At 40.7% G+C, this 72,089-nt stretch overlaps 1 protein-coding gene across 2 annotated transcripts; it reads left to right on the forward strand.

Annotated features, from left to right (window-relative positions):
• Nucleotides 1–8,139: 8,139 nt before the first annotated feature.
• KDR (kinase insert domain receptor) lies at nt 8,140–52,334 on the forward strand (the record flags this gene model as incomplete). 2 transcript variants are annotated; one of them, XM_080697961.1, is made up of 30 exons in its annotated part: nt 8,140–8,408; nt 12,271–12,364; nt 14,593–14,789; nt 17,662–17,792; nt 18,033–18,201; nt 18,768–18,907; nt 19,486–19,663; nt 21,132–21,246; nt 21,338–21,501; nt 23,484–23,640; nt 24,544–24,667; nt 25,174–25,282; nt 26,152–26,487; nt 28,774–28,920; nt 29,661–29,792; nt 32,382–32,488; nt 32,922–33,057; nt 33,427–33,531; nt 35,365–35,478; nt 36,022–36,110; nt 36,668–36,821; nt 38,461–38,558; nt 41,019–41,141; nt 41,293–41,404; nt 41,626–41,725; nt 42,131–42,236; nt 43,512–43,663; nt 49,664–49,763; nt 50,265–50,350; nt 52,112–52,334. In XM_080697961.1, 30 exons carry the CDS (start codon nt 8,342–8,344, stop codon nt 52,332–52,334), a joined length of 4,065 nt encoding a protein of 1,354 aa, XP_080554087.1. The 2 variants fall into 2 exon arrangements, with proteins under 2 accessions (XP_080554087.1, XP_080554086.1); XM_080697960.1 differs by lacking the exon at nt 52,112–52,334 and having other exon boundaries at nt 8,342–8,408; nt 49,664–49,767; nt 50,274–50,350.
• Between the last annotated feature and the right edge of the window lie 19,755 nt (nt 52,335–72,089).

A 72,089-nucleotide genomic window follows, 5' to 3' on the forward strand; every position in this document is an offset into this window, starting at 1 on the left:
GTACCACAAAGAAAAAAAAAAAAGAAATAAAATCTTAACATATTAGGAATTAAGAGTTATCTCTCTATAATCACACTGAATGTACATGTCCTCAATTCCCCAATAAAAAGACATAAAGTGGCAAAATGGATTAAAAACCAGAATCCATCCATCTGCTGCTTACAAGAAACACACTTTACAAGTAAAGATAGTAACAAATTCAAGGTAAAGGGCTGGAGCAAGGTAATTCATGTTAAGTAGCCATCCTAACAAATGTGAAGTAATATTTCACTATAGTTTTTATTTGTATTTCCTTAATGATTAGTTATATTATGATAATGATGAGTGATAGTCATGTGTTTATTGTCCATATTTGGAGATTCATTATCTATTTTAGTTTTTTACCTATTTCTAAATTGTATTTGCTTTTATTATTGCTAATTTTTAGGATTTCTATTTTGAATATTAACATACCTTCAGATATAGCATTTGGAAATATTTTATCCCATTCTATCAGTGACTTTTAATTCTGTTTACATTGTCTTTGGATGTATAATATTTTTTATTTTTTATGAAGTTTGTTTGTTTCTGTGTTTTTGGAATCATATCCAAGAAATCACTGCCAATTTCAATGTTGTGAAGTTTTATGATCCAGGTTTTCTTCTAAAAGTTTATAGTCTTAAGGTTTACATTTAGGTCTTTTATCTATTTTGAGTTAATATTTATATATGGTGTTAGGTAAGGGTCCAATTTTATTCTTTTTCATGTAATTATTATTTTTCAACAATATGTAGTGAAAATATTATTTCCTTCACCAAATGTTCTTGGAAACCTTGTCAAAAATAACTTGACCATATATGGAAGAATTTATTTCTAGGCTTTTTATTTTACTCCACTGGTTTATATATCTGCCTTTATAGCAGTACTACACTGTTTTGATTATTGTAGCTTTATAAGGTTTGAAATCAGAAAATGTACATCTTCTAGCTGTGTTCTTTTTCGAGATTGTTTTGGGTATTTAGAATTCATATTTCATGTTAGGATAGATTTTTTCTGAAAAAAAATAAATGTATGATTGTTTCACCTTAAAAAAAATAAAAAATATCCTCTGGTAAGAAAGAAAACAAGAGAGAAATATTAAAATGTTATCTCTAAGTGATAAAAAGTCAAAATTAGACTAAAGGAAGTGAAAAAGATTTATTATTTTAAGTTGCTGAACATTTATTTGCAAGCTAGAGTAGGTTGAAAGACTTCAACTGTAACATTTAAATCTGGTATATTAAAGAATATGTTTATTTCAAAATAGTGTAAGACTAGGACATACTACCAATATACAAGTGTCTGTTTGGATAGTAAGGAGTTAAAAGATACATTGCTTATACTAATGTAAAGCCCTTTAGCCCTTTTCAATTTTTCTGGTAGTACAATAAAGCTGCATTGTTTCCTTAAAAAATTTTTAAAAAACTAAAAATGTGAACAATACTGCAAACTAGTAAAACTAACCTGGAATATATATATATATATATATATATATATATATATATATATATATATATTATGTATATATACATAATATATCTCACTCTATATATCATAATATATATAATATATTATATGGCCTTTATATTATATATACATACACACAGATAGATATGTGTGTGTATGTGTGTGCGCATGTGTGTGTATACCCCTTTTATAAGAGACTGATGATTTTCTAGAGACACTAGAAAAAAAAGCATTTTTGCGATACTATTAAGTTCGTTACAAACTTGATAAACTTTCAGAAGGAAGATGGTACTATTTCACTGAAAAAGGATTACAGTCTGCCAATGGCACAGACATCAAATTCAGATCACATATTTTTCCTATAGCCTATGTAAATCTTTTATTTTTTTGTTTATTTATTTATTTTTTTGTAGGTCTGGGGATGGAACCCAGAGGCATTCTACCTCTGAGCTACACCCCCTGCCCTATTTTTTTATTCTTTATTTTGAAACCAGGTCTCATTGAGTTGCGGAGGGCCTCACTAAGTAGCTGAGGCTGTCTGCGAACCGCGAGCCTCTGGTCTCAGCCTCCCGAATGCTGGGATTACAAGCGTGTGCCACCATGCCTGGCAATGTAAGTCTTTTAAAATACTCTACTTTTTCTTCATTCAAAATGAAAAATAAGACATTCAATATCTACTGACTAATTAATTAAGAATTACCTCTATTTGTATCTATGTTGACACTGTATAACTCTGTTTACTTTGACAAGTTGCTCTCTGTAAAGACAATTATGACAGGTACCCAAAAGCCACATGGTTCTGTGGAGGGGAAGGACAAAGAAGGAACAAAAACGTCAGAAATGCAAATGACAATATAATTTGAACATTATCAGTGTGTTGAGAGGTGTTAGATACGAGGAATACAAAAATGGATTTGATCTAATCTTTGCTTCTGAGGGAGGAACATTTACATAAATATCTGACTATATTATCACATATCATATAAATGCTATGTGTATATAGGGAAAAGAAAGTAATTATGTAGTTCTGTGAATAACAAAATAGTTCGTATTAATTTTTCTAGAACAAAGTATAAATTCTATAAAACTATATAGACTTATTTTATGACTATTACTTAAATGTAAATTTAAGAATGAATACATAAAATACATATACATAATCAACACATAATTTAATCCCACTGTATTTTTATAATAACTCTTGTGTGTGTCTGTGTGTGTGTGTGTGTGTGTGTGTGTGTGTGTGTGTTATAGGGGATTGAATCCAGGGTTTTTTTTGTTTAATTACTGAGCTAACCCCCAGCCCTTTTTATTTTTTATTTTGAAACAAAGTGTAAGTAGCTGAGGTTGGCCTTGAACCTGTGATCTTCCTCCCTTAGCCTTCCAAGTACTGAGATTATAGGCATAGGCCACCATGCCCAACACAATAACTCTGTCTAATTAGATATGTCACAATAAATCTATGGAATAAAGCTTATTAAATATATTTTGGTTAATAAATATTTTATCAAATAGTTATCATTGCAATATCCTTAATCATTTTATAACACCTTAATAGCCATTATTTTAAAGTACTTGCTCAGATGAGGTTCAGCCTCTGCTGAATGAAAAAGCTGAATGAAAAATAAAACATATCATATGGAATGGACATTTGAGATGGGTATTGGAGGTCCAAGAGAAAAAAAAGACAAAAAACAAAAACATGGCAGAAAAGAAATGCACAAAATGTGCAAATAGTAATTTATATTGATGCAACTGATTTTCATTTTTTCAGAGGGAAAGATTCAGTATGACTAGGAGTTCCCAGGACAGGTAAAAGAGGGGGTCTAATTATCTGCCTTTTAATCTTCCATGGTCAGACTCTTAGAGTGCCTTTCCTAAGTCACTCTGAGCCTTCCATCTGCCTAAGAAAATGGAAGTGATTTTCATGGAGAGGCCAGTGGACTCTATTCACTCAGCCTACTATCTTGAATAACATCAGACCTCAAAAAGAATGTTTCTATGTGCTCGGGAAGGTGTGTCTTGGCTGCTTGATGCCTTCTACTTTTAAATCTTGATTCCATCACTTATGGGCATCAGACATTGGAAAAGCTACTTAAACCTTCTAAACCTTATTTGCTCTTTCTGTTACATGGGAATAATATATCATTTTCTCTATTGAGAGAGTGTAAATATTAGATAAGGCAACTCAAGGAAAATGTCTGACATATAACCACGCGTCAAATCCATTTCTTTTTATTATTAAAATGCAGACATCTTAACTTTTATCACTCTTCTTACTAACGGTGAGAAAACTGCATTAGTTGTTTACAAACAGGCATAATACTTTTTATTTTTCAAGACTTTTAGGAAGGCAAAAGAGTATACTCTTTTGTATACTTTGAGATTAAATTCCTGTAATCTCAGTACTTGGGAAGCTGAAACAGGAGGATTGCAGTTTTTTGTTTTTTTGTTTTGTTTTGTTTTATTTTGTTTTGTTTTGGTGGTACTGGGGTTCCTGGAAACCCTTTTACCTCCAGGCTACACTCCCAGACCTATTTTATATTTTTATTTGGAAACAGGGTCTCTTAAGCCAGCAAGACTGGCTTCAAACCTGAGCGATCCTCCTGTCTCCACCTCCCAAGTGTGGGGATCACAAGTGTGCGCCACCATACCTGGCAAGGATTGCAGTTTTGAGGCCAACATGCAGTAACTTAGAGAGACTTCAAAATAAAGAATAAAAAATAGGGCTGGGAGTATAGCTCAGAGGTTGAATGCACTGGATTCATTTCCCACTACCTCAGGGAAAAATAAATAGATAGATAGATAGATAAATAAATAAAAGAGCTGGGAGTATAGCTCAGAAGTAGAAGGCCCCTGAGTCCAATCCCCAGGACCACAAACACATGCAATATATATATATATATATATATATTTCCAAATAATATATACACACATATACAATATCTATATATGTTATTTATTTATTTATTTTTGATGGTACTGGGAGTGGAACCCAGAGGCTTTCTACCTCCGGGGTATACTCCCAGACCTATTTTCTATTTTATTTGGAAACAGGGTCTCACTAAGTTGCTGAGATCCTCACTAAGTAGCTGAGGCTGGCTTCAAACCTGTGCTATCCTCCTGTCTCAGTCTCCCAAGCGTGGGGATTACAAGTGTGCGCCACCACACCTGGCTGTATATATGTAATATATTATATATACCTGTATATGATATGTACTTATACATAATGTAATATATATTACATTACACAGGGAATTAAACTCAGCTGTGTTAAAAAGGCAGATAATGAGAAATAAAAGCTATGCTTGTAATCTTGCAAGGCACAACAGTTATGAATATGGATGGGTTGTGAAACTGAGCCAACATCTGGTGAGGTAGTCATAGACTCTGGTTAATTACAACACAAACAGATATGGGAAATTAAATGAAGTAAGCATGAGAAAGTATGTAAATATGTAGTGAATACACAACCCTATTTAAAAATATAGCAGCCACTAGAAAAGAGTTGATTCTGATTTATGTTTTTCAAAGTAATACTTTCCTGTTTTGAAAAAATATTATGTACAAAGCAAGCTCTTATCCACTTACATCTCTACTTCACCATTCCCCAGAAATTTGCATTTGTTGGTATGCGACCTTCTGCAAAATATTCTATCATGCATATGTATATATTTTATGTATCTTTTCACTAACTTTATATCTATTTCTATATCTACATCTATATGCCAAAAAAGATAGGGAATACTTTGGAATTCTTTTTTTTTATAGTATTGGGGATGGAATCCAAGGGCATTCTACCTCTGAGCTGCAACCCCAGCCTTATTTTTTATTCTTTATTTTGAAATAGTGTCTTACTGAGTTGCAAAAGGCCTCACTAAGTAGCTGAGGCTGTCCATGAATTGCGATCCTCTCATTTCTGCTCATGTATTACTTTCACCATTGCAACCTTAGTTCCTGGTACAGTGTCTAACACATAATGCTCAAAACTACTATGGAATGAACGAACCTTATCTGCAGTTTAGAGCTTAGCAGTTCAAGGAGCCCTAGATGGTAGGATAACTAACCTTTGCAGGGTCTTTACAAGAAATAAATGATTTACTGCATATAAAACAGGTAGTACTCAGAAGCTAGCACTCATAGGATCCTAGACACAGTAAGTACCCTACAAACAAGATACTGTTAAAATCCTATGCAAAGTTTATAGGAAAGTAACCAGGAAGTTGGTCAAGATTATAAAGATAGCAAGTGATAGATCTGGAAGCCAAACACAGGAAGTGTGGTTCTAGAATCTGAGCACTTAACCACTACTCTGCAGCTTCTCCAGGAAATGTATTGAATACCATCTATGGAAGTCAGAATACTCTTGGGACATTTTGCTAGGTGATGGCCATCTTGCAACACCAGATTAGCAATGATAGATAATGGGAGGCCATCGCACATGGGACTTTTTTTTTTTTAAAAGAAAAACAGACTTTGGCATTTTCCACAAACAGAAGGCCCTTCTACATGCTGTGTGCGAGGGCCTGTGGAAGACTGATTTCATTGAGAGCCTGCCAAACTCTGGCCCTGTGGCCATCAAAGATACATCATTTCCTCCATGACTTCTAAAGGGGCGATTACCAAGGGCCCTGCAGATTCTGGTTTGAATCTGGAGGAGACTCTATCTTCTCAAGTAAGACAGGGAAAAGGAAGTGTCACGAATTGTAAATAAGGCTCCCCAGAGAGATGGAGACAGGGAAACGTTCCCTTCTCCACACCAGGATCCATCTCTCTTCCCTTTTTCCAGCTCTGCCAGAGCTTATCCTGGCTTATTTGCTGAGTGTACTAGCATGAAGGGTTCATCTAAGGATTTCCCCCTTACTCTCAAATAAATACCTTCTAAATAAATACTAGTGCACCTACATGGCAGAACAACATGTGACCATTAAAAAGAATGAGACAGAGATGAAAGGCAGATGGGAAATGATCTTCAAGGTATATTTTAAAGTGAAAAAAGCAAAGGCTTAAAACGGCATTTATACTAAGCTACCATTTGTGGAAATTGAAGTGTGATATAACTTTATGTGCACAGAATTTTACTGGGAAAAAAGGAAACAAAAATACTTGTGTCTGCCAAAGGAAGGTCCTTCCATTCCAAACCTTTACACTTTTTTTTTTTTAAAAATTAGTGATCATGAGAGTTCCATTTTCAGGCTCTCCCACATGTAGCACGCTGATTTTTTTCCTTATCTTTTTGTTTCCTACTGATTTTGTAATAAGGACTTGTTAAAACTGCAAATAATAATATATATATGTGTGTGATCATATACATCCATTAAAATATTTCAGTTGTCAACCTGGAAAAGTAGAAGAAAGAGTAAATAGGGCAAATATTTTTTTGAATAGAGGCAAAGCAATGCATTATATTAATTGCATAGAATTAGTCTGGCTTGGACTGGATATAGAAATAATACTTCTGTCTCTTTATCTTGCTGAAGGATGTACCTTTAAGTTGTCATTTTAAAAAGTACCTACGTATATCTGGGAAGTAGAACACTAAGGAAACTAGAAGACTTTTGATGCCTCTCCCCGGGCGTGGGAGAGATGACAACAAGAAAGAACCGTGTGGTCCATAAAGGGTTGTGGTTCCTCTCTCCACAGCTACGCAGAGGAGTTGGTCACACAGCGCCCAGCATCTGGGAGCCTCCAGGGAGGTCCCCGCAGAGCGCTTCCTTCTCCTCTGCCGGCCGAGGGTATCTGGGCTGGAAGATCCTGCTCTGACCAGGTGCCAGGCCACAGTCATGCTAGGGCTCCTTGTCCTGGAGCCGGGGAGACGAAAGCCACAGAAGGACCAGCTTTCTTCAAGCGCAGCTCCCAGGGACCCTGCTGTAGATTCTTGGTCATAGATAGGCAGGAGTCTCAAACTGAAAGGCTTTCTGGGACTAGGCAGGTAACTTCACAATATCTGAAGCTTCCAGGTAGCGCGTTGACAAACGGGACAGGTGCATTTTAAAAATAAAGGCGTTTAGACTGAGTTTTTAAACTATGATTTTGCAGGCCAAACAAAATACCCTGAAATTAACACTCTAATACAAACTCTCAAACTACTGGCTGAGTCTCTGCGGTTTTGCGACCCCCGAGCATGTCTAGGCTCAGTATCCACTTCTCCCTGATCGCTCCGGTCTGCGGAGGATTCTCCGCCACCTGGGACGCCAGCGAGAAGAGGGTCCCGCTCTTTGAGGCGCCTGGGGAGGGCACCACGTGAGGCTTCCGATCTCCGTGTCCAGCCAGCAGCCGCTGAAACCTCGGAGGGGCTCAGGCCCCCTTGCGGGGTACATATTACTTCCATTAGAAACAGAGTTGTTGCCCAGGGATTTTTCCCTCGGGCGACTCGCTGCTCCGCAAGCTCCTGGGCAGGTGGGGAGAAACTGGTTGTAGAAGGTCCGGGGAGAAGGGGGATCCAGGCTGGTACCCACCGAGGGGCGGGGCTCCACCAGGCCACGCCCACACCGCTCCACAAAGCCCCGCCCCGCACTCTAGAGTTTCAGCCCGCGCTCCCTCCGGCCACTGAGTCCCGGGACTCCGGGAAGCCGGCGGTGTGTGTTTACTGCGTTTCTTCTGCCCTCGCGGGACTTTGACTGGTGCGCTCCAACCAGCCCAGACCCAGTCCCGCAGTCAGGATAACCTCTCCTACCCGATCCCGCAGACGCCCTGCGGCCGCGGCCGGAGTCTGGGCGCCCTCGACCCCCGAGCCCCGGGGTCCAGCGCTGAGGCTGAGCAGCGCGCCCCACCTCCGCGCCTCCTTTGGGGGCAGACGCGGAGAGAAAGAGCCTGCGCCCGAGTTCTGGGCACCGTGCCCGGCGTGAGGTGCAAGATGGAGATCAAGGCGCTGCTGGCCATGGCTCTGTGGCTCTGCGTGGAGACCCGGGCCGCCTTTGTGGGTAAGGAGCCCACTCAGTAGAAGGAAGGCGGAGAGGTCGGGTGCTGGCAGACAGGTGGGGTTTGAGGGGTTCTGACTCGGGAATCGGGCAGCCGGAGAGTTGGAGGGGACTACATACTTCGTGTTCTTTCACTTATCAGTAGGGGAAACTGAGGCTGAGGACCGACCAAGATTACTCTGCGAGTCTCCGGCGCTCTGGCCCGTTGCTTTCCCTTGACTCTGGTCTCCAACTGGAGCGTGTCCTGAGGAGCAGACACACCCTCAGGCTCTGGGGAGGCGGGAGTGGGAAGGCGCCCCGGGCTGGGCAGGAGGTGCCCCCGCAGGCAGGAACAGGCGGTGAACCATTCGCTGCAGTGCTATGCACATCCTAGGGCTGGCGCAGAGACCGGAGCCTTGGGGGGAGCGCAAGCTTGATGGCCTGGGTCAGAGTGCTCCTGGGCTGCCGTTCCTTTATAGCTGGAACAGATACGCTCCTACTATATGAGGTGGGGTCGGGATGCAAGGACACTTTGGTCCCTTCCTTGGTGCAGGGGGCCTCTCTTCTTGGGGATTGGACTTTTGGTTTTGACCTCAGGACAGTGACAGCTTCCCCAAGTGTCTCCAAGTAACAGTCAACTTTCTGTGCAAAACAGCTTAACATCTTTCAAAGCTCTTTGGTCCTTGGGGTCATGAGCACAGTCAGAAGTTCAAGCTCAGAAAACCTGTACAGGACTTGGAGCCTAGTTGTAGCTACTCTTGTGTCATCTAAAATTTCAGTCTCCTTCAAGATTAGGAACACACATGCTCCTGGTGCAATGGCTCTTTTTTCCTCTTTTTTCCCCTTCCCCTTCCCCTTTCACTCCTTTTCTCATTTCTTGGAGCTAGTTTGTCAGTTTCCAAATTCCTACCCTTTAGACTGCGGGAAAGTGAGAGGGTCAGAGATAGGAAAAACGTCAAATAATTCCTTGAAAAAAACCCATATATTAAAAAAGACTCACATGTCTTAAAAGACACTGGCACTCACATACAGTACCCAGATCATCTGTCTAGTTATTGAATTTTCTTAATAATGACTCAGTTCATCAAGGCCAGCTCCATCATGGACGGTCATTTGTCCCTGACAAGGCCTCGTTCTCCCCCTTTCTTGGAAGAGAATGGAGGTCTGGAGCATGTGGCGATTCTGCATCCCACAAAGAAGTGAGTTGCTTTTAAGCCTGGCGTGTTTCGTAGTAACGGTAATCTGGCTGCCCTGAATATAATGGTGAGGTTGCCCTTTTGGAGTGTGTGACTTGCTTAATTGGATTGGGCTGTAATTGGTGCCATCGGATTCTAGAGACAGAGCCACTGTTGTTTTTCCTGCCCGTCTTTGAGCTGGAAGGGTAACAGTGCACAAATTAATTAATATCGGTTATGGGATTTGAACATAAAAGGGCTTTTTATTGAGTGGTAGCATATGTACCTCGTACAGTCATTTTATTTAGAGGTTTCTGAAGAGTAGGACTCGAATTTGCCAATGAAAACAAATGGGACTTAATGGAGCAAAAAGAAAAAAAATTAGTCTTGATCTATAGATATAAATCTGAAGTTTTTATTGATAGCCTTTTTGAAAAGATATTTGAACAGACCTATCTCTAGAATAATATGATGTCTTGGCGTCCAAATGAATAAAGAACATCTTTTAAGAAAGATTTACACAGCTAATGTGTCCAGAGTGTGAGATGATCTGTGGCAATAATTTATGAGAGACTTTGAGGAGTCTCTTAGGGGTTGGGGTAGCTCAGTGGTAGAGCGCTTGCGTAGCATCCATGTGGCTCTAGGTTTGATCTCTAGCACTGCAGAACAAAGCAAAACAAACAAAAAGGATCTCTTATTGGGGAGAGTGGCATAACTTTATTACTTTTTTGGGGGTCACAAAAATGTGTCTAGCTAATGATTTCTTTCATTTGGATGGTTGTGTGGGCTGTATTAGGTTATTGTTTTTGCCATGTTTCTTAATCAAGTTTGAATCTAGGCATCTAAATGACCATTTTGCTTTCCTCAGGCAAGGTGGGATTCCATTATGGGAGGGATTCTTTTCTTTCCTTTTTTTACTTTTTCTCTCTTTTTGTGGTATTGGGGATTAAGCCCAGGGACATTCTATTTCCAAGCTATACCTCCAGCTCCTTTTACTGTTTAGTTTGAAACAGGGTCTTGCTAGGTTGCTGAAGCTGGCCTTGAATTTGTGATCCTCCTGTCTCAGCCTTCTAAATACTGACTTTATAGGACTGTACCACCGGGCCTGGCCAGAAGACATTTCTTTTGCCTTTCAATACTTTGCCTTATTGTTTGACTACTTTAGATACAATAATTTCCTTCATTTTGAAGAGTATTATGCTAATTAAAGAACTGACAACACAGACCAGTAGCTTTTCAAGAGTGGCCCATAGGCCATCTATAATAGGGTCCCCCAAAATGCTTTTAAGATGAGATGAATATTTGTAGGTCCAAGGATATTCTAATACAATATATAGTTTAAGAATCACTGCCTTAAACTTAATGAAGTCATTATCAGTGTCAATTAGTTTCTGAGATTTGTTGATGTAACTTAATTTCCAGGTTTAAAAGCACTAGGTTATTGATCAGTAAATCCACAGGGATGTCAGCAACCTACTTTGCACATCTCTGTGTGTGTAAGAATATGTGCCATCAGCTGCTCACTTTGCATCTAGCACTGGGAACCGTAGATCAATGCATTGGATATTTGCTTATTCCCTTTTTTATTTAGACTCTGTCATTCTTGCTCATATTTGTTTGTGCTCACTCATTTGCCCATCAAAGTACATGTCAGCTTAGGGCTAGGGTGTCATTTGTCCTTAGTTGATATGAGTTAGAAAGCTTAGGTGCTTGCTCAGCTGATTTCTTAAGAAAAGCTGATATTTTTAAGCTAATATTTTAAGGATCTTGATACCCATTGAGCAGGGTGGACAATTTTTCTTTCTCTGATGCTTTTATAGCACTTGGTAGCTCTTCATATTTAATTGACAGAAAACTCAGTTATCTTGCTACAAAATGGCCCATGGTGGAGAATATATCCCAAGGTATTTTGCTGTCTCTTTAGGCTTTAGTTAAAGACAGGTGTCTTTTGTTCCAAGCTTGGTGTCAGGATGAGCTCAGAGCTTTGATTAATAAGTTGAGAGTCTCCATTTGTAGTTCATTAGCATTTGTGGTCTAGTAGCATTACACTATTTTTAGTCCTTCTCTCCGAGTAAAACTGTATTAATATGCATATATGGATGAAATTGGGCAGTGTTTTTTCTTCCTCAACCCCTCTGCCCCCACCCCCAATTTTAATGCACAGTCTTTGTGAGCCAGTATTTCAACCTTTGCAGTTCCAGAGGAAGTGCACTAGAAAACAGATAAAGGACAAAGAGACAAGGTCATAGGCACTCTCACTCCCTTCTGGGTACATGGATGAATTATATAGAAATCTCTAAGTAGTATTCATTAATCAGCAATTTAGCCAAATGTGTACATCCTATGTTTTATAAGAAATGTCAGTGGGTCCTTCCCCAAGGGACTGAGATCATCAGATGAAGGTTCATTTGGTTTCAATGTCCCATATCCTTTTGTAAGACCTTGAAGTTGGCAATGCAGGAAAACAGGAACTCCACCCTAGCTCCATGAATTGCAGAACTGTTGTGTTGGTTTATGACCATCTGCCCATTCTTCCTGTTATGACACAGCTTGTGAACTTTTACTGGGAATGGTGAAAAGTAAATCTCAGTTTTGTACAATGAATTGCTGGAGAGGCCTTTTAAAATATAGAGCATGCATTGTTTAGGAAGGTGTTTCCTATGGGGCTGGACTCAGTGGCAACTACATTCATTTATTTAATTTGTTTCTAGGTTTGCCTAGTGTCTCCCTCCATCCACCCAGGCTCAGCATACAAAAAGATATACTTACAATTATGGCTAATGCAACACTGCAGATCACTTGCAGGTAAGGATTCATTTTAGGTTCAGATTTCTTGTGTTAAAGAACTAATTGTTTACTGAGGGGAAAACAATTTCCATTACAACAGAATTATCATAGGGTTGTAGCAATTATTCCCAAATCACAAGGTTTCTAAGAACTGACATAGTCAATGAAATCATGAGAAAGATGTTCTTTCGATAACTGTACTATTTGGCTGGCATTTTTCTACTAGGTGTTCAACACATGCACATACACTATACAACACACACACACACACACACACACACACACACACACACACACACACACGAAATCCATAGAGCACCCGGCATATGGCATAGACAATGACTATTAAAGGAGAAGTAAGTTGAGGCATATCCTTATAGAATAGAGTTGAAGTTTTGAGCCACAAATATTTTACTCAGAAGGACTTTTGGATATCTTTATTTAGTCCTTTATTTCCTGATAAAGTTCTGAAGGTAGAGGAAAATTGGTATTTGGCCGGTGGTAGTCCCGAGTGCATGTCCTATACAGGCTGTGGTCTTCATGCCCTGGCTTGATGTACTGGTTTGCCTCTCTTCCCGCTTGTCAGCAAGAAGTCATGCTATTGAGTTTTGATAACTGGGGAAACAGATCTCTCTGATAAGAAGAGGCCTTTAACTTTGCTTTTCAGCCAGGAGGCAAGAAAAAAGCTAGAGGCCCTTGAAGATGAATTTGAGGCTCATTCATAGAAGACTCAGAGGCTTCTCAGGATCAGGATGTTTTTGGCAGAGGCCACAGTGCTGAGGGTCCACACAGAACCTTGGGCAGCATTATTGCTATTGCCTCATACTCGAAGAATACTAAGCAGTCAATAGAATGACACAGATTGTTTTAACATTGCAGAGTAATAAGGGTACCCCAGGCTCCTTATCAATAGTAGGTCACCAATACCTACCCTTATAGAAAAAACATAGTAGCAGCTGCTGTTTCTCTAGCTTTGCTCATTGAAGACATTCCCTAGTAGGTTTTCTTAACTACCCTTGGAAACAAAGGTTATTTAAAATCTGCAAAGATTAAACACTCCTTTTTTGAAATTTTGCACAAACATTTCTCAGGTTTCGAAAAAGCCACAGTGTTCAAAAGTAATTTCAGCTGGGCATGGTGGCGCACGATTTTAATCCAGCATTCTGGAGGCTGAGACAGGAGGATTGTGGTTCACAGACAGCCTCAGCTACTTAGTGAGGCCCTTTGCAACTCAGTGAGACCCTGTTTTAAAATAAAGAATAAAAAAATATAGGGCTGGGGTTGTAGCTTGGAGGTAGAATGCCCCTGAGTTCCATCCCCAGTACCACACACACACAAAAGTAATTTCAACTATGTAGCTACAATTTTATAGAGATTTTAAGTTCTTTGAACGGAGGGTCAGTAATTTTACATTCTTCTTAATGCTGATGATTTTCTCTGGGGCTTGGTAGAGAAATGCAATAATAAAAGCAATCTGTATTTTAATACAGTTTTTACCTAGTTCTACCTGCTTCCTTCTTAACCTCCCCTGGTACTTTCTCCCTTGCCCACTCTCATATGGCTACTCTTAATTCCTTGCGATTCCCCTAATACTCCAGATACACACCTGTCCCAGGCATTTGCATTTTCTGTTCCTTCTGCCTAAAATGCAGTTCCTCTCCGTAGTCACATGGTCAGCTTCATTATGCCACCTCTCTCCAGAACTCTTCACCCCCATTTTTGCATCATCTTTATTTTTATCTAGAGTACTAATAGCTTGTTATGCATTAAACTTTACTTACTTTTTAGTTGCTTAGTTACTGCAATGAGAATGAGGGTCCATAAGGGGATTGGTACATATTTTTTCATTTTTTGAGGTGCTGGGGATTGAACACTGTGCACAGGACAAGTGCCGGATCACTGAACTCTATCCCCAGCACTCAAAGCACTGGTTTATGTCTGATTTGCTCAATGCTATATTCTTAGCCCATAACGATGCTTTATATGTAGTACATGCTCAATAAATACCCGTGGATGGGATGAATGAGTGAACTAGTAGAAAACTCAGGACTCTTCATAGGTGACGTCTGGAGTGGAGTTTGTTGCTTTTGGTCATAGGCTGATCCAGTGTTGTGGTCATCTGTAGAAGGCTCTGACTTGGCCTTGTTGAGTTTGCAGAAGTTTGAGAAGCAAGTCCTCTGTTTTCTTAGAAGCAGCTTCGTGCTGTGGCACTTCACATTAATATATTTCTGGAATTCATTTCTCAGGGGACAGAGGGACTTGGACTGGCTTTGGCCCAACAATCAGAGTAGTTCTGAGGAAAGGGTGGAGGTAACGGAGTGCAGCGATGACTTCTTCTGTAAGACACTCACAATTCCAAGAGTGATCGGAAACGATACTGGAGCCTACAAGTGCTTCTACCGGGACGCCGACATGGCCTCTGTCATTTATGTCTATGTTCAAGGTAAGTGGTGGAACAGAGTTCATTGCCCACGTAGATCTACCGGCTATAAAACACAATAGGTGCAATGAAGAACTGAGTCCAACAGAAGACGTGCTCTAAAGGCTGGTTACCAAAGGGAATATACAAAAATTTTTCCCCTGAGGCTTCTTCTGAGGAATGACTCACTGACTGGGTCTGGAGTTCCGGCCGTGGCACGTTGCTTTTGCCCAGTTAATTCGGCTCTGCTCTCTGTTCCTTTGCTCAATCTGTGTTCCTGTTGGCTATAGAGACTCATAAAAAAGCCTTCTGGTGTTTGAGAAAGAAACCTGAAATCTTTGAAATCAAGGAAGATTGGGGGGTGAGTTATAGAGCGGTTTCTGTGGTTGAGATAGGTTATCTGCAACAGGGTAGGAGATTTTCACAAGAATGCTTAGGAAAACAGCCAAGGGCTCTGGAGGTTTTGGACATAGGAATCCCCCTTGCACATTTGCATACTTGTGTGCAAACAAAGACTCAACCTCCAAAGAACCTGTGGGGACAGAATTTCTTTTCTTTGTTTGTGTGATCTGATTGGGTGTACAGTTAGGGATTGATACCAGGGAGGCCAAATTAACACCCATCTGCTATCAAAATAATACATGTATCCAGTACTTATAACCCAAATTGTTCTTTCATCTTTTGAAAATATTATGCTACTTTAATTTTCTTGTGAAAACCTATCTTATACACCAACTGATGTGAGCACGTATGTTTGTATCACTTTTAACCTCACTATGGTGTATAATAACAATGCAACAATAAAAAAAATTTTTTAACAAAATCCCCTATCAATGAGATGCCTATGATTCTGGGTACTTTTGAGTAATAGAAAGGTTCATCATATTTTTCTCGGATATATTCAGTATTGTCTTTTCAGTGAAGAATGGATTTTTAAAGACACTATCCATTTATATACAGCTTTATATTCCAGAGGATCTGAGGCAGGTCAAAATGACTTAGACTTTTTTCTAGAGGCAACTTTTACAGGACAAGAATTTCGTCAGTTTTTTGAAACACACTTGTACATCTCCATTTACATTTTGGTAGTGCAGTATGACCAGTACCATGGAAAAGTGAAGACCACATCAAAATAACCTGTCACTCCTAAATTGCACAGTTTCAGAATTATTGCCCAGGGTAGGCACCATCCAAGACAAAATTGTATGTACTCCCTTCCCCTCTGCAGGATTTGAAAGAGACAGGCTCAGATCTTGGAGAATTTCTGACCCCTTTTGATCTGGCAGTCTTGGGAGATGAGGCTCTCTCAGAAGATTGCAAGGATTTCCTGCTTTTGGCCTGTCTGGAAATACTACAAGATGAACCTCCCCCATAATATCTCGTTATTTCCTTCTTCCCAAGTCAGGAAACCTGGAGACATGTGAAATTCATTTCATGAGTTACAGTAAATATTTTATTTTGAGAGGATGGGTGGTTGTTTGGATTTCTTTTGTTTACTTCCTATTTGGGGGCGACTGAAATAGAATTGATTTACTGAATAGCTTTAGTCTTAGGTCAAAGGGTTAATTTAACTTCCAAAGGCTTGTTCTATAAGCGAGTTGTGTAATTTTTTTTAAACATTATATGTTGGACGAAACATAGACAATAATAAGACATGATCATCCCTAGAACTGTTTATTTGTATACTGGCTGCCTTTGAGTATATCATTAAATTCCTCTTCCTATCTAAGCTTACTGTTTTAAGTTGAACTATCCAAGATTTTGGTCATGAAGTTTAACAGTGGGGGAAAAACCACATTGAAAGTAGTATTCCCTACGGGCAGTTTTTAATGTCCCTTTTAGTATCCACCTTAGCACCCCCACCCCACCCCCTAGCAATGGATGGAGCCAGGAAGTGGGCCCTGGCCTCATCAGATAATGCCTATGGCTTCTGGTGAGCTAGATTGGCTGCTTCATTGTGCTTTCCAGCTGGGAAGGAAATCAAAGTTCTGCTGTTACAGAGAATTAGCTGTTTCTCTCCCCTTTGATTTAATTAACTCTTTCTTCACCTTTGAAAAGACTTGATCAGATGTGTTGGGCATAACAAAATGAAATGTCATTTTTAAGATTTCAAGCATGATTTCACATTACATCATCTGTATCTGTAAGGAATGGAGTTGGTTCTCCAAAGTGTATTAACATTGTATGAATAATGTTTGAGTGACATTAAAATCTCTTCAGTTTTCTTCTCAGTCTTTGGCATTGTGGCTTTTTAAATATTTCTTCTTGGATATTGAAATGAGTAACTGCCGAATCTTAAACTAAATGCAGTAACTATTAAACATTATTTTATAAAGACTCATATCTAGTCTTTACAGTCTTAAAGTGCCATATAAATAATTCTCTTGAATAGTTGAATTTAAAAATTGTTAGTTATTTTCTATTAATTTAAAGATCTCAAGTTGTTTTCATGACATTTATTTTATCTGCCTAAAAATGATGAAATTTTTAAACATCAGTAAAACTCATAAAACGTATATATAGATTTAACTTTAAATATTAAATATGCTTCTTTATTTAAACAATTAATAGTCTATTAAAATATAGAAACTATAAGATATATTGTTTGTTGACATTTCTTGTGGAAGAAGTTACTCTCATTCTGAGAGCTTTCTTTTAGATTTTTCACACACATGCATGCACGTGTGCACACATACACACATACACAACACACACACACACACACACCTTATAGCATCTCTTGGATCCAGATATCTACCTGAAGACTCACCTGATTGCCTTTTCTGATGTGAGGTATCATTTCCAACTGTTTATTTCTTTGGTTAGGGTTTATGAACCTGAAAGATGACTAACTTTTCCTCCAATAACTCACTGATGAAATTAAATTTGCTTCTAGATTACAGATCACCATTTATTGCTTCTGTGAGTGACCAACATGGAGTTGTTTACATTACTGAGAACAAAAACAAATCCGTGGTGATTCCGTGTCGTGGGTCCATTTCGAACCTCAACGTGTCACTTTGTGCTGTAAGTTACATCTTTTCAATTATCTCTTAAGTGTTGATAAGTTGAGCTCACCTTAAGGTGGGGAGCCTATTTCCAGTATCATGTCTACTGTGAATTATGTAAAAAATCCTTCAGCAAGAACCTAAATGACAATAAATAAATCTCACTTGAAAAATATGATGCGTTCTTTAGTTATTGTACTTGGCTTTCACTATGGGATGGCACTGGACTAAATACTTCATATTTTTTTTTATTACCCAGAGATATCCAGAAAAGAGGTTTGTTCCTGATGGAAACAGAATTTCCTGGGACAGTAAGAAAGGCTTCACTATTCCCAGTTACATGATCAGCTATGCTGGCATGGTCTTCTGTGAAGCAAAAATAAATGATGAAAGTTACCAGTCTATTATGTACATAGTTGTGGTTGTAGGTAAGAGGACATTTCTTTTCTGTGTCATTAATATCAGACAGTAAAGAATTGCTTTCTCTGTGTGGGTCCTGGAGATCCAGGAATAGGACGAAGGACAAGGGATGTTGAATAAATTTTAGATATGGTGCTGGGAAATTCATTACAACCACTCTTTTCTACCAGATAAATGCACACACAATTGAATCTTTTTCCTTTCTTGCCAAGACTCAGGACAAAAAAGAATGCTATCACAGGAGCACATTTTATGACAAATTTAACATTCAGAGCATTGCTTGCCATCAGTTCTTTTAATTCAACCCGTTCTATGCAAATTTCAGCAATTTCTTAAAGCTGGCCCACAAGCCTAAACTTTTGCACCCACGGGGTCATAAGGTCTTTGAGACCCCTGGAGGCAGTGCTTTGTAAATCTCTGCAAGCCGTTTTTCCAGAGAGCTACCAAGTCCTATTGGTGAGACACTCAGTGAAAAGAGATGTAGCATATTTTGCATCACGTTCAAAAAACTTTGTGCCCATTTATCATTTTCCTTCCCCTCTCACTTTCTGTGTTTTTAATTTACTTGCTCCAGGGTACAAGATTTATGATGTGGTTCTGAACCCCCCTCCTGGAATCGAGCTATCTGTTGGAGAGAAGCTTGTCTTAAATTGTACAGTAACGACTGAGCTCAACGTGGGGCTTGATTTCAACTGGGAATACCCTTCTTTGAAGGTAACATTAACAATTCAAAGCCAGACCTAAAGAAATATCCTTGAGACACAGGGCGTTCTCTGGATAGATAAATATGAGGGCCCTAACACACACACACACACACACACACACACACACACACACACACGCACGCACGTTCACACACACTTTGGGAGAGTTTCACACTCTACACACACAAACTACAAAAATAAAATGCGGGGCTAGGAACTCTGACCCTCTCTGCTGCAGTCAGGCTGTGAATATTCATTTCTACTAGATAATTACATCTTTCCACATTGTATTATCTCTCTCTTCTCCAACGTTGATTTCCTTTCAAGGGAATTTCTCTTTAAGTAGATTGGCCTGTTTTCCTGCAGTCTATATGCATCTCATTCTCACCAAGTATGGTTTTAAAAATCCTAATTCCAACTTTCTTCCATTTATTTCTCCTGCACCCAAATGTATTCGCTGCCTAAAGGGTGTTAAAAGTCCCCGTTACTAACATTACATAGTATTCCTCAAGGGCCAAGATTGATATTCACCAAGAAGCTGTGGATAATGTTATGCTAGACTTTTCAACAAATTCGTTTTCCTCTCAGCATCAGCATAAAAAATTTGTAAATCGAGACTTGAAAACCCAGTCTGGGACTGAGACGAAGACATTTTTGAGCACCTTTACCATAGAGAGTGTAACCCGGAGTGACCATGGAATGTACGTCTGCTCAGCATCCAGTGGGCGGATGACCAAGAAGAACAGCACATATGTCAGAGTCCATGGTGAGTCACCATCTCCTTGGGAATTGTGCTGTGCCTAGAAAGGCAAGCTGATTAACGTAGATTTAGGTCACCTAGTGATTCCTGTTTTGTTCATTCAGGAGATACTTTTGAGTTCTTTCTAGGAAGAACACACTGACCTAGAGGTTAAGTGCATAGCATTGGAGTGAGGGTGTTGGGTTAAAATCCCAACTTTGAAACGAGACGAGCTAATACAGCAGTTACTCTCTGAATATTGTTTGTTGTAGTTGTGTCAGTTATAATTATTAATATAAGTAAAGCATTAGTAGCATTTGTATCTAAAAAAGTTTTTAAAATTTTATCTTACTGTATGGCTGAGAGGCCAACTTGAATAAGTATGAGCTTTGCAAATAGAAGAAATCCGGATTCAGTTACTTACTGTGGGGCTTTGGGCAGAGAAACCACGTGGCTCTACTTCTCCTTTGAGATAATCTCAAATTTTTTTCTTACTTAGACTCCTTTATCCACATAAATGTCTCAGTCTAAATAATTTGTGTGGCTCTCTATTGACAAGCTTTGTTAAGGATTTTATATATGAATGTCAGAGAGAAATGAACTCTGGCTTATGTTTTTTATAATATTTACCTCTGTAGCTGACAAGGGATACTTTAAGGAAGTCAGGGCAGAAGAAGCTGAGTGAGCTAGGAGCCCAATGCAGGTGATCCAGGTGAGAGATGGTAGATGACTTGGTCAGGGAAGTGGAGGTAGAGGCGGTGAGAAGTGACCTGGTTCTGGGTGTAGTTTGTACAGGCAGTCCACAGGACCTGCTGATTGGTTAATTTACTGTGGAGTGTAAGAGAGAAAGAGGGGAAGATGACTGAAACTATAGCATGAATGACAAAGTAAATGATGAAGTCATTGAGATAGTACAGGAGGAGGAATGGGATTTGGGAAAACAGTGTTGAGTATGTTCATTTGGAGATGCTCATTAACTATCCAAACAGAGGTATTTAATATAAAAACCTGGAATCTGGAGAAGTCTAGATAGGAGATACACACACACACACACACACACACACACACACACACACACACATATACATTTACACATGTACATATATTTTTTGAAGGTATGTACTGGTGCTTTAAACCCGAAACTAGAAAAAAACTGTAGAAAAAGACAAGAGACCTAAGGATTGAGTCCAAGGGCACGTCAGGGGAGCAGATACGAGGAGAACCCATGGGTCCCCAGGAGACTCACAGGGAGCCGCATAGAGGAACGAATGCTTTAAACTTGAGGGAGTCCATTAGTGGGGCAGAGGAAAACCAGTGCACAGTAACACAGTAGAGAAAAACTGGAATATGACCTACAGAAAGGCAGTTTGAAAAACCTTAGAGCTATGGCACTCAGGCCCCTGAAGTCTTTCCCTCTTTGGTTGCAATGAAAAACTAAATGATCCTTTGCAATAAGTTGATATTTATGAAAATATTTGCTTTCATTTTCTTCTAGCAAAACCTTTTGTTGCCTTTGGTAGTGGCATGGAATCTTTTGTGGAAGCCACGGTGGGAGACCCTGTCAACATCCCTGTGAAGTTCCTCGGTTACCCAGTCCCTGAAGTCAAATGGTAATAATTGTCAGTAAATATGAAGCATTGTTTCACATGAGAGCAAATCCTTTGAGTGTGCTTATTTCTGGGATTTTTTTTCTCTCTCTAGGTATAAAAATGGAAGAATCATCGAATCCAATCACACTATTAAAGTGGGACATACACTGTCAATCATGGAAGTGACTGAAAAAGACACAGGAAATTACACTATCATCCTCACCAACCCCATTTCAAAGGAGAAGCAGAGCCACGTAGTATCTCTGGTTGTGAATGGTGAGTCCATTTCATTTCCTCTTGCCCAAGATTGATTATGAATGGTATGATTATGTTTTTTTAAGCCCCCAAACTGCCATTTCTTTGCCTTCTTATGAGTCAGAACATAGAAATGAAGAATGGTCCAAGGATATGGAGTTGAAATGAGATGTGGAGAAGTGAACTCTGGCCATGTCTCCTTAAGAATCCATGGGCATGAGCCATTTGGTGGTCACATGCAAGATGAAAGTAGCTGGAATCCTTTCTGGCCAGATGCTGTGAAGTAAGATTGCCCACAGTATCCTCATAGGTTGCAATATACCTTTGCTACTGACTGGTAGAATTGTGTACCTTGAATGCAGATGTGGAAGTTTTTTCTCCTTGAGCTTGGTGATGTAGTTGATGTATCTGTGATGGCACCGGGCTGATTCCAACTCAGAAGGCTCCTGCAGGGGGACACTCTTGGCTCATATGGAGTCGAGGATCTGACTCTGAGCCTGTAAAGAGATGATGTAAGCTTTCGACGTAAAGATGATTTTAACCGTGTCTTTCCAAATGGAAAGACATTTAATGTATATTTGGGGTGAAAGGAAAAGAGTGCCATAGTCAAGTGAATATGGGGGTGCTAATGTGATATGAAACAGTTTCTTTATTGTAGGACTTCTCAGGACCTTTACTAGCTAATGAATCTTGCCATTCTCCAGAGGAAGAGACAGAGTATTCAGGGCTTAACAAGTTTATTGGACCAAGCACTTTTTCCCCCTGAGTAAATCCACTAGTATCTCACTGCAGAAACGGAGAAATGCCTGTTGTAGCTCTTCGTGCTGCCTGCTGGCATGCCACATTAAAACGTCAAGATATTCTCTTGTGACATTAACATGCTTCCCCGTGTGTCCTGATACTCCTCTGTATGTCTGCTGGGCTTGGCTTCATTTCTTTGTTTGGGGAGTATATTGTAGATAACGGGTTCTAAAAAGGTTGCTCAGAAGCAGCGTGGGTGTAGGAGACTGGGGAGAGAGGAAAACCGTTGGGAAGTGGAAGCTGGGAAGTGGGATGGGAGAAAAGCATGGTCAAGCAACAAGGAGAGCAGATAACCCCATTTCGTCAATGCATGAGGTGACTAGACACTTGATTTTCCCTGGCATTTACCCTGCCATATGGAATAAAGGGCAAAAAAGAAGCCAAGTTTTAAAAATGTAAAGGAAGGTATAAATCTTCATGGAGTGATTCCCTGTGGCCATACGCCTTTGCTTTCATTCCCTCTCTGGGACAGATTTTCGGTTGGCAGTGATAAGGTAATAGTTTTGTACTAATGACTCTGAGTTAAAAAGGGAGAATACAGGGAGAGACAAAGAGAGAGAGACAATGAGAGGAGAGAGGAAGGGAGGAGGCAGGAGGGGAAGCAGGAGAGGGAGAGAGGGAGAGTGCAGGATGCTTCTGTAAGGATTTACCATGTCCTCTATCCCCTAGTGGCTGAGCAGCGCTTGGGTGTGAAGTGAGAGTGTCTTTGTTTGTCCTGGGTTTTGTCGCATATTGGCTGGATGACCTTGGGCAAGTCCTTTAGCTTTTCTCTTTCACTTTTCTCATATGTATAATGGGAGACAATAGCAATGGTCGTGAGGATTAAGTGGATTAACCAATAAAAAGCCCACAGCAATGCGTGGCGCATAACAAGTACATACAGTGTTGTCCCAACTATTTTCTTTCCAAAAACTTGCTCCAACTTTGTGAGACTGGGAGGACAGGGTTGGGGGGAAACCTCTATAATGCAGACTAGGAAAACCAAGGCCTGGTGTTTCGAGACTTGGGCGAATTCGCTGGGCTTATTAGTTTTTGGTATCATGAGTACAACTACAACCCTTACTCTCTTGCTCCCCTGTGTAGACCTTCTTTGGAAAAGAGGATGGGACAAAACAATATGCTTAAAAAAGCTTTGGTTGCTCAAACCTTCTACTTTATTCCCTGGAGCTGACTGACAGTTCAAAAGTTTTTCCTGTTTCTAGTCCCACCCCAGATTGGTGAGAAGTCTCTGATCTCTCCGGTGGATTCCTACCAGTACGGCACCACGCAGACACTGACATGCACTGTGTATGCCGTCCCTCCCCCGCATCACATCCGCTGGTACTGGCAGTTGGAGAAAGAGTGTTCCTACCAGCCCAGGTGAGGAGGGTCCCACACGCTCCTTTTCCTGCCATTCTGCCTTTCTTATAGCCAAGCTATGCCCTGACTCTATTTCAAACCCAAGAAAACCATCCCTAAGAAAGTTATCTTTTGATGGTACTTGGAATCTCCTTCCCTCTTCCTCTGGGTCTCAAGTTTTAGCAGGTACCTTTGCTTGAGAGATCCCACTGTGCGATTAGCCAGTCGTCTCTTCTTAGCCCCGAGAGACATTTCTCTAAATGCAGGCTCTTTGCTCCATTTGCTAATTGCCAGTCTTTGGGTCTCCTCATACTGGTCAATAGGAAAGGACCACATCACTGTTATCGGTGAAAAGGTCCCTCTCTTGGAAGAAGCGTGGATGGATGGGAGACAATGATAAACTTAGTCCAGCCCTCAGAGTCACAGGCTGCTTATCAAATTTGAACACAAGTCCAGACATCCTCATGGAAAAACAACAACAACCAAGCCACCACCACCCCAAGCCGTCCACTTCCTGTTGTTGTTTTTGAAGTGGCCACTGCTAGTTTCTTCCTCAGCTGCTGGCAACTTCCTACACAAAGGCCACGGTCCCAGAGAAATGGCTTGCAGAAGCTCAGTGGCTTCTAAGTTTCCCTACCTTCCTTTGAACTAAATTGGCTTGAATTGTCTTGTCGATCCAATTTATGAATGGAGGTTTGTTCCCAGAATAGCCGCTTCCCTCCTGTATCCTGAAGGAATCTACCTAGGACCTTTTCCTTCACCGCTGAGGCCTATTTTTAATTGGCACCACATCTTGTAAAGTGGTAGGCTGCCTTGAAAGTTATTTCTAAGAATTAGTAGCCAAAGTCTGACCCTTTTCCTGACCATTGATTTGAATAAAGAAAAAGTTAAGTAGTAACATGATCTTTCTTTTCTTTCACGTAGCCGAGCTGTCTTAACGACAAACCCGTATACTTGTAAAGAATGGAGAAGCGTGGAGGATTTCCAGGGGGGGAACAGGATTGAAGTCAACAAAAATCAATATGCCTTAATCGAAGGAAAAAACAAAGTGAGTCTGAAGTTCTTTAATTTGAAAATTCCCCTGTTTCTCTTTCTTGGAAAGCTGGTACAATAATATGTGAGGCACATTATAGGTTAATAATCAAGTAGACTGGGTGACAGAATAATATCACACTAAGTCAGTTTTAAAACTCCACTGACTTTTAGTGGTGCCATTAACTAACTAATAGCTTATGAGAGTAAAGTGGAATATGTGTGCTATTTAATCTATACATCTGCTATTAAAGCAATTCTGGTTTTATAAACATGAGAATGAAAAAATGTGCATGTTATATTAACGCACATCACTCATATAATGATTTCCACCTCCTGTCAGTACAGTGTGTGAGCTGCACAGCCACCTGATGAACCGCATACATTTGAGGGCAAGCAGTGTGGTAGTGTGGATGGAGCAGGAAGGTTGCAGCAATGGTGGGGAGCGATGAATTTTACGGGGAATGTGTGTGCATGAGAGAGCCTGTATTGGTTATGGCCTGGGATTTGTTTTCTTTGCAGACTGTCAGTACCCTTGTCATCCAAGCTGCAAATGTGTCAGCTTTGTACAAATGTGAAGCTGTCAACAGAGCTGGGAGCGGAGAGAGGGTCATCTCGTTCCATGTGACCAGTGAGTGCTCCTCTCTGGAGGGCGGGTTGGGTCACTCTTCAGGTGTGTAGTAGCTCCTGGGCTTACATGAAGTCAGTGCACACCCCTTTGCTGGTGGGAGAATGGGTTCATATATGCTTGAAGCTACAAGCTCCATGTCTTCCTAGTGTGTCATCTGTCTCACTTGTCAGAGTCTAGCACAATGCATGGCTTATTGAGGTTCAGTAACTATTGATGGGCTTGCTTGAGCAGTTGGTGGTGATGGGGTTTCCAGAAGCATTCAGAATGACATAGAAACAGTGGTCTTCAATGCCGCTGATGTTTTTGCCCCTGTGTCCTAGTTTATGGATAAGCTTTAGTTGATTGTTCTGGATAAAATATTGTAGCCTGGGTTAATTAGTTGTAATCAATGTAGCTTTAATGTCAATGAATGTTATGTGTTCACAAATGACTGAGTTTTGAAATTCTATGTTATGATAAAATATCCTGCTTTGAACTTTTCTTTTGTGGGTTTAAAAACTGTATTTAGAGCTAAAAGTGGAGATGTGATTTCATATATATACATATATATATATCTGAGAAAATAATTTACATTAGTATTTACATTATTATTACATTGATGTAAATTAATATGTATTAATATATAATTATATATCTGAGGAATTAACATATCTTCAGATATATATATCTGAGGAATTAATTTACATTTACCAATAGTACATGTTGGGACCTAAATCACCCAGTATGGCTGTCTCTTTCTAGCAAATCACCTGCTATTGCTAGAACTTCATTTCATTCGGAGCTTTATTGCTGGTCTGAAGGCAACAAAGGATGATAGTTTTCCTATCCAGTTAAGTCACTCCTCTCTAACTTTGGGCTTTGCATTTCAGGGGGACCTGAAATTACTTTGCAGCCTTCCACCCAGCCCACTGAGCAGGAGAGCGTGTCTCTGTGGTGTACTGCGGACACAACCACCTTTGAAAACCTCACATGGTACAAGCTTGGCCCACGGGCTGTCCCCAGAGGAGAAGTGCTCACACCTATTTGCAAAAACTTGGATGCTCTTTGGAAACTGGATGCCACCAAGTTCTCTAATAATACCAATGACGTTTTGATTATGGAGTTCCAGAATGTGTCTCTGCAGGACCAAGGAGACTATGTCTGCTCTGCTCAAGACAGGACGACCAAGAAGCGGCATTGCGTGATCAGGCAGCTCACGGTCCTAGGTAGGAGGCACCTCTGAACCTTTGTCCCAGAGTGGGTGAAATGCCTGAAATATAGTGCTGTGAGGTGCTGTGTGGAGATTACTGCCCTTTAGGAGCTTATGAAGTAGATTGGTGCACACTGAGTCACAGAACAACTTTGAGGCAGAACGAAGCTAATCATGATGAAGTGTTGTATTAAAAAGAGAAAACAACATGGTTCTTTCTAACCTTTAGGGTGGGATAACTTACCAGTATTTGCAAGGGATTATTTTGAACTTCTTACCTTACTCTTGGGCATTCATTTATTTGAATGAACACATGTTATGGAATACCTACTGTGAGCCAGGAGAGTGCCTGAACTTCACAGTGCTGACTGATGGGCAGGATAAAAATGCTCAGACAGTGGTAGCCCAGTGAGGTCTCTGTGCCACAGGACAGGAGCTGGTCTCGGTTTTGCTTCCTGCTGTAGTGCTACTCATAGACCATAGTAGCATACAGTACGAGCTCCATGAGGTACTGCTGCGTGCACAGTGAGCCGAAGGGCTGAGTTGAGTGCCTAGAAGAGTCCATGAGAGGGAAGCCTCACTCAGTGCCGTGGCTCTGGGGCATCCCATGTGGTCCAGGGTTACTCAAGGTCAGTGAGATGGTGCTTTTGTCAATGAGAAACCTGGTATATACTCGAGGGAGCTGCTCTCTATCCCTCATCTAACCTTGTGTCTTGCACAGAGGCCGAGCAGCCACAGATCCGTCTCTGGAGAAATCAGTTGAATTTGGGAAGTTTCTCTTTATGCCATTTCCCCCCCCATTTTCTTCTCCTTTCAGAATCTTTTCCTGGGGCCTACAATGCATATGTCCTCTATTAGTTACTGTTAGGAAAGGTAACTGCCCAGGTACACTTATTTATATCAAGATTTTAGAGGAATAGAATTTTGCTTAGGTCTTTGGCGTATTTAGGAAATGTCTTCAGATAGACACCAGCATTGAGGCTGCTGGTTTAAAGACTCAGGCAAAAAGAGATTTTTTTTTTTTCAGTGAAGTCATCCCCAGGGCCCTTGAAATTATGATATATATATATATATATATATATATATATATATATATATCTGTGTGTTTTCTGCCAACACTGGTAGCTGCTCTGCTTTCAAGCTAATGAATGAATCTAGAAAGCGATGTGGAGAAGTCTTCTGGCTTTGCAGTGCCCAAGATATATGTGCTTGCCACGAACTGATTTCTTTCCTTTAGGACACCTAAGTTGTTTTTTCTCTTTTTTTCATTAGAAATAGACCAGATACTAGGACATTTGTTTAAATCTTATACACACAAATATATATACAAATATATATACACATATATTTATATATATAAATCATATATATATGGATATATATTATTAGTATACTAATATATAATATATTAATAATTTATATTAATATAATAATATATATACTATATATAGTATATATATATATTATTAGTGCACTGTTGAGATAATCTCATTTTTAAAGTATTAAAGTGGATTCCTTCAGAATGATTGCTTTTAATGTTTGGTTGGTTTGGACCACCAGGTATTTTGATGATTTGCAGGAAAGAGTAAATCTAATGTTTTGCTGTACATTTAAACAAACACCAGTAGGCTTCATGTTTTTTAGATCTTTGATTTTCCTCAGGTATTATTGTTTTGTTTGTTTGTGTTTTAGTGGAAATAGCACTGGACTTCTGGGTTCACCAGATTCTATTATTAGCTCCACTGTTGACTTATTTATGGGAACTTGGGCAGGTTATTTAACCCCTGGACTGCAGTTCTTTCATGTAAAAGTAAAGCTAATAGACCTGGCCTGCTCATCACATAAGGTCCACAGCGAGTAATAGAAACCGGATAAATAAATTTTGTAAAACTACCCAATATATGCAAGGCATTCTTTGTGGAATTATACTGAAGTTTGTCACTTTTCAAGAGAAAACTTGGCAAAATTCTATTGACTCGAACTTTTATGGGACAGGAAAGACATGCCTGGTTAGAAGAAAAATTCATAAAGGTGATGCTCAGCCTTTATTTTGTAATTATGAGTTAAAATCACTAATATAAATGTTCAAAGACATGCAATGACCTGCCTGAACTGTCCTCACTTATTTTATTTGAGTTTCTTTAGTGACCAGAAGTGTTGCTATCAATTTCATGTATTTTTCAGCTTAGTAAACTGACAGGTTGCTTTATATTAAGTTTAAATTGTTTAACAGTTTTATGATACCAAAACAATTTTGAAACCTATAACTACAGGTTCTATGATTTTATTTTTATGTGAACAGAACGCATGGCACCCATGATCACAGGAAACCTAGAAAATCAGACAACAAGTATTGGTGAAACCATTGAAGTGTCCTGCACAGCATCTGGGAACCCTCCTCCACAGATCACATGGTTTAAAGATAATGAGACACTTGTGGAAGATTCAGGTGAATGGAGCTTGTCTATCTTTTGGGTTCTAGAATTTCCCCAGAGAGGTTATCTAAAGCCTATATTTTTTCCTGATTTGGTTTAAAGTAGAACAACAACAAAACATTACTAGAGTACATGGTCTGCTCGTTTCATCAAATAGGAAGCAGAATATTTGGAGTCTTGTTAAATTCTCATGGAATCCTTATGGGAAATTTGTCAGCAGTTGGTTCTTTGTGACTCTTTGGAGTTAGATAGTAGCCTAAGATGAAGGGCAATATTTATACTTTAAAATTTTTTCCTAAGAGAAAGTCAAGGGTCATATTTTTTCTCTCATATATGGAAGCTAGAGAGAGAGAGAGAGTGGGGAGAAAAAAAGGTACAAAAAAAATCTCATGAAAATAGAAGGGAGACCAGTAGAATAGAGGAAGGGAAGTGGAGGGAGGGAGGAAGAACGGGAGAGCGGAGGCAATGGGGAATGAAATGGATTGAATTATGTCATAATGAATCCCACATTTATTTATAATTGTAACAAATCAATTAAAAATAATTAAAGAAAACATTCTTCATAAAAAACTGCAGAGATCACATCTTCAGAAATAAGAATAAGCAGTAGGTAGGGAGCTGGGGAAAAGTTCAAGTGCTGTGTGAATGTATGTTTCTATCACTTTGATCCACATTATGATATGATATTACAATGCACCAATAAAAGTATGCTTTTAAAAAAGAAATAAGAATGGCCATTTCCCTCCTCTCTTAGGCATTGTATTGAAAGATGGGAACCGGAACCTCACTATCCGCAGAGTGAGGAAGGAGGATGAGGGCCTCTACACCTGCCAGGCCTGCAATGTCCTGGGATGTGCAAGGGCGGAGACATTTTTTATAATAGAAGGTCAGTGTGAAGCTGTGTACACCTCGGGTGGTTCGTAAAACTTAGCTTGTATCTTATATAGACTCACACATTTTGGGTGGGACCACTAGTAGGTGATTGTTAGTGTCTCTGTACAAGCTGAGTGCCTTTTATCAAAAATACTTGGGACTGGAGGTGTTTCAAATTTCTGATTCGAGCATTTTTATACACACACATTTTTTTTAAAGGGATGGAAATCCAAGTCTAAACACAAATTCATTTGTGTTTTATGTAACCCTCACATGCATAGGCCGACGGCAGTTTTACACATTGTTTTTAGTGATCTGCCTCTCCACTACCACCCATCACATGAGGTCAGGTATGGAATTTTCCACTCTTGGTATCTTGTTAGTGCTCACAAGGTTTCAGGCTTTGGAGTATTTTGGCTTTTTGGGTTAAAGATGCTCAACCTGTACTTTGTATGTGTTCTTCAATAAGTATATATTCTTTTAACCTAAAATATAACACAATGTTGTTTGTATTCTGCTTGTATCACATTTCCTATTCCTGCAGCTCCTGTTGTGGAAAAACCCTCAGCCAGGCACAATGTATCCTCCTGTTCCTGATTCTGTCTTCATTTGAATGGCCCAATTAACCTATAGAAATGATACCACTATATTTATTTGGAAAAACAGTAGAATTGATGTCTATTCATGAAGGCCAATGCAAGCCAGTTAGTCCCAAGGGCTCAGAGCTTTCATTAGACCGAAACTAATTAAGATTCACTTTTGAACAATAGACCATTGCTTTTTCTGAAACGGAAAATTTGGGGTTCTTATGTAAATATGAGTGGTAGTCTGTACATGCAAGAGTAGTGAGAAATCTGGCATTTACTCAGGCAGGAAAAATAATTTTGGACAGTATTTTGTTTTAAGAAATCTCCTCCTCCTCCTTCGCCTTCTTTTTCTTCTTCTCATTGTGCCCATAAGGGGAACAATGAAACTGTATTGTGCAGGTGGAGGAATGGTATGCAAAGGGAGGAAAGAAACATAGTAATAGAAGAGGAGATTGAAGGATTTCTCTAAACTCACCTAACTTGTCTCTCAGAGTCCAAATGCTGGCCCCTTTAACCTGTCAAATCTAAGTATTGCATCTAGGCACGCCGGCATGTTTTCAAACTCGTAGGCTCATTATTATTTTATAAACCTCACTTGCAAATAAAGGTTTCAAAGGATGTGATGGTTTTGTCACTTTTGAAGGGTTTGTATTTTAAGGCAAACTCCAGGGAGGACTTCCAGAATCTCCTGGTGCTCTGCCTCCCTCTGTCAGCTTCTACAGCTTGTTACAGGTACCCAAGAGAGAACATTGGCACAGAGATTATAGGAACTTCTTGCCTGGATTGAATAGCAAAAAAGGGAGAGGTAGATATTTAATACTCCTGCTCAGTCCCCCAATGTTAATATGAGAATATTAATGTACAAACTTATATAGGCAACTGAATCTTTGAATTTTCTGCTCTCTGTACAAATGGACTGTTAAATCTTTACATATAGATAGAGAATGACTTCCCTAGGCTCACCAGAGAAACAAAATGACTTCCGGTCATACTTGGGGCTCGTCTCCTGTTAACTCCTTGCCAACTAATTAATGACTTGTCTTCTGTCTGCTGGAGGCCACCGTGGTCCATCCTCATAGCTGTGGCCTGATTAATTCACCCTGTACTCTCCTGATGGGACACCCCAAGCGATAATTGCTTCCTTATCACTTCTTTGCTAGTCCCTGGTAACTGAAAGCTTCCTTCTACATTTAATTCTTCCCACTTGGAGCTGTCTTCCGGAGCCCTGAGCATCTGCAGCTCCCTTTGTCTACCTTGAGTGTTTCCTTTCCTCTCTCCTGTCATGAGCTTAAGCCCCTGTTACTGTGCCATGCTTAATGTGTGTCTCAGTGCTCTCTTCCATGCTCCTGCCACACAGTGGCAGTGTCATGGTCAGCTCATGTTTGACAGACCTTGATTTACTCTTGACTGGCTCACTGACTATACTTGTGTACCCCAAGTCAAGTACTTTACCTCTCCTATATTCTGCTTGTTCATTGGCTAAATGGATTCTCAAGACGAATAAGTGGAACAGTATATTTAAAGCAATGAGTACATGGTAGTTGTTGTGGTCACAAGTATCCCTCTGGTCAAAAGACTTCACTTATTTCCATATGTGGTTTCTTAAATGGCCCTTTTTCAAAGTCTACACAAATAAAACACTATCAGTATAAAATCAGACTTTATTATCTCCAAATAGAAGTACTTTCTTTCTCTGTAGAACATCATCTGGGTATTTTTTTTTCCATCAAACAATACTTCCTCCAAACACATTCTATCTGTGTCTTTTAAGATATTTATACTTCTATCCTTAGTAACTTTAAGATTTTATTTCTGGATGTTTTCATGAGCAATGTTGTTCAAGCTTTACATTTTTCCTTAAAAAATGTGGTAGACTCCATTCAACTTGGAGGTGTGTGGCTATTGCTTTTTAGGATTCTTCAAAGTGAATAAGCCTTCAAGTGCTGAACCTTGTCATTTTATAGCAAAGGCTATGAGTTTCCAACTGTTGATGCTCATTCATTTGTGCTTTCCAGGTGCCCAGGAAAAGACCAACTTGGAAGTCATTATTTTGGTAGGCACAGCGGTGATTGCTATGTTCTTCTGGCTACTTCTTGTCATCGTTCTACGGACCGTTAAGCGGGTAACACAATAATTTTCCTTCTCTTCCAAGCACTTCTGTTTTCATGATTAATGAAAGCTGACTGGGGTTCTTTGAGTTGTTTCTTCCCATTGTTATTGGCTCAATGGGCACATTTTTATTTCAATACAATAACATTCTTGCCCATTTTTCTTTGGCTACACCATTGGGCATTAATTGATAGAATCCACTAGAGGGGAAAGGGGTTTGGACTGTCTAGTATAATTAAGACTTAAAAACAATTCTGCACTCATTTGCGGGGAGGTTAATGGAATACTAGAAGCAATATTATAATAGGACACTTCTCAAACTCCATGAGATTTCTTGGAAAATGAGACATCAAGAATGAGGCTCCTTTTGAATAATAATAATAAGTACATACAAAAAACAGCCAAACAACAGGGTGTGTGTAACTGGAAGGATTGATGCTTTCCAGGCCAATGGAGGGGAACTGAAGACAGGCTACTTGTCCATCGTCATGGATCCTGATGAGCTGCCCTTGGATGAACACTGTGAGCGCCTGCCTTACGATGCCAGTAAATGGGAATTCCCCAGGGACCGGCTGAAACTAGGTGCATTTTCAATTGATATTAATTTGACCTTTAGTTCACCAGGCCATCTCTTCCTTATTTAGAATGACGACAAATCTAGGATATGTAGATGCTGTATTCTGATTTAGAAATACTAATTTCACCTCTTGAATTTGGGTAATCATTCATTTAGCCTCTTAGGAGTAGGGTCCTTGTATAATCATCCAAAGAAGAATATTTGGAGACTGAGGGGGACTTATTAAATAGTTAAGCCAGGACAAAGGAGGTAAACTGGATTGTCCATGTTAAACTTGGATGTGTGAATACCTTGCCTAGTTGAAATCTTTGCATATCACTTTGGTGGCATAATAATCCAAGCCCATTTATTGTTGCCATTATCATTGATTCTAGGTAAACCTCTTGGCCGTGGTGCCTTTGGCCAAGTGATTGAGGCAGATGCCTTTGGAATTGACAAGACAGCAACTTGCAAGACAGTGGCTGTCAAAATGTTGAAAGGTAAAAGAAAAAATATATTATGATTTATCTCTGTTTCATCCAACTATTAAATATGACATAAAGTTTAAATCAGTGGCTGTGTGCTTAGGTGGCCCCACTAGCCAATCTTGAAGACAGTCCATATAATACTGTTTTAGTCAACTTTTTCTTTGCTTTGACCAAAATACCTGGCAAGCACACTTAGAGGTAGAAATATTTATTTGGAGCTCATGGTTTCAGAGATCAGTCCATGATCATCCAGCTCCCAAGCCTCAGGGCATGGTAGAGGAAAAAGTTGCCCTTAGCTCAATGGCAGCAGGAAGCAGAAAGAGAGAGGTAAGAAGGACAAGGGACAGATACTGTCCCCAAGGCCATGTCCCCAAGGACTTACCTCCTCCAGCCACATCCCGCCTCCAAACCTGGCTGCATTTTTTAACACATGAGCTTTTGGGGCCATTTTAAATCCAAACCATAACAAATACATTTGTGCAAATTGGAAAAATAAATTGTTCCTCTTTTAAGTCTCATGCCAGAATGCATGGTCCAGCAAGCCAGATTGAGGATGGCTTTCACCCACCTTGCCTGGGAGCTAGCTTGCACAACTGTACTTAGTGGTCCTGGTTATAAGAAAAAAATAGCCTGGCTATATTAAAATGGTTTCATAATATATCATTCTGTAAGATAATTATAGGCCCATTAGAAACATGGAAAGGAATTTGATATAAGTGAAGAAAATTGAATGCAAAAACAGCATATTCTTAGGGATTGGAATATATAAAAGAACTTCAGGTATAAAATAATTTGCAAACTGAATACTTATGATAAGAAAAGGGATTATGGGTTATTTTTTAAAATTAAAAGCCTCATAAATAATGATTAATCCTAACAATAAGGGAATTCTGGTCTTGTAATTTGATTTGGAGAGGTAATGTGTACAAAACTTTTTGTTCCAACTATGACGCACCTTCATTGACAGACAGAGCTCCTGACCCTTTGCCAGCAGGTCTGGTGCATTTCAAAGCCATCTCTCTCCTTTGGTCTTTTCTCTCTAGAGGCCAAAGGAGTATGTAATTTTGAGGTGATTCCCCAGGTCCTGAGATGTGGACTGTGCCTGTGAATTAGAGACACTCAGCAGGCTGTACAGGATCAAATGCATTCTTAGTCCCATCCACTTCATCTACCAGCCAGCCTCACCAGTGGTCCCTGGTTAAATTGGTTGGTTGGCTCAAGTCATTTTTAATACATGGGATTTTTAAGACATGGGACTGAAGCGACTGGGCATTAAGAAGCATTGTAAACCCCAAGTATAACAATTTGGTTTGTGCAAGAACAGAATCTGGGCATGAGTCCACTGCATATCTACTCTTAACTTTGAGAAGACTCCACAGCAGATTCCTTTAAATATCAAGGATTTTGAGTTCACTTAAAGTAAGAGTTTGATTTTGAATTAGAAGATAGTGTTTATAGCCGGGTGTGGTGGCGCACGCTTGTAATCCTCATGCTTGGGAGGCTGAAACAGGAGGATCGCGCAGGTTCGAAGCCAGCCGTGCTGGCTTAGGAGACCCTGTTTCCAAATAAAAATATAAAATAGGTCTGGGAGTGTGGCTCGGAGGTAAAAGGGCTTCCAGGAACCCCAGTACCACCAAAAAAAAAAAAAAAAAAAAGAAGAAGAAGAAGGAGAAGATAATGTTTACGTTTGATTTTTTAGAAACTTCTCCTAATCTCTAAGTTATGTCACAGTTGTGTTGCCCTGTGAAGGTAAATTGCACAGTTGCATGCAGTGGAAAATGGCCATCACCCATCCTGTGGTAAGGCCCACATGTATGATTTTTATTCTTTATCCTGAATTTGTAGAAGGAGCAACGCACAGTGAACACCGAGCCCTTATGTCTGAACTCAAGATCCTCATCCACATTGGCCACCATCTCAATGTGGTCAACCTTCTAGGTGCCTGTACCAAGCCAGGAGGTGAGTGACCAGGGATTGTTCTAGTGGCCTGATTTTTACATGGGCTTCTTTGCTAGTATTTGAGGGAAACAATATAACTTCCACTGACTTGATTTCTCTAACCAGATTCCTAGATATACATGCATTTTATAGAGATTTAATGGCTACCATAATCAAATCATTTTAACAGTTCCAAAGAATTAAGAAATGTCACATCATTATGACAGAGTTTGCTACTTGTGTTGTGGGTATTAAAAATAAACTTCCCCCCAAACTTTAAAGCCAAAAGTAATCCCCATCCCCAAGGGGAGTCATCTCATTGCACTGAAAAGCAAGTAGATAGGTTTTCATCTGAAATTTTTGTTAATCTCTTTGTGGAACTGCTTTTTGGAAAAAGAAAAACTACCATGTAAGGACATTGGGACCAGCTGATTTCTGTAATCCTGTTGCAATGAAAGGTTGTATTCAGCCTTCTTCTTTTGGGCTCATCAGCATATTAAGTACTTAGTTAGAAACAGAGGTGAAAACACGATTTCCCTTCTTGACATGCTGTGCTACTTACAGGGCCTCTCATGGTGATCGTGGAATTCTGCAAGTTTGGAAACCTATCAACTTACCTACGGGGCAAGAGAAATGAATTTGTGCCTTACAAGGTACGTTGTTTTCTAACTTGACTTTGGCCATGTGGTAAATGGAGGAAAACTCAAAATGGTGAAGGTTAGATTTTTAGCTGAAATTTTGTGAGGCATTTCACACTACCTCTTGGTTATTGTAACTGTCTTTTTATTCTCATGACCCACTAAAGACAGTGCCAGAGTTAGGGAGGAGGCAGATATGGGTTAAGAAAAAAGAAGGCTAGAAGGAAGGGCAGCTCTAGATTATACCATCACACACACACCCCCACACACCATAATTGGCTCCTTGGAATATATATTCTTTAGTAAAAGGACACACAAATGTTGGAAATGTGTTGGAGTGCATTTTGAAGTAAGGCATTTATCTCTTTAAGATAAAAAAGGAGCTTGTCTTTATGGAAGAAACTCTAGTATGTACAAAACCTTCTCTAGATTTCAGCCCAGAAAATGCATAATCCCGAATGTCTGCATAATATCTTTGGGGGGGTCTGCTTTTTAATTGTTTACAGTTTACTACATTTTGGAGACCTGTTTTATATTCCAAGATTTTGTGTGTTCATTTGCTTTTTTTATAGTCCAAAGGGGCACGATTTCGTCAAGGGAAAGACTATGTTGGGGAAATATCTGTGGACCTGAAGCGCCGCTTGGACAGCATCACCAGTAGCCAGAGCTCAGCCAGCTCTGGTTTTGTTGAGGAGAGATCTCTCAGTGACGTGGAGGGAGAAGAAGGTACCACCATTGGCTCTTCCAGGCCCAATGCATGCTCTTGTAAGAATAGATGAGGTGATAAGCATTACAAGGGCTTTGATCATGGGAAAAGCCTCATATTTGAAAGAGATCTGACTTCATAGGCAGCTTCTATTCAGTACCCAGTCTTCTCCGAGAAAGGTTAGGGGCCATCTGTTCCGATTAATCCCGATGGCTTTTCATGTCTTCCTTTCAGCCATATTTCCTCAGTGGAGTCTGGGTAAATAGACTTGTCTTTATTCAAGTGCATTCTTGATAATATTTTAGTGCCCTTTGTGGTTAGAGCTGTGGCTACCACCTAACCTCTAGAACTTCAGTACAGCTCCAAGATACACTGTGCATCTGATTTCCTCAGAAGGAGCAGAGACAGCTCCGTGATGTAGAGATGGGGCTTCCTGACCTCTTGTCTTCTTGAGGTGTGAGTTTAGGAGAGCCCAGTCATGAAACAGCAAAGAGACTCACTTGTCATTTGCTTTGACATAAGTCTACAGAGAAAGCTGAAGTTGAACTTCTTTCCCTTAGAAGTCGAACAGGGAACATAAGGCCAGAACTTGGGCTAGAAGAGAATGAGGAGGTTGTCTAGGACTCATGTAATGGGGCCACTACTGAGTGGAGCCCTCTCTGCCCACTGCTTCTCTCCTACAGAATGGTGGCCAGCGTGCTGGAAACCCAAGAGGTGGAGATAGTGTGTTGGAATAGAAAGAGTGTTGGCCTGGGATTTTACCCCAATTCTTCATTCAGAAAATGAAGGGGACTCACTAATTGTTCTCAAAGAGCTCTTCAGCCCTAAGTATAGCAGGCCATTGAGGAGAAGGCCTATAACCTTTTTAATACTTACCAAGTTATTGTTACAACTAAGTTTGTGTTTACTCTGCTATTCATGTCCTGGAAAGAGGCCATAAGTCTTATCTGTCCAAAGTTATGGGATCATTTCAAAATCCCCATTAATGTCTTAGTGTTTATTTGTACCAGTTATACTGAAGTAAATATTACCTATTTATGTAAATTCATTTTTCTGTTATGTTCTTGTTATTTCTCTGGCATCCTCACAGGCCAGATCTAATGTATTTGTAGCACTTTTTAAGTATGAAAAAGAAAGAAGTAAATATATTTCTGATATTTTTAGTTATCCGTTGTAGATTATATTTTGACCTTTGGTCTTTGTCCCAGGACAAAACCTGGAAAGAAAAAAGATCTGATGACCCTGAATATTGTTGTTTTATTTTTAGAGTTCTCGATATGAAACTATTGTTTATCCCTCTGGGTACATGAAAAAAAAAAAAAAAAAGAAAGAAACAACTGCTTGAAACAGCAAATTTGAAAAAGTCTTCTTCCTCTCCCTGTTATCTAGGCCAATTTTACCTCTATGCTACTTCCAGGATTTACTGGTTCAATTTGACTAAAATGGAAAAACCAGTATTTCCCCTAAGGGGTTGATGAAGGCTAATAATACTGGAACTCAGCAAATTGACAGAAGATAGAAGTATTTTCTCTCTGCTTCTATTTTCTGAAATTTACCTCCCAAGTCTTAAAAAGATCATTACTCTAGGAGACTTAGAAACAAAGCGTACTTACTGACTGGTGGAAATGCTCATCTCTGGCCTCCTCCTCCCTCTGGCAGCTTCTGAAGATCTCTACAAGGACTTTCTAACCTTGGAGCATCTCATTTGCTACAGCTTCCAAGTGGCTAAGGGCATGGAGTTCTTGGCTTCGAGGAAGGTAAGATAGGTCAAGGGGAAATAAGCTCTCTCTTCAGATCACAGTCTTGGAAATAAGATGTCTAGGGCCAGTCATTGGTGTGTGTTTGGGATGGAAATTCAGGCATTGCTTGAATAACTCTTAAAATAGTTATACTGGGGAGGCTCTAGCTCTGTTTATGAAGGGTAGCCAGGGATTTCATAAAATGGAGTCTTATAATAAATACATAACTGGGCATCTAATAAGCACCATGCAGTCTTCTAAGCACCAACTGTGGCAAACCAAATAAAGTCACCATCTGCGTGGAATTTACATTCTGGTAGATGAAACAAACAATAAATAATATAAGTAAGTAATGTCCATGGCAATCATGTTGTGGAGATATAAAGTATCAAGGGCTAATAGAGTATATAGGAGTGCTGTGTTTATGTGTGCATATGTTTCTGTGTGTGTGTGTGTGTGTGTGTGTGTGTGTGTGTGTGTGTGTGCTTAAACAAGGCGGACCAGAAAGGCTTTACTAAGAATGTGATATGTGAGCAATGATGTAGGAGAGGTGAGGAACTGGGCCTCACAAATATTTTGTTACAAAAGTCTATTTTAAATTTATTTCTACATTCATCACCATCTACCAAAAATATTTGTTGGTAGTATAATTAGAAACCAGGAAGGACAGGACTTCAGATGAGCCCGATTAGCAGAGCTAAAATTAGAAAAGTAGGCCAAACAAAGGCTGAGATGGGGACGTGACGAGTTACACATATTCCAAAGGTTGTAAACACTTTGGAGAGGGGAGGAAGGTTGGGGGATGTTACCACCACCCCTGGAGAGGGCAAGATGCACAGTGCCTCACTACACAAAATTCAAATGAATGTTCAGGAAAGGCTGTTTGTTGACAAAATGTTCTCACTGCAGCCTCTTAGGGAAAGAAAGACTTAAATATCTTGTTTTCTAAATTACATTAAAATCTCCAGCCCCTTTTTCTCTCTTGAAGTTTAAGCTTCTCTCAGCGTTCAGAGCCTCAGGAATTTAGATGTTTCTGCTGCTTAGCTCTTGTGTTCTCTCTCCCAAGGGAAAGGAAGAAAATAAGGGTCTTACATCGTTTTCTCTAAGAGAAAGGCCTTTTGCTTTTCTGAAGTTGATTTTTATTACTATTGTTATTAGTATTAGTATTAGTATTAGTAGTAATAGTACTGGGTATTGAACCCAGGGGCACTCTATCTCCAAGCTATATTCCAGCCCTTTTTTATTTTTTTAGAAACGAGTTCTCACTAAGTTGCTAAGGCTGATCTTAAATCTTTAATCTTTCTCTCTCAGCCTCCCAACTATTGGGATTAAAGGCATGTGCCACCATGCTCAGTTATTTAATTATTATATTATTGATATTATTTTGGAAGCTGGAGCTTACCAGTGTTTATTTTGGTGATGAGGGGAGGGAGGATGTGGTAGATGAAGGGTTGTAGGATGGGAATCCTTTGACTTTTCTTGACGCTGCCAGGTGATTTCTTGAATACTAGCTGGTTGTTGGGCTAAAGAAAGAAGCTCTTTGGTTGAGGGGAAAGCAGGAAGTACCATCTGTTTTTAGGAATTCCTGGTTTTGCTCAATCATGCTAGACAGCACGCGTCTGAATTAGCTCCTGTTCAGGGGAGAGAGCTGTACAGACCACGGTGCAGGGTGAGGTGGGTGGGCACCAGTGCTTCCTGGCTCTCATGATCACTCCTACATTGATCAAGATTCTCATCTAAATGTTTCCTTCATTTCTAATGTTCCCTGAGGCTCTTATTCTCCCATCAACTTATTCTGTGGAGCTTAGATAAGAATTATGATAGTGATTACGTAGGGTGTTAGATGAAGTAAGGGAATAGAGAGAAAGAAAGGATAGAAGATCTAAAGCCAAGGTGAGTTTTATTTTACTTTTCGGTACACTAGAGAATCAACTTGACTCCTCATAAGCTGAAATTGCTCCAGTGGACCTTTATGATAATATCTAAGGCTTGGGAAACAGGATAAGCCCCATTGGGAATTGCCTGTCAGAGCGAGTCTGGCTTTAGTTCCACATGGTGCAGGGAAACCAACAAAGAGCACCGAGCCAGTGAGAGACCCTAGCTTCTGACTTCCGTGAATTCATTCAAAATAAATCCCTTCTGGAACCTCCTTGGAATAACACATTTTAAACCAAATATGGCACCAGGCAAAAGGGATGTGTGGATGTGACCAGAAACACATTTTTCAGTTGTGTCCTGGAGAAGTCTATTTATGACCACATCATACTATAACTCCAAAGGCTGGGGCCGTTTATGGAATAAGCAGATGCGTGTCTCAATGAGGCTCACATGTTGATAAGATATATAACTCAGTCCTTGTTACCCAGTTCGTTCTCTGTTGTGGGATTTTTTTTTTCTTATATATAAGCATGAGGTCACAACAGATGTAGAAGAGATCAGCTGTGCAAAGACCTAATATACACATAATTCTCTTTGCAGTGTATCCACAGGGACCTGGCAGCACGGAATATCCTTTTGTCGGAGAAGAACGTGGTTAAAATCTGTGACTTTGGCTTGGCCCGGGATATTTATAAAGATCCAGATTATGTCAGAAAAGGAGACGTAAGTTTCAAAGATGAGCTCTCTGATCATTCAGCTGCAGAATTCCAACTTCCCATAGCAAGCTTCAGGACCTGTGTTCAGGAACAAAGGAAGTTCTTTTTTCAGATATTTGCTAATGTGGGTTGTGATTTCTTGTCTCCTACTTCTTTAGGCCCGCCTCCCTTTGAAATGGATGGCACCAGAAACGATTTTTGACAGAGTGTACACAATTCAAAGTGATGTGTGGTCTTTCGGTGTTCTACTCTGGGAAATATTTTCCTTAGGTAAGCCATTTCTCTTTGTCCCTCTGCCCAGACTCTAAATAGGATGGTAAAAGTTGATGATCTCCTGCATCTCACCTCTTAACAAGCTGAATTCTTGGAAGCTTTGGATGATAAAATCTAGAAGAAAAAAATACATAGGCAATGAGGATGTGCTGTAATTAGGCTCAAGTCTTCTCTAAGAGAAAATCAAATCATATAGTCCTTTTCCTGGCTTATTCTAGGTGCCTCTCCATATCCTGGGGTAAAGATTGATGAAGAATTTTGTAGACGATTGAAAGAAGGGACAAGAATGAGGGCCCCTGACTATACCACACCAGAAATGTAAGACTTTAAAGTGTGCCCTCTGTTTTCTTTCTTTGCTCACAAATTCTTTCTGCCCAGAGGGCTTTCCATTTTATATACTTTTTTCATGGTCTAATTTGTGTTTTGCTTTTTTTCCCTTAAAGTCTTCCATGCTAACATCAAGCATAGATTCATTGCTTCTTGAAACAATAGCACTTTATTATCATAACAAGCAGTTTTATTAGATGTTGATGTGTGATTTCTTTTCTATACATACTCGGATCTCCAAGTGAGGGACTGTATCTTACATAATTTTATATCTGTGCATTAGCATGCTGGCTCACTGTGGGCTCTTTACAACTGTGTACCATTCGATGGCTTATTTCAAGCATCAGACCCAGGAGAAAAGAGGCAGGTTATTAAACCAGTGTTTTGCTTCTCTAGGTACCAGACCATGCTTGACTGCTGGCACGAGGAGCCCAATCAGAGACCCACGTTCTCAGAGTTGGTGGAACATTTGGGAAATCTTTTGCAAGCTAATGCACAGCAGGTGTGTAAGCCTCCATTTGAGAAGCTTTTACAAAGAGTATTTAGATGTAAGGACCCTCTGCTTCCTGGACCTCCTCACAACCACCACCACACTGTCCTCTCAGCCCCGAATGAGGATTTGTACTTTCCCAGATTGAAGGAATTATGCTTTTGTAAAATCTGTGATCGCCCTTTTAGACAAATGAGATACTAGTTAAGCCTGGGAGCAGGTAACTCTTATTCCTACTTATTTGTCTTCAAATACTCGTAGATTTAAAGAAAATCTGTTTGATCTATAGAATATCGACTGTGGATGGAAATTCAAGTAATTTTTTTGTATTGGGAATGGAACCCAGGGGCATTCTATCTCTGTGTTAAACCCCAGCTCTATTTTATTTTTTAATCTTGAAACAGAGTCTCCCTAAGTTGTTGAGGATCTCACTAACTTGTAGAGGCTGGTCTCAAGCCTGTAATCTTCCTGTCTCAGCCTCTCAAGTGCTAAAATTACAGGTGGGTACCCCTGCACCCGGCAGAAATTCAAGTAATTTTTAAATAAATTTGGCAGATGAAATATATCCAAACTATGCAAAATAGCTCTTGGTCAAATCCCAGAGCCCCATAACTCCTTCATAACACATAGTTACAGCTTTTACCCTTAGAAAGTTAATCTCCCGTGAACATAGCTTACTACAATGGAAGCCAATTTCCTCTTTTTTTTTTTTTTCTCGAACAGCTGGGGAACAACAGGTCAAATCTGTTTTTACCAATAAACCATCCCAACATTTAAATGTACCAACTTGCCATTTATTTCTTCCTCTTGAGAAATAACATGAAAGTGGGCTGCCTTTTCTCCCATGGCCTGTTTTCCTACTCACTCACTGCTTTTCTTTAGACTGCCATCTGTTTTTCCATTACCTTGAAATGCAAAGGCTAAAATTGGATGTTGTGCCCTTTGAATGGCCTGGCTGGTGTCAAGAGGCTTTGTGGGGAATGACTTCTCGGCTCTGTGTAGCCCTGTACAGTGTTCCCTTGCTCCCTTTATGGCCACAGCCAGCTTTGCCTTCGTGGTACCCACAGATCTCTGCGGTTCCTTTACCCATCTTGGTTTTAATTAGCTCTTTAATGCACCTTCATACACACATCTCTTTCAAGTGCCCTTTTGTCTTTGACAAATTGCTTTTAATATTGTCTTGAAGTTAGTTCAGTCCACAGCCAAGAAGCCCCCGTGGCCTTCATTTCTCATGAAAAGGCCCTTCAAGGGTCGAAGCCATAACAAAAGCCCTGTTTATTGTTGCAGGACGGCAAAGACTACATTGTTCTTCCAATATCAGAGACTTTGAGCATGGAAGAGGATTCCGGACTCTCTCTGCCTACCTCACCTGTTTCCTGTATGGAGGAAGAGGAAGTGTGTGACCCCAAATTCCATTATGACAACACAGCAGGGATCAGGTACTGCTGCTGTATGGCCGGCATCCCAGGGGCCTTCAAGGCCACCTCCAGGAGGTGCATGGAGAGGGGCTCATGAGAAGGGGCTGCATGTAGCTCACTTCCACAAGGACAGTGGTTGGAGACTTCTCTCCCATCTGAAGCCCACGCTGCTGCCACAGCTCTCCTTCAGAATTCTAAGCCCTGCAGCTGCAAATAGCTGGAATGCCACAGTCCATTAATCTCCAGAAACGAGAGATCAGTCTTACCAAGACATCTGTATTCAAACTGTCCCCATGTACACTTTCATTACTGGGGATTATACAGCTTAGGAAAGATTCAGGAAGAAGGAGCTCTATGCATATATGAAAACACATTTATGACTTTCTGGCAAGGAGATAGACCATGGGGTGGTGTCTTGAATTAGACTGGACACTGCATCTCAGAAGCCTCTTCTGAGTCTGATATTCAGCATTTATTTGCATAATGGGACGTCTGGGCTTATTTAAAACACATGCACTGCTATCCTGTCCCGGTCTGCACAGGATTGTACAGGCAGCATCCTTTTCTTTTGCTCTCAGCACCTGTGTATCAGGAAAGAGCTGATAGGGTTTTCTATCATGTACTGAAACCACCTTGACTAAGCTTGGGGCTGCTTCACTGTGGCTGCCTTCTTCCTTGGACGGGAACCCCAGGGTGGGGGCCCAGGCTGCGCTCCAGAGTGTGCCCGGCAGGCCACAGGGAGGGCGAGGCTGTCTCCTGTGTCAGGGCCTCTATCAGGTTGCCACAGGGTGGATGCTGAGAGGCACCGCACCAGGACCATTGGCCCCATGGAATCCTGCAGGGCAGCAGGGTCCTGGGAGGGGAGAGAAGGAGGCTCTGAACACTTAGACACCACTAGTCAGCTGCTCCCTCCATTTGTGTCAGGAACAGTCAGCATTTTTGAAAGACTTTCCGTCAGTTATCACATTGTGTCCACAGGAAAACTCTGAGTCAGGTAAGGTGGAGACAGATCTGTTTTGGATGGAGATGTTGAGTCCGAGGCTCAGCTTGATAACTTGGAGCAGTAGACATTGTGGTTAAAGGTCTAGGCATTAGAGTCGTGTAGAACTGGGCGGGACTCCCCAGTCTCCCTCTTAGCTGCTGAGTGACCGAGTAGCTAATCCTCTAACCTCTCCCTCAGTTTCCTTATCTGTGAAGTGAGGCGAGGCTGCTGGTGCTGTTTGAAAATGATTGTTCAAGCTGGGTGTGTTGGTGCACTTCACCTGTAATCCCAGTACTTGAGAGGCTGAGGTAGGAAGACTGCTGAGACCAGCCTCAACAATTTAGTGAGATTCTCAGCAACCTAGTGAGACCCTGTTGCAAAACAAAAAAATAAAACTGGGTATAGTGGTGCATACTTATTTTCCCACCAATACTTGGGAGGCTGAGACAGGAGGTTCAAGGCCAGCCTCAGCAACTTTGTGATGCTCCCAGCAACTTAGCAAGATCCTGTTTTCCAGATTAAAAAATAAAAATAAAAATAGGCCTAGGGGAGCCAGGCCTGGTGGTGCACGCTTGTAATCCCAGCATTTGGGAGGGTGAGACAGGAGGATGGCCATTTGTGAACAGCCTCAGCTTAATTAGTGAGGCCATTTACAACTCAGTGAGATCTTGTTTCAAAAATAAAGAATAAAAAATAGAGCTGGGAGTGTAGCTCGAAGGTAGAATGCTCCTGGGTTCCATCCCTAGTATCAAAAAATAATAATGATGATGATGATGATGATAATAATAATAATAAATAATAATAATAATGTAGGAATATGGCTCTGAAGTAGAATGCTCTTGGGCTCAATCCCCAATAAGTCAATCAGTCAAGTATAAAAAGGCTGGGGGTGGAGTTTGGAGTTTGGAGGTAGATTGCACATGAGTTCAATCTTCAGTACTAAAACAAAACACAACAACAACAACAAAAATTCGATCCTAAGTACCCTACCCAAAGGAAAAAAAAAAAGAAAGGAAGAATGATTGTTAGAAGAATTACATGATAGAGTGTATTTTTAAGTGCCTAGCAGTTGAGAGCACTTTATCAAGGACAGCTATTAAGTGAGAAGCCCATCCCCACATCCTTTGGTACCTAACTCATTGCTATTTTCTTCTCTACCAAAGAAATGCTCTCAGAGAGACAGAATACCGAAACAAGACTCTATTTTCACTCCCATGTCTACAATTCCTAGTTCAAATCCCTCTGGCCTTCTCACCTTGTTGCTCTTGCAACTTGATTTTTGCCCCTCCTTAATCAGAGGCTGGTGCCCAGTATCCCTGGTGACTCTGTGAGCAAGCAGAGCGGGAGCCGCAGCCTCTTGGCTTTCTTGGGTGCTTTGCATATGGTGCTGAGTAGGAGATGAAGTCATGTTTGTGTATGGAAGTGCCAAACGCGATGCTGGATCTAAAAAAAGGACTGCTAACATTTATCCCCAGAAGCGTGGACAAATGTGACGCTGTGCTCCTGGCACATGCCTGGCTCCTATTTTCTGTCTGCAAGTCTTGAATTGGTCCAGTCTAGTTTCTTTCTTAGCCAGCCAGCCATAAATCAAAAAATAAAATGGGAACGGCAATCTTTAGTTTGCATCCCTTTCCTACTCTATACCTTTCTCCCTTTTTGTCAAAATAAAATTCAGGTTTACCTTGTAATTGGCTGGGTTAAAAGTGAGGCAGAAGAGAGGCACACACACACACACACACACACACACACACACACGCACACACACACACGCGCGCGCCTTCATTGTGGGAGTCCCATATGGTTTTGCTTCTTTAGGCAGAACTCGACAAGGCTGGGTACCTCTCGGGGGACTTATTCTATCCTCTTTTACCTTTCAGTCAAGTGGAAAAGCTTTCTCACTTGCTTCCTCCTTCTAATTGTCAACTGTATTGTATTAAAAAAAAAAAAAGACAGAGACATCACAGTGGGAGCCAGCCTCGTGATTTGTTGCCCCTTTAAACTATTTCAAAAATATTTGTTCAGCATTTATTGAGAGAAGAGGCTGAGAAATGTGTGTGGGGAGGCCTACTTGTGTCTAGACTTAGCTTCGTCTTTAATTCCCCTGTGGATCAGCTCTAACCCCAGATTCGCATGCTTCCGGCAAGAAAACACGTATTCATTGGACTCATCTCTGTGTATGTGTGTTGTGGGGGGAGTTTGGGAACCATCTGCGGTTGCTTTGTTATTTCCTCTGGGAGTTTCATCCTTCTCTGAGCAGCTTATCAAATATTTCTTCACAGTTCTGTCCTAGAGAAAGGCATTTTTTTTCATATTGTTTCCTGATTAGTGATGATTAAATGGCCCTGGTAGGCTACCAGTGGGGACAGACTGCTGGCTAGATGCTCCTGGGTTTGGCTGTGATATTGGACTGCTCCAAGTGGAACTGTTCTTTTTCAACTTTAGTCTAGTCTACACCCCACACTGGCTTCCCACCCCACCCTGCCAGAGAGTCAGAGCACACATGCAACTGAGAACGGTGCTGTGCACACACTAGGTGCTTAAGAAAGATCCCAACAATCTCATCTGCTCTTCTCTTCTTCCTTTTCCTTCTTGATGCCTTTCCAGGGGAGCCAGTGTGGAGTAAGGGAGAAAGGAACCCCAGCTGGGCTTTGGGATTTGCAAACCTAAGTTTGATCCCTACTTCTATCCTTATTAGCTATTTCCTCTTGAGACGTGTCCTTTTCATCTTCAAAGGGGAAGTAATTCCTCTTTCATAGCATTGTGAGGAGCAGATGCCACAATATCTGGGAAAATGCTTCATCCACTGTGAAGGAGCTCACCATTTCTCAGATGACTAGGCTCATTTGAGAAATTCAAGGGGTTGAGTGGCATTGTCTCCCAAGCCCACCGATTCCAGGATTCCAGTTGGTTCTATACCCAGATATCTCAGGAATCCATGCTGTCCTCCAAACCCTGTGGGCATTCCTTTTCTTTAATCAGGCTCCCCTTCTTTTTTCCTAGATAAATGCAGTGTCCCCAAACTAGTCTTCCTACCTCTGGTCTTAGCCTTTTCAATCCAGAGTCTACTTTATAAGAGGCATATCTGACCTTGTCAATCTCATGCTTAAAAATTCTTCATAGCCAGGTGTGGTGGTGCACACCTGTAATCTCAGTACTTGAGAGGCTGAGATAGGAGGATTACAGGCAGAGGCCAGCCTCAAAAATTTAGGAATATCTTCAGCAACTTAGTGAGACCTTGTTTCAAAATAAAAAGAAATAGGGCTTGGGGTGTATCTTGGAGGTAGAATGCCCCTGGGCTCAATCCCCAGTATTACCACTACCAAAAACAAACAAAAACAACAAAAAACTTCATGGCTCCACTTAGCCTTCCAAATAATAATCCAAGCATTCTAGTTGTGCCATGTTGGACAAATTACCTAACCTTTATAAGTCTCAATTTTCTCACCTGGAAAGTTGGGATGGTAATCTCCATCCCTGGAGAGGTACCACTGTGAAGATGCCAGAGACGATGCTGGAGGGCATCGGGTCCAGGGCCTGGCATGCAGTGGATTCTCAGTAAGGGCCTCCTCTTGGAGAGGACACTGTGGTCTCAGTAGTGTTTGGCAACAGCTCTTTTAGGGACCGGACCTAGGAAAGTCAGGCTATAATTGCTTCCTGTCGTATCCTCTTTCTCGTGGAGTTTCTTGAGGGGAACTCATTGGTGAGTCTTGTTTTCTCCTCTGCAAGCGGAGGAATGAGCCTTGTGGGGAAAGGGAGGAGAGACAGCTCCCATTCTCCTCCTGTGCTCTGGAATCCTTGCGGCATGTTGTGGTGGGAAGTAGGCGGGAAAAGAGTGAAGAATGTGCTCATGGCTCACATGGTCTTTCCTGTGTAAAGCATGCCCCTTCTCTCACCTTAGCTTGGCTTTGCAAGAATCACGTGGACTCTCCCAAAACTATGTGTGGGGAGGGGTATCCCCAGGGAGAGGTAATTTGCTGTTGGGCTAATATTTTGGGCCCTGATGGAAACTGACAACCTTTATAATTCAAAAAGAAGAAAACATGCCAGGCATGGTGGCACACACCTGTAATCCCAGTACTTGGGAGGCTAAGACAGGAGGGTGGCATGTTTGAGACCAGCCTCAGCAATATAGTGAGAACTTGTTTTAAAATAAAAAATAAAAAGCACTGGGGCATAGCTCAGAAGCAAAATGCCCCTGGGTTCAATCCCCAGAGCAGAGTGGCGAGGGAGGAGGAGCATGCTTTGGTCACCAGAACATCCCCATTTCTACCAACAGTAGGCCCAGCGATTGCCCTGTCATTCATTGTCCCAGCTTCTTATGGGCTAGGGCAGGGGGCTGTGACCAACACATTTTTAAATGGGGCAGTAGAGGCATGAAAACATTTATGGCTTTCTCACTTTTTTGTAGTCAGTGATAGACTCTGAGGTAAACAAATATCTTGAGACTCTTTCCTGAGACAGGCAACTCTGGGGGTATGGGGATAGTGAGACCCAGCCACCTTCCCCTCTACTCTAGATCTCTATGTCAGGTAGATGGAAGGGGTTGTTTCGCAATCACAGCTGAGTTCCTATGCTGCAGGAGACCTACTGTGTTTCCTCTGCCCATGTTGCTCTGTGAGCATTGTCCAGTACAACTTTCTAGGACATGGCTGGCAAGATGTAAAAAACTGGGGAATATATCTGGAGCTCAGTGGAGGAACTGATACGGCCAGGGGGCCTGGGAGAAGGTAGTCAATCGCTCAGTCTGCTGTTGTTGTCTTTAATCCAGCACTGGACCTCAGAAGCAAGATTCAAAGGAACAGGTCCTCCTCTAGTCTCCTTAGTTATATTATACTTTTAAATGGACTTTCACAGGAAATTAAGCCTTCACTGTGTGCTAGCAAGGAAAGATTTTGTTTTGTTTTGTTTTTCTTTTTCCAAAGGATGTTTTGAAGGTTGCTATTAAACTTGCGGTTGAAAGATAATGAACTTAGGTATCACTTGTGGTATCGGCAGCCAAATATACTACCGCTCAAATATAAATATTTGTTCTTTTGCAGTCAGTATCTACAGAACAGTAAGCGAAAGAGCCGGCCAGTAAGTGTAAAAACATTTGAAGATATCCCATTGGAAGAACCAGAAGTAAAAGTAATCCCAGATGTAAGTACATCTTTTAAAAATAGTCTTAGAAATAATACCAAGGATGAAACACTAGCTAGATAAATATTAGCCTAAGCATTAGAGTCTTGGGGCCTTATTATAAGATTGTCCCTGAAAGAATGTGTCATTATTGAAATGGAACTTGGGTTTTTCCATACGAGAAGTGCCTGGTCCAAGGTTCAAGATAGTCTAGCTTTATGCTCAATTTCACGGAAGTACAAGTGGATCATTGTGAAAATAAATTTAAAAAAAAGGATGGAAACAGGAAAACAGGAATCCTCAGCTGCTTTATACAATTTTTTTTCTCCTTATCCCAGGTCCATTTCTAGGAAACAGTTGCTTCCCTTTATAGCTTGTGCAGTTTCTAGCTATGATACCTTTATTTTTCTTGGCAGGGCATTGGGGGTAAATTATCTGATATATGAGTTAAAAAATCAGTCTTCACTAGCTGGTCAGTATATGCACTCAATCAACTGTGCCATCTCATTGTCTTTCAAAAAGGACAACCAGACGGACAGTGGTATGGTTCTTGCATCAGAAGAGCTGAAAACTTTGGAAGACAGAACCAAATTAGCTCCATCTTTTAGGTAAGACTCACTCAGATTTAACAGAAAGGCAAGTTTCAATAGGAATTTTTGGAAAGAACTTAGGACTTTCAATATAAGTGCAATCTTCATGGACTTTGACCAATTTTCAAGCCAGCATGTACAGGGTTGCATTGGTACTTAAGAAATACAGTATATAAATAGATACATATCCTTTATATAAAATATTTAAATGTTACTTAGGAATTAGTAACTATTTGTGGAGAAAACATTAAATTTTTTTGTTTTGAATATAATCTCCTCCATATGGTTCAGTAGGAATTTGTTGTTTTAAATAGATGTACCTGCTTTCAACATTAAAAACTCATAAAAGTCTATATTTATAAGAATCATTTATTTGCTAGATTGATATACATATAAAGTAACTGTTGGGCTGGGGATGCAGTTCAGTGGTGAAGTACTTGCCTAGCTTAACAAAGCCCTGCATTCAATCCCTAGCCACCAAAATAAAATAAAGTAACTGTTATATGAAATGGAATACCTATGGACTTTTTATTTTTGGTGGTGGTACTGGTGTTCCTGGAAACCCTTCTACCTCCAGGTTACACTCCTAGACCTATTTTACACTTCTTTATTTGGAAACAGGCTCTCTTAAGCCAGCAAGGCTGGCTTTGAACTTGCATGATCCTCCTGTCTCCGCCTCCCAATTGCGGAGATTACAAGCGTGCGCCACCACGCCTGGCCTCCTATGGGCTTTTGAGTGATGTTTATGTAATAATAATGACAATGACAATAATAATAATAATAATTGTGTCATTGTATGATTTTTTCTGTAATGCCCAAGAAAAAATTGAGAACCAATCATGTTTCATTCATTGGTTCAATACATACTTATTCAGCAACTCTTATGTGCCAAGCACCTTTCCATTGCTTGATACACTTAAACTCATTTTTTGGGGGTTGAGTTGAAAGACAAATTATATTTCTAGTTCTTTAAAATAACTTAAGTCATATACTAGCACAAAGAAAATAAAATCCTTTGCGGTTTCGAATATGCATAATTTGAGTAAAACATCTACTAAGGAGAAAAGACAGCTTAGAATGGCTTGGCAAAGTGTAAATCCTGAAGTTTAAGATCAACACAACCTCCATTTCTAAGCTTTGACATGATTACTGTGCCACTGGAAACATTCCCCACTCAGTGCTGAGTGATCAGCCCCTCAATTCGTCCATGGAATGTGGTTTTGATGAGTAGAAAGCAGTTTTTGACAGGTCTGGTCTGATTGCTACATGCTGTAAGTTATTCAAGCTTAAGAATTGTATTCACACCCTACTTACTTAAGAATTGTATTCACACCCTGTACGTGCTTTGGGGTCCCCTAACTGACAGAATAGGAAAGGCACAAGTGAGCTTTCAGAGCACCCCAATTTCCTTGACTATCATGAAAGAGGCCCAGTGGCTGCCATCATTGCATACAGACTCGTCAAATCGCAGGGCTATAAAAATGTTCCCTGGGTTGGAGCATTTGTATCAGGCAGCAGAACTGCCTTTCCATCTCATCCCAGGCTCGAGAGGCTTGGAGCTGAATAAGAGGACTTATCTGCAACTACTAATTCGTGCTAGTACCTGAAAATAGATGTGGCCCATGCAAACCAGATACGCTGATTAACAACTGGGACCCGTAGGGAGCTGGTGTCTCCTGGGAGATCACTGTCCACATGGAGCTGGGAATGGGCTTAGGGAGAAGAGCCAAAGAGCTGTCTCCTCTCTTCCAACTCATGTGCTTGCTATTTCTTCCACAGTGGAATGATTCCCAGCAAAAGCAGGGAGTCCGTGACATCTGAAGGCTCCAACCAGACCAGCGGCTACCAGTCCGGCTATCACTCCGATGACACGGACACCACTGCATACTCCAGCGAGGAGGCGGGACTTTTAAAGCTGGTGGAGGTTGGAATGCAAGCTGGCAGCACAGCACAGATTCTCCAGCCGGACTCTGGGACCACTTTGAGCCCTCCTCCTGTTTAATAGGAGGTTCCCACATCCCCCCGCTTTTGGAAATCACATGAGAGGTGCTGCTCGGATTTTCAAGTGTCCTTCTTTCCACCACCCGGAAGTAGCCACATTTGATTTTCATTTCAGAGAAAGGACCTCGGACTGCAGGGAGCCAGTCCTCTGGGCATTTCATGAGAAGTTGCTTGTGACCCAAGAATGTGTTTGTGTCTTCTCCCAGTGTTGTCCTTATTCTCTTTTTCATTCATTTCAAAAGCATGTGTAATGCACCCTGCTGTGGGTCTCACCAAGGGTTAGAACAAAAGAATCAATGAATGGCTCCATCCTCAAAGAAGTAGCAATACCTGGGAAGTGGGCACCTCTGTAAAACCAGAACATAAACCAGGCAATGGAAGTGCTTTGTGTTGAGGATGGGAAAGGTTTGCAGGGCCAAGTCCACCTAAGAGGTTTTTTTGAGTGTATGGGCTGAGAGCCAAGTCTGAAGTGTGGGATTTGGTTGATAGAAAGGAAGAGGCAGGCTGGCTTGAGAGCGCACCGGAGCCTGCAGATGCATTGTGCTGGCTCTGGGAGGTGGGCATGTTGCCTCTTAGGAAATGTAAAAGCTTCAGGCGAGGTTTCTGGTTTTAGAAGGTTGCGTGCTCTTCGCAGTTGAGCTGAAGGTGAGTTCCTTTATGCTGTTTCCGACTCCTAATGAGAGTTCCTTCCGGACCCTGACGTGTCTCCTGGCCGAGCCCCAGGAAGGAAATGATGCAGCTCTGGTTGCCTGTCTCCCAGGCCGATCCTTTATTCAGAGCTCCACAAAAAAAAGGACATTCGGCCTGAGGCTCCCTGTCAAGTGAAAGAGTTCTGCCTGTACAGACCATCTCCTGGTTTCTTCTGGATGAATTCCCTGGTATCTGTCCTGATGTGCGATGTCCAAGACTGAATGCAGTAGGCTCCGTGTCCAGCTGTGGTGGCAAAGCTCCAGGAAGGATTTTATCCCTATGTTCCACCCCTAACCTCCTCACCAACTTGCCCGTATCGTAGTTGTTTGGCTTCTATGCTCCAGAAAACCTGATTTGGTTTGTTCACTCACAGAATGATTAATAGCCAGATTCCAAAATTATCTTATAGTCAAAGTTATAACAACATCTATTGTATTATTTAGACTTTTAACACATAAAGCTATTTCTAATGGGGTTTTGCCCTTGTTCTTTCCTTTTGTAAGAAAGAAAGTATATTTTCGTTTGGTACCATAGTGTGAGATGCTGGGAACATTGACTATAAAACATGCTATGGCACATATATTTATAGTCTGTTATGTAGAACAAATGTAATATATTAAAGCCTTATATTATGTATAATGAACTTTGTACTATTCACATTTTGTATCAGTGTTTTGTAGCATAACAAAGGTTTTGATGCTTTCAGTAACTGATGTCATTTTATTAAAAAAAAAAAAACACTGAAAAACTTGAAGGAATCCTTTCACAAGACTGCATTATTGTACCTAACATTTTTCTCATTACTAATCAGAGGAGGAGAAAACAGACATACTGTGGTTGATTTTCATTTTTACTTATTCCTTTATTCTTCTTATAAAAATATATTTTCATAAAATGTTTATATACTTTATAAACCAATAAATGTATTCATAGTAAGAAATATAATGGTAAAATATCATCACAGCTATTTTGAGGATAAAAACTTCTGGTTTCAGGTACAATTGTTTCTTCTTCCCTCTCTTTTGAGATTGCCAGCACATGGGCTGAGGGATATTTGATTCAGTGACTCTCAGTGAATCCCTTGTCTGTGAGAACAGCCAACCTTCAAACTCAGGCCAGAGCTGGAGTAGTGGAGGGAGGACATGAAGCAGACACATGGTCTCCAGTAATCTTCTACTCTATACTTACAGTCAGAACACTGGGTCCATCTTTACCATTTTGAATGATTACTCTTTCCTGAATTCGCTGAGCATGACTGCTCAACAAATCATCAGTACCAATAAGTGATCCTACCTCTTGTGTTTTGTTAATACAAGATTTTGAAATGTTTTGTCAAATAGGCCTAGCTTTTATTTTTATGGCTTCTGATATTTTTTCTCAAGGAAGTTTTTCCTAATTCTAAAATGACCTTAGATTTTAAATTTTTTTTATTGTATTTAAATTCATTTGGAATTTTTTAATATACATGGAGCTATCACTGGACATTGAAGGGAAATGAGCTGGATACATCTTAACTGGGCATATTTAAGCATGTCAAATCTATAGTTCAGGGACATGGCCTAAGAAAAGATTTTTGTTTCCCTTTTGTCAGACACTGAATGTATTAATTAAAACACCCTAAGGGGAATTTTCTAATTTGCCCTTGATAAAAAAAAATTGAATAATTATTTCCACATCAGGGTGTGTTGTTGTTTTGTTTTGTGAACTTAAAAGCAGTATCACATTGATGTAACACTGAGGGTCTGATCGAAGGTCTGACACACAGATAAAAACGTCAGATGACTTACAGATGAAGTCTAATCATTGATTTAGTTGTGCTTTTGTCATCAGAGTATGTGGAAGTGGGCTTAAGAATTTGAACTTTTTTTTTTTTCTTTTGCGATTCTGAGGATGGAATCCAGGAGCATTCTACCTCCGAGCTACACCCCCAACCCTAAATTAGAATAATTGTTTTTAATAAATTTTAAAATTTAAAATTTTAATAATTTTTTTTTATTCTTTAGTTTGTAACAGGGTGTCACTGGGTTGCAAAGGGCTTCACTAAGTAGTTGAGGCTGTCTGCAAACAGTGATCCTCCTGTCTTAGCCTCCCAGATTCTGGGATTACAAGCATGTGCCATCATGTCTGGCTTTTGAATCTGAAATTTTATTTTATTTTATTTTTTTGGTGCTACTGGGGTTCTTGGAAACCGTTCTACCGCTGGGCTACACTCCCAGACCTATTATATATATATATATATATATATATATATATATATATATTTTTTTTTTTTTTTTTTTTTTTTTTTTTTTTCATTTGGAAACAGGGTCTCTTAAGCCAGCGAGGCTGACTTTGAACCTGCACGATTCTCCTGTCTCCTCCTCCCAAGCGCAGGGATTACAAGTGTGCACCACCACGCCTGGAGAATCTGAACGTTTAATCATGGCCACTTTTGTTTTGTCCTTCATGTCTCCTTTCAACTTTTTGTTGAAAGTCACATATGGTCTTTTTTCTTCAAACAGATTGTGAACCACTGTGGCATCAACGGTAGCACCATTGATGAAACACACCTTTCCCCTGTGGTTGGAGCAGCGTCTGTATTGTGTTATTTCTTACTCCCTGTGATCTCACTGAGACATTCTGACAACTTGATGATGGAGAAGACGGCTGTACATGTGCGTTGTTCTTGGGGACAGGATTTAATAGTTTGGGCAATTGGCTGGGACTAGTGGATTAGGGTCTTCCTTCAAACTTGCTTATACTAAGGGTTGAGTTGACCCTGAAAACAGTTTCTCATCTGCTCTAGTTACTAAGGCCTGTTCCAGTAAATGAATGAAAGAAGAGTCTAGGTTATTGAGGATGGAAAAGACCTCATATAAAAACACAGAATTTTTTTCCCTATAAGAAAAAAAAAAAGATTTTGTTTCTCCTAAGTGGCTCCTGGCATGGTTTCCAAAGTCAGGAATTTGGATTAGGCTGAAACTTCACACTTTATTAAGAACTGCTTTCCATACCTTGGATGGAATGATTGGGGGAGAGGCTGGGCCTTCTTCCTCCTCTCTCTCTTCCTTCTGTCTTGTTCTTTGTTCCTTTTTCCCCCCTCTCCTCACTTGTCCCTGTAATGGAGAAAGCATTGTGGCTTTTTAAAGAGCTTCCTGCATGGCCTTATTTTCAAAGCTTTAATTGGCAGCGCTTGGTGTGTCTTGGGTGAGGCCACACTCTCCCCTGGGCTCCTGCCCTGCCTCCCTATTTTCCTCCCTCCATTCAAAACTCTCTACATCTTCACCTTCCTTTTCTCTGTATCTCAGCCCAGCCTCTTCTTCCTCCACATCATCTAGGCAGCGGAGGATGCTGGGGAGTTTCATTTCCCCACTCCAGACTAGGTTTGCCTATCAATGCACATTTCTCTCTCCTCTTCAATGATAGGAAAACAGCCAAGGAAAAGCCTCAAGCCCACAACCTTGTAGTTGCTAACTTAATCCAATTTTCTTGTCTCCCCTTGTGTTTCTTTCTACCTCTGACTCAGATAAATATCACATGATGATAAAATATAGGAAAGGCCAGGATGCTAAAGTCATTGGGAGGAAAAAAAAAAAGCTTCTCTTACACATCTTTCCACATTTGCATGCCCTTTTTCCTTTAGAGGAAGTGGGCATGTCCACGGATTCTGTGGCTAGGCAGTGAGCACAGCCTAAAAGGGGTCCTAACCTGTATTTATAAAATTGCCTTTTTAAAGTGAATTTCTTCCATGTTAAGGGTTAGACATAAATAAAAAATATATATAGTTTTATTTTAAAGCAATTTTAAGTCCTGTTCTTGGGAAGCTTGCAGAATGCTCCTAGATGATAAAACAAAATTGTTTGCTCTGTTTTTGAGAGGTATGGAGAGCAGTGGTGCAATCTGGGAGGGGCAGCCCAGAAAGAACTTTAATAGCTAGGTTGGCCCCAAGTTCTGGAGCTTAAGTAGAACATACCAGCGCTAGGAGAAGTCTGACTCAGAGATAAGGGCTTGGAGTCAGGAAAATGTATCCCCATGAAAACTCCTGATAAGACAAGGATTGCAGTAAACTGTGGTTGACATCGAGTGAATGGTAGTGAGAAGATATCGAATGATACCTTAGATTCTTCTTTATGACACAGGATCTTTATGTAACTTTCTGGTACTTCTAAAACAACGTCAAATCCAGTGGTTTCACTAAGGTTTATTTTTTAGTTTAAAAGCGAAAGAATTAAGAGAAAATACATCGCTTGTTTTTTTTTTATTTGGCCTCATCTAGTATTTATACCATATAACCAGTATAGTTCCCTGAAACTGATGATGGTGTACCCTTTCAACCTAGTTTGAATCTCTCAACATTTAGATTCATTGCAAGAGAAAATAGGCAGAAAATAAGAAAACTGGCTGTTGCTCTTCTGTTTATTCTTGCCTTTCTTTGTGAAGTAATACTTTGGGAGATATCTTACCTAAATCTGTTTTCTGTAACTATAATTGAATACCACTGACTGGAAAATTTATAAAGAAGAGAGGTTTGCTGAGCTCACGATTCAGAGCTGGGAAGTCGGTATCAAGGCTTTTGGCAAGAGCCTTCTTGCGCCATCATAATGTGGTGGAGTGCATCACGCGGGGAGGCAGAGCAAGTATGCCAGCACGGGTCTCTCTTCCTTTTCCCATGAAGCACTAATACCATGGAGGGAGCCCCACTCTGCCGATCTCATCTAACCCTAACTACTTCCCCAAAGCTATGCCTCCAAATATCACCAACAAATGACTTTGGGGATTGAATTTCTAACTAATGAAATTTGGGGGCACATCCCATAGCAAGGGAATACACTTAGGAAAGTAGGTTGAGTTCTTTGGGTAAAGGCCTCTCACATTGTCTGACTCTAGGCCCAGTTTGGCTCACAGGTTATGTGGGTCATAGATCGGCTCATCAGGAGCCTTCTGAGCTAGTCCTGCAGAGAGGCTGAGCAGGCTCCTGGGCTATGCTTGGGGGGGGGGGTCCCTTTGAGCTCAAATGACTTATCCCAACAGAGAGGATTAAAAAATTCCACATTTCATTCACTGCCACAGAGAGACTATAACTGGGAATGAAAACCCAGATAAAAGCAGAGAATTTGGGCCAGCTATAAGGTAAACAGAAATAGCCCATAGCCAGTCATTCCCCTAGGTTAATAAGAAAACTGGCGGGCAGTGTCTTGCAGCACATACTGGGGAAAAACAAGTCCCCTCTGTTGAAATCAAGTGCTAAAGAGTTAGCCCTTAAGACTAAACCCTTAATACGTAACATTTTATATGGTTATATTTGCCTATGTCTTTTTTTTTATTGGTGCACTGTATTCATACATCATAGTGGGATACAAACTTTTGTAGACATACATGCACACATCGCCCAGTCAGCCCCCACCCGATCCCCACCCCATTCTCTCCCCATCCCTCCCTCCCATGCTTGGCTTAGTGGTTGACATCTAGTATTATAGCAATTTATCCAAAATTAAAAATGATAACCTCACATAACAGTTTCATTTGTCTGATACCAAGTTTTTGGTGACTTAAAGATAACATTTCAATATTTCTTTTTACTTTCTTTCTTACCAGAGAATATTTTTTTTCTATTTTTTTTAGGTGAAACTATCATATATTTATATATTTATTTTTCAGAAAAAAAACTCTATCCTAATATAGAATATGGATTCTAGATACCCAAAACGATCTTGAAAAAGAACAAAGCTAGAAGATATATATTTTCTGATTTCAAACCATATAAAGCTACAATAATTGAAACAGTGTAGTACTATTCTAAAGGCAGATATATAAACCATTGGAGTTAAATAAAAGCCTAGAGCTAAATTCTTCCCTATATTGTCAAGTTATTTTTGACAAGGTTTCCACGAATATTTGGTGGTAGAAATAATAATATTTTAACTAAATATTGTTGAAACATAATAATTACATGGAAAAGAATAAAGTTGGACCCTTACCAATCCCATATACAAATATTAACTCAAAATAGATAAAAGACCTAAATATAAATCTTAAGACTATAAACTTTTAGGAGAAAATCTGGGTCATAAAACCTCACAACACTGAAATTGGCAGTGATTTCTTGGATATGATTTCAATGGCACAGGCAACAGAAGAGTATACAAACTCCCTAAAAAATAAAAAAAATATATTGTATATCCAAAGACAGTGTAAACAGAGTTAACAGTTACTAATAGAATGGGATAAAATATTTCCAAATGCTATATCTGAAGGTATATTAATATTCCAACTAGAAATCCTAAAATTTAACAACAATAAAGGCAAACAATACCATTTAGAGATAGGTAAAAGACTAACATAAGTAATGAATCTCCACAGATAACCAATCTTAGTTGACTGTTGGATGGAAACTCTTGTTTCTCTGGTTCTGGTGTGTGTTACCTATTTCTTCTTTGTAGTTAATCTCTTTGAGTATTTTCTCTAGTGCTGGTTTTGAAGACAAAAATTCCTTCAGTTTCTGTTTGTCATGGAAGCTTCTTATTTCTCCATCTAATTTGATAGAAAGTTTTGCTGGGTAGGAAATTTTTGGCTGGAAGTTGTTTTCTTTCAAAATTGTGAATATATTACTCCAAGCCCTTCTGGCTCTCATGACTTGGTTTGGGAAGTCTGGAGTGATTCTAATTGGCTTGCCTCTGAATGTCACTTGGCCCTTTGTTTTTGTTGCCTTTAAGATTCTCTGCTTGGCTTCCACATTGGTCGTTTTGACAATTATGTGGCGTGGGGATCCTCTTCTCCGATCCTGTCTAAAGGGAGTTCTATAAGTTTCCTGGACCTGTGTATCAACCTCTTGCTCTATGTTTAGAAAATTTTCTGCTATTACTTCCTTGAAGAGATTATTGGTCCCTTTGGTTTCACTTTCTTTTCCCTCCTCTATTCCAATTATTCTTAGGTTAGCTCTCTTAAAATGGGCCCATATTTCTTCAATATCAGATTCCTGCTGTTGGATATTTTTTTCTAGATTAGAAACTATGCGTTCATTTTTGGAATGATCATCTTCTAAGAGTGAGATTCTGTTCTCCATGTGGTCTAATCGGTTGTTTGTGCTTTGAATTGAGGCCTTTACTTCATTAATTGCATCCTTTATCTCTTTTTGGCTCTCTCTGAGTTCTTTTCGAAGCACCTCTATTATTTCAACAGTTATTTTCCTGATTTGATCTTCTAGAAATCTCTGATTTTCTGTTTTATCGGGTTCTGATGTTGTGGGGTTGTGGGCATTCATTGCTCCAGTATTATTCCTCTTTCCCATGATTTCGGAAGTTTGTGCCTTCTCTGGGTTCTTCCTTTGGGTCACTGTGACTTCACTTAAGGTGTTCTGGATCTCGAGTCTGTAGTATGTCAGACCCCACTACTCCTTTACTGGGTTGTATCACAGAGTCTCCGACCCAGAGAGTCGATAGAGGCTGCTTTAGACTGTGGGGGGGTGCCAGGTTGCACGTTCTCCTATGGTGTGATATCTCTGCCACCGCCCCTCCCCCACTGGGTCATGTCCCAGGGAGTACAGTACTGGGATTTCTCCTCTGTGGCCTGCAATTTGACTCACTGTTCTTGAGTACACAGATGTAGCTGTACTGGATTCGGTGAATTCTCTGCTGCTGCCGCCGGTGGCAATATGGCACCGCTGCCACACCCTCGGCCGTGAGGCTGGCGTATTATTTCTTGGTTTTGAGTTCCACTCTGAATCCCTGCGGCTTGTGCTGAGCTCAGCCACTGGGAGCTTTAGATTTTACCTGCAGCGAGAAATTCCGCCTGGCTGTTCCGCAGCGGCTCACCTCGGCTTGCTGTAGCCGTCCGGTGAATTTGCCGTTGCCGCCGGCAGTATGGCGCTGCTGCTGCGTCCTCGGGCGTGAGGCCGGTTATCTTCTCTGTGGCTCTGAGCTCTGTTCTCAGTCTGCTTTCTCTCTGGAGCCTGGTGATTTTTTTGTTTCTCTGGTGATGGTGTTTTCTGGCTATGAAAGGTGCTGATTTTGTGGTAATGGAGATTGGTTGTTAGCGGGGCTCTTAAGCCCTGCTTTTCTCGGTCGCCATCTTCCCGGAAGTCTGCCTATATCTATAAAATGCTTTCGATGTGATATATATATATATATATATATATATATATATATATATATATATATATATTTGGTGGTACCAGGGCTGGAACTCAGGGGCCTTCTACCTCCAGGGTACACTCCCATACCTATTTATATTTTATTTGGAAATAGGGTCTCTTAAGCCATCTGAGGCTGGCTACGAACCTGCACAATCCTCCTGTCTCAGCCTCCCAGGCGCAGGGATTACAAGTGTGCACCACCATGTCCAGCTTTGATGTGCCAGATATTCTTTTTAAAAGTTTATTAGTATTAACTAATTCTAAGAAATTGGAACCTTAAGCTGGGTGCGGTGGCCTGTAATCCTAGTACTTGGGAGGCTAAGATAGGAGGATTGCAGGTTGGAGGCCAGCTTCAATATCTTTCTAAGACCCCATCTTAAAAAAGAAAGAAAGAAAGAAAGAAAGAAAGAAAGAAAGAAAGAAAGGAAGAAAGAAAGAAAGAAAGAAAGAAAAAGAAATAGGAACCCTAAAGCAAAATATAAACATCATACAGACAGGTGGGTAAGGCAGGGCAAGATTCATGAAAGAACGCTTGTGAATAGTTTCCACAAGTGCTTATTAAGGATTTATTATGTGGCACACATTCTGCAGGTGGTGGTCCAAGTTATTTCCTTAGCTGCGTGGATTAAGGGTTTTTAATGGAACCAAAGAGAGAAGGAACTCCACTCTTATTCCAGCACTATCTGTGTGTCTTTATGACTTACCTTAGCAAAGTGAACACAGCCTCCTTTTTAGCTCAGTCATTCCCTATTCAACCATTCCTGACAGAGTTCAGGACCCTGGTAGGAATTATAATGCATAGGTGTGCCTGGGAGGCACCTAGCCTGATTTAGCATCAGGAAGCAGGTGGGAGCAACCAGGTAAGAGCCTTCGCACCAAAGACAGAGGGAATTAGGCTTATCTCTGTTTCACATCATGTTGCAAGATTTGCATTTCACTTGTAAAAACAAGATGGGATTCTGATAGTATTCCAAAAGAATTCCATGTTGACAGGCATTGAATGGCAACACACACACACACACACACACACACACACACACACACACACACACAGCCTTTGGTGTTATAAATAACACTGTAGCTGGGCATGGTGGCAAACACCTGCAATCCTAGTACTTGAGAGGCTGAGAGAGGAGGATCAGGAGGTTGGCAACTTAGTGAGAACTTAGCGAGAAACTGTTTCAAAAATGAAATAAGTAAATAAATAAAATACAGCTGGAAGTGTAGCTTAGAGGTAGAATCCCTCCCGCCCCAGGTTCAATTCCTAGCACCAATTAAAAAAAGAAGAGAGAGAAACAAAAAGTAACACCGTGTTGTTTTAAATGCCACTTCTCTATGTTTTATGTTCTATGTTCTATGTTTTAAACATTGCCAGTGGATGAAAATCCAGACTAAAGAATAAATTCTATTCTTGTTATTAATTTTACTAGGAATTTTTCAAAAGAAATTGTTTCATATAATAATTTCCCCTTGGGCATTTAAAAATGTTATCAGGTACATGAAACATTTCCTAAACACATCTATTTTGCAAAATGAAGTATACTTCTGTATAAATCACCTCGAGAATCTTTTAAGTGCCATGTACTTGGAATCAGCAGGAATGAATTTCCCTTCAAATCAGTCGCTGTGGATAAACCATACAGAGCTGTGCTTTCCCCCTGTCTAATATGGTTGGCAAATTATCTTGAGGCTCTGTCATGAACGAGAAGAAAGGATTCTCCTTCTTATCACCTAGTTCATTAGTGAATTTCAGAGTTCTGCCCAACTTTTGTTCTTGTAGGTTTTTGTAATGAAAGGGAGCTCATTGCTGCTTAGACAGAGGAGCAAGACATGAGGATGGCATCCCAGAATCCATTCCAGAGTCAGATCTTACAGAATGGTTAATAATGCTCACTTAAAAATGCCCTGGTGAGTATTAATTTTGAGTGACATATATGTTAGTTTGAGTTTAATCATGGTGTAATAGAACTTTTTGATAAGGATGGAGAGATACATTGTGGATTTAACTTTCATTAAGCTTCTTTATTTCATGGTGATGAACATTTAAGTAACTCTCTGGTCCCTCGGTCCTGAGCAGCTCAAAGAGTAAACTAGCATTGACTGTCTAAAATGTGCCAGGCAAGCAGGGCATGGTGGCATATGCTTGCTCGTAATCCCAGTACTTGGGAGACTGAGACAAGAGGATTGCGGTTCAAGGGCAGCCTCAACTACTTAGTGAGGCCCTCCGCAACTTAGTGAGACCTGGTTTCAAAATAAAAAAAGAATGAAAAAAATAGGGCCTGGGGGGGGCGTGTAGCTTGTAGGTAGAATGCCTCTGGTTTCTATCCCCAATACCACACACACACATACACACAAATAAATAAATAAATAAATAAATAAATAAATAAATAAATAAATAAAATGCGCCAGGCACTAAGCCTTATATATTATTTCACTAAATCCTTGCAATGGACCCTTGAGGTGAGTGCTATTACCATCATCTAGCAGGTGAAGATTGGCAGTTAAAATTCAAAGAAAATGCAAGGTTATGCCATGACTATATCTAGTCTACCAAGGACCTTGGGCACGTGTTCTCATTGAGATAAGAACCAGGATGGGACCTTCTCTCTTGATGGAAAGCAGTGAGCTGATTCATCTTATAATAAGTCAGCCAGCCCCATGGAAGGTACATGTTAAGATGACCTGGTAACATTAATGCCTTAGCATGTGTTGGTCTAGCACTCTCATCTTTAAGACAGTTTTATCTATGAGGTAAACCCACTAGGCAATGACTAAGCATTGAGAAACTCAGCATCATAGTAAACATCTTACTTCCAAAGGAAAGAAAGCGTGTTGCTTACTAGCTGTGTGGCCTTGGGCAAGTTACTTAACCGCTTTCAGCCTTATCTTCTTCATCTGGATGAGGATTGAGTGGTGTGGAACATACTACCTGATAGGTGGAATTCATAACATAAACATTAGCTATTATTATATTCTCATACTGATGTTGGTGGTAGTAAAGTTGGGTACCATTTATATTTTGTTGAGTAGCAGTTCTCAAAGATTGCTAACTGGCCATTAACCAACTGGATGGAAGACTTCAACAGAACGCTCTGGTCCATTTTGTTTACAGACTTGTACAAAGACTTTCATAGCAGGAAGGACAGGTTCTTGATTATGTGTGGCTAGGAAGGCCAGAGTGTGGTAGAGACAAGGTTCAGAAGGGGCTCCCAGTTCAGGATTTGAAGGTTAAATCAAAATGTTAATTCGACTTTCTGCATAGACTGTGGAATAAAGTACTGTGGCTTAGCAACAGCTTTAAATTGGATAACAAATAAATGCCAGCTTGCCCAAAGTCAACTAGTCAATGATCAGTTTACTCAGGTTTTTTTAGATGTGAATTTACCCAGTGACTAACATGTCAAATTAAATTTATTAATAAACCCAATCATTAGGAATTACTTATAAAGTTTATAATAATTCACACTAAAGATTTCCATGAAGTTTTTATGGACTGGTTTTCACTGTCATAGCACAATTTGATGAAAAGTTCAATTTTTCAAAAGTTTAGGGACAGAGGCTTAAGCCTCCTATGAATATATTTAATCACTCTCAATGACCCATTCAAATTTATCAATTTGAGCACAAGATTACATTACATATTTGACACTAGGATGAATCCCATGGAAGGATCCACACTAATTACATCAATATGGAATGCTGACTTTTTTTTTCTCACCAATAGCTAAAAATTAAAAATTAAAGTTCATAGGACAGTTGAGCATCCTTGGAAGAATTCAAAAAGTGTTCAAATACTGAAAAATTAAAATTTTTTTTTTTACCTTCAAAAGGAATGGGAAGAACTAATAAATGATTGGAGTATTTCTGTTATACTGGAATGTTTTTTGCCTGTTTTGTTCTTGGCTTTATCTCTGGCACCTAAAACAGTGCCTGACACTAGTGGGCACTCAGTCAGTATCATGGGAACACGGTGACAAAAGTCAACCACTCGATGAGAAGAATCTTGGCCAATTAGCTCTTGGCATGTTGATTTTGTCAATGGTAAGCTGTCTATCTAGGTAAGCATGTCAAGGTGAGGCAGAAAGTTATCCGGCTATTTCCACACTGCTCAAACCCACTTGGACTCTGACACTCAATGCTTGTAACCTCATTTAAGAGGTGACGGCAAGCTGGGCGTGGTGGCACACACAATCCCAGTACTTGGGAGCCTGAGACAGGAGGATTGTAGTTCAAGGGCAGCCTCAGCTATTTAGAGAGGCCCTCTGCAATTTAGTGAAACCCTGTTTCCAAAAAAAGAATAAAAAATATGGCTGGGGGGGGGGGTGTAGCTTGGAGGTAGAATGCCCTTGGGTTCCATCTCCAGTACCGCAAAAGAAAGAAAAAGAGATGACAGTGAGCTAGCTGCAGTGTGCCTAGAGGAGGCTGACCAGCACGGTCTTACCTAAGGAATGGCTGGAATCTAGAACTAGACTGGAGACGATGTAAGGGCTATGCCATGGCTCTCTGTCAATATATGGAGATGTTCCCAGGGAAAGTGCTCTGGCCTTCTTTTGTCTTCTCAAAGGTCCAAGTTAGAGCCATGAGAGTGGCAGACAGGGGGACCTGCCTGTAGACGGGCATCTCATGCCCTGTCCTTCATGCCTCTTGCAGTCTCCCCGCCCTGGAGTATCTTGTAACTTTTCAGTAAGGATGTTGGAGAGGAGTAGGGCACATAAGAAGCTAAAGAATCAGGGCAGCAGCTGGACAAAGAGGCTCTCAAGTTCCCTGGCAGACTACTACAGCAGAGATCAAGAGTTAGAGTTCTTCATGAGACTCCTGTGTTTAGATCCCGGCTCCCCATTTTCCAGCTGTGTGAGCATGTGCAAATTACTCAACCTTTCTGAGATTTAGTTTCCTCATTCATAAAGTGGAGATTATAATAGTACCGATCTCATAACATTATCATAAGGATTAAATACGGTAATGGATGTAAAGTGCTTAGTACAGTTCCTGGTACATAATAAACCATAAACCCTCAATAAATACCCGATCAATTATGATAATTAAGATTTCAGTGTCCGATGGTTGAAGAGCTAACCAAGTCCTTCTGAGGGCAGGAAAGTTTTTTTTTTTTTTTTTCTGTTTTGTTTTCAAAATAGCTGTTTTCACAGATGACGCCCAGATATATACACAGCACTTCAGTCTGACCCATACTCCAGACTTCTGCTTTGTTCAGGGCCGGGCGGAATGGAGACAGGAAGAGGAGCTGAGACGCGGTGACCCAGGAGCTGGAGTCCGGGCTGGGAAGCGGGCCTGTGAGTCACAGGCTGGGAAGCGACAGCAGCTTCCCTGGGGCTCCTGATCTTCACTCAGGGACACATTTCCTGCTCTTTGCAGCTGGCACCCTCCCACCCAGTTTCTTAAGGTCTGTAGCGGAATTGTTAGAACCCAAGGCGAGGAGCGCTTTTGGTGTCTGCCAAGGCCGGGAGACTCCCCAGCCTGGAGAAGATTGTGTGTGGACAAGCTGACTCCCCCGCTGGACCTCTCTGGCCATCCTGGTAAAAGGGAACATCGACTTGTTTCCTCCTGGGTTGGAAAGGCTTAGCCAGCTTGTGAATTAGAGTGCCAAAGACATAGCCTTTGAATGTAAGGGTTACTACTAAAATAGTCCTTCCACAGCTCCCCAGGGGAGGCAGAGACTTCACTTCGACCGTGGCTGAAGGTACCCCGTAATCCCCTGGGATCTGCACATGCAAGGTCCACATTGCGTGAAGGTTGGCACAGGAAACGCCGGTCACCTTGGGAGGGGAACGGATGTGGGGCCATCGCGGTCCAGATCCTCAACCTTTGACAGGTTTATGGAGGACAGAAGGCAGGGATGAATCTCCTCTCTTGGCTGTGACCGCCTTGCCCCTACTTCAGGTTGGGACCCTGTTCAGGCCCCTCCTCTGGCCTGCAGACTGATTAGGCCCCAGGAGGTTTTCCTGGGGTCACTTGGAAACTGCACAGGCCCTGGAACATATGGCGCTGATAAGGATCTCTCTCTCCAAGATAAGAAGCTGTTTCAGGGAATCTGAGGAAGCCCGGGTTTGTTTCCATAAAGCTGGACAATGTAAAGTGTAATCCCTACACAGATGTAATTAGCTGTTAAGCATATTAAGGCTGTGAGGAGGGGGTACTCTGCTGACTCATAAATCACTGTGGGCCCACTCCAGGGGAGCCGAGCAGGGCAGGTATCTTTTCCTGCTAGATTGTTAGAGTGGCACCTGATGATGGATTAGGAGGCTGAACTTAAAGTCGTTCCAGCAACTACTGGACTGTTAAGGAAGCGAGACTTGGAGGTGCCATCACTCTGAACCAAGGGCCCCCGGGCCGTTCATTTTCACAATGAAGGAGGCATTGAAGAAGTATATAAAGGCCCAATATGGCAGCTGGCTTGCTCAGTGTTTTCTGCAAGCTTGGGGATGTTAGGTTGCCTAGGAGGATCTGGGTGATCTTGGTGAGGGCTGCTTGCCCTCCACAGCTGCCAGCTAAAAGCCAGGCAACGGCATTGAAGCTGTAGTTTTGAAAGGGTTTAGAATTCTATCAAAAGGAAGGAGACTAAGTCTTATTTTTAGCCAAGTTAACCATTGAACAGTCCTCGTCTCCTGTGCTAGTGGCACTTAGACATTATTTCCTTGATTTAATATGAATAAAAACAACAACTATAAGTTTACTCTGTGCTAGGCAGAGTACTAAACACACACACACACACACACACACACACACACACACACACACACTGTTCTTTGATGTACTTCCCACAGCTCTATGAACTAGGTTCTAATGTTATTGCTGATGTATAGATGAAGAAACTCAGATTTAAATAGGTTAACTTATTTGTCCAAAGATATACAGTTAGTAAGTAGTAAATCCAGGCTGAGCCTCCAAAAGCTGATTCTAGAACTTATGCTCATAACAAATGATTTAACAGTAAGGACTCTATAGTAACATTGTGTGTGTGTGTGTGTGTGTGTGTGTGTGTGTGTGTGGTACTGGCGTTCCTGGAAACCCTTCTACTTTGGGCTACACTCCCAGACCTATTTTTTATATTTTTATTTGGAAACAGGCTCTCTTAAGCCAGCAAGGCTGGCTTCGAACCTGTGCGATCCTCCTGTCTCCACCTCCCAAGTGCGGGGATTACAAGCATGTGCCCCCATACCTGGCTATAGTAACATCTTTTAATAAGCCTCTAGGAGAATTCTGTCATTCCTCAGACTCCAATTGGTATCAAGATCAACCAAAAATGAATTAGGAAGTTCTCTCTGTTCTCTTTGCCTGGTCTAGTGGGATCTTTTGAAAATCATTAGGGCTTTTCTGTCATAGTGAATGTTCTGTTTTCTGAGAACTTTTTGAGATGGTGAAAGGGCAGAAAGGAGTGAAAAACATTTGCATTAGAATTTCTTAAGTTTTATAGGGTTGGGGCTTTTCAAGAAAATAAGCCATAGTCGGGATAGAATGATGGAAGATTGTTGCCAAGTTAAAGTTTGGGATTTGTAAGCAAAATCTTGAGCGATGCTTTTTTTCTTCTAACTGGTCAGCTAGCACTGCAGTGGAAAGGCTTTCTGGAGTTTGCATCTGCGCACTTGAGCAGCACAAGATGCTTTGGGATAAGTGGCTGGCACGCTACCTTTCTGTGAGTTGACAAAGAGATTTGTCTTCTGGTCTTTCCCAGGCATATTCCATTCAGGAGTATGCAAACACTGAAAATGTTTACTCTGCAAATCCAATTTGCCCAGAGGCAAATTGTGACATCACAGTTCTCTTGAAGATGCCAGATAGATCTTCCATTCACTGACATGTGATGGAAAATTTCCAGAAACTGAATCACTCTAAGCGGCAGCTTTAATGATTTCTCTTAAATGACAAGAGGTTCTCCCACCATGAACTTAATTAAAAGTCTCAGGCTACTGCTGGCCTCTGCAATCTACCAGGGTTCTTAGTCCACAAGAATTAGGCTTGTATCATGAAGCTCTGAGTCTGTATGAGAACAGTATGACTGTCTTGAACACTGGATACACTAGATGGTGGGGTTTGTGCAATTAGCTAAAGGATGGCAGGAAAGCCCATGGCTTTGTGACCAGCAAGGACCAGGTAGGACGGGACACGGAGTACCCAGGTCAGCCAGGCTATGGTGGGAGGCAAACACAACTCGCTCCGTATCTTATCAATTGCCATTTTGTGTGATTTAAGACAGCCCAACACTCAGTCTCCAAAAAGCTTGCGTGGGAGTCCTGGGCGGAAATCTTCTGAATGCTATGGTGCTCATTCCCAGAGTTCAGGAGATAACGTCCCACCAGGAGCTGTGTGTGGGCACTTCCGGGTAGTTTTGCCCTGAGGCATAATACCAATCTCAAAGTATCTTTACGTTTTCTGATAAAGCACTCTCCCTTGCCTGCTGGCAGCCACAGATGAACACTATATTTGAGTTAAGTACTGAAAGCAGCAGGGAGCGCTGAGATGAAGTGCCACAAGTATTAAGTGACTTGCTATTTAATGGAAGAAGACCCTCAGTAGTGTGGCAGGCCTGGCCAGGTTTCCACAGTGATCTGCATCTTTGGGATCTGGCTTATTATGCTTTATTGGCAGCCCGCAGCTTGTGTTAATTGGTACAGACAGGACCAGGAAGGGGTAGTGCCTGAGAGGTGGACAGCTGTCTCCTCACAGCACGCTCCTGGGTAGATAGAGTGGTAGGTCAGTTTGAAACTTATCATTCTTCTTTGGGGCTCTCAGATTTTACTTAATTTAGAACACAAGAAGTGGCTGCGTTACCCCTTCATATCCACCAGCTGTTTAAATGTGGTGCTTTCCATGGTCTGTGTTGAGACACGATGCTGTGGCTGATATCCAAGAGCTTAGTGAACACTTCTTTAAATCAGGTGCTATTTACCATGCACAGGAATCAACTCGAGATGGATCAAAGACTTAGAAATCAGACCAGAGACTGTGAAGTTATTAGAGGAGAACGTAGGCTCATCACTACAACATATAGGCACAGGCAGTAACTTTCTCAACAAAACCTCCAAAGCTCAGGAAATTAAAGCAAGAATCAACAAGTGGGATAGCATCAAACTAAAAAGCTTCTTTTCATCAAAGGAAACCATCAAGAACCTAAAGAGGAAGCCTACAGAATGGGAGAAGATCTTTAACAGTCACCACTCCAATAGGGGGCTAATATCCAGAATATACAAAGAGCTCAAAAGACTGCACTAGCAAAACAAACAACCCAATCAAGAAATGGGCAATTGAATTGAATAGACACTTTACAAAAGAAGAGATACAAATGGCCAATAGATTCATGAAAAGATGTTCTTCATCATTAGCCATCAGGGAGATGCAAATCAAAACTACACTGAGATTCCATCTAACCCTAGTCAGATTGGCAAGCATAAAGAAATCAAACAACAACAAATGCTGGCGAGGATGTGGGGAAAGAGGAACTCTTTTACATTGTTGGTGGGAGTGCAAACTAGTTCAGCCACTATGAAGATTTGTGTGGAGATTCCTTAGAAAACTGGGAATAGATCCACCATATGATCCAGCTTTACCACTCCTGGGTATTTCTCCAAAGGGGTTGAAAACAGAGAACTACAGCAACATATGCATACCTATGTTCATAGCAGCACAATTTGTAATAGCCAAAATTTGGAAACAACTTAGGCCCCCATCAACAGATGAATGGTTTGCAAAGTTATGGGAAATACACACAATATAATTCTATTCAGCTATAAAGAAGAACAAAATCACGTCATTTGTAAGAAGATGGAAAGTGCTGGAAAGCATTATGTTAAGTGAGATCAGCCAAACACAGAAAGAGAAGGGACATATGTTTCCTCTAATATGCCCAAATGAGTGAGCATTGGGGATACCAGAGGGACTCTAGGTAATGGAAGGGAAATATCAGCAAAGTTTAAATGGAAAACTAAGAGAGGAAGGAGGCTGAACTTGATTGATGAGTGGCTATTTCCAAATAGGTGTAAAAGTACGAATATAGCAAGGTTAGCCTGGGTATTAAGTATTGGGAGGGGGGGAGAGGGCACCAAATACAGATTAAATGTATAACATTTACTTTCAATAAAAAAATAAAATAAATCAGGTGCTATTTAAAGCCTTCTTCCTAGCTGGTTACTGTGGTACACACATGCAGTTCCAGTACTTGGGGAACTCAGAAAGGAGGCTCACAGGCTCAAGACAAGCCTCAACAACTTGTCAAGACCCTGTTTCAAAATAAAAAATTAAAAAGGATTAGTAGTGTAGCTTGAAGTTAGAATGACCTAGGTTCAAACCTCGGTACCAAAAAATAAATAAATGAAACCTTCTTCCTAAGAGCAACTCTAAGGCTATTTTTTAGTTAATTTTTTTTAAAAGTCTACTGGTGTTTTATAAGAACTCAGTGTATGCAGACTTTAGAACCCCTTTACCTTTGGCAATGAAACATTCCAAACCTTAAAATATTTAAATATTGCATTCCATGGATAGCCATACTTAAACTCACAATTGACTGAAATACAGTGAAACTGTTGCAGCAAAGGTTAACTTCACAAAGTAATTTCTGAAAACATAAAATGAACACTTTTTGTAAAATAGCCAAGCAGATTGATCCATATCTTTTATCTGTAACATTTAATAAATATCCAAAGTCCCCTGGAACTGGCCTTGGGTGGGTTTTTTCTAAACACTCAAGAAGCAGTGTGATAGTGGATCAATGTAGATATCAAGAGTCCAGTCCCAGGGGGAACACACCCCAAAGGGCAAACCCCACAGCAAATCCCTGCCTTGAAGGTTTAGCCCTTTCCCCCTGTTCTCAGAATGCTCACTGCTGAGGTAACTCCTGGATTACAGTCCAAAGTATTTTATCAAGTGGATAAATGGAAATAATTGATGATGACAAACTGAAAATTGTTTTGCAGTCATGTTATTACAAGGTATGGTGCAGAA

The sequence above is a fragment of the Muscardinus avellanarius genome (genome assembly GCF_963383645.1).
Source record: "Muscardinus avellanarius genome assembly, chromosome: 6".
Taxonomy (NCBI): Eukaryota; Metazoa; Chordata; class Mammalia; order Rodentia; family Gliridae; genus Muscardinus; species Muscardinus avellanarius.